At 45.6% G+C, this 71,225-nt stretch overlaps 4 protein-coding genes across 10 annotated transcripts; 2 read left to right on the top strand and 2 right to left on the bottom strand.

The window, feature by feature from the left end:
* Positions 1 to 40,946: 40,946 nt before the first annotated feature.
* On the bottom strand, positions 40,947 to 42,564 carry LOC136474512 (expansin-B15-like). The gene is made up of 4 exons (XM_066472085.1): positions 42,371 to 42,564; positions 42,130 to 42,242; positions 41,852 to 42,045; positions 40,947 to 41,512 (listed from the first exon to the last, which is right to left on the bottom strand). Exons 1-4 carry the CDS (start codon positions 42,528 to 42,530, stop codon positions 41,179 to 41,181), a joined length of 801 nt encoding a protein of 266 aa, XP_066328182.1. The 5' UTR covers positions 42,531 to 42,564; the 3' UTR covers positions 40,947 to 41,178.
* Positions 42,565 to 50,287: 7,723 nt separating this feature from the next.
* LOC136477881 (F-box protein At5g51370-like) lies at positions 50,288 to 55,130 on the top strand. Of its 2 annotated transcripts, none has more exons than XM_066476137.1 (3): positions 50,288 to 51,759; positions 54,359 to 54,620; positions 54,707 to 55,130. In XM_066476137.1, exons 1-3 carry the CDS (start codon positions 50,576 to 50,578, stop codon positions 54,773 to 54,775), a joined length of 1,515 nt encoding a protein of 504 aa, XP_066332234.1. In that variant the 5' UTR covers positions 50,288 to 50,575; the 3' UTR covers positions 54,776 to 55,130. The 2 variants fall into 2 exon arrangements, with proteins under 2 accessions (XP_066332234.1, XP_066332235.1); XM_066476138.1 differs by having other exon boundaries at positions 50,289 to 51,759; positions 54,710 to 55,130.
* A 143-nt stretch (positions 55,131 to 55,273) lies between these two features.
* Positions 55,274 to 58,457, top strand: LOC136477883 (remorin 4.2-like). The gene is made up of 6 exons (XM_066476139.1): positions 55,274 to 56,008; positions 56,639 to 56,741; positions 56,820 to 57,035; positions 57,112 to 57,322; positions 57,662 to 57,743; positions 57,831 to 58,457. The coding sequence occupies exons 1-6, from the start codon at positions 55,520 to 55,522 to the stop codon at positions 58,020 to 58,022; spliced, it is 1,293 nt and encodes a 430-aa protein (XP_066332236.1). The 5' UTR covers positions 55,274 to 55,519; the 3' UTR covers positions 58,023 to 58,457.
* Positions 58,458 to 60,612: 2,155 nt separating this feature from the next.
* Positions 60,613 to 63,343, bottom strand: LOC136474511 (protein NONRESPONDING TO OXYLIPINS 2, mitochondrial-like). Of its 6 annotated transcripts, none has more exons than XM_066472084.1 (4): positions 63,049 to 63,343; positions 62,845 to 62,966; positions 61,477 to 61,518; positions 60,613 to 61,261 (listed from the first exon to the last, which is right to left on the bottom strand). In XM_066472084.1, the coding sequence occupies exons 1-3, from the start codon at positions 63,180 to 63,182 to the stop codon at positions 61,499 to 61,501; spliced, it is 276 nt and encodes a 91-aa protein (XP_066328181.1). In that variant the 5' UTR covers positions 63,183 to 63,343; the 3' UTR covers positions 60,613 to 61,261; positions 61,477 to 61,498. The 6 variants fall into 6 exon arrangements, with proteins under 6 accessions (XP_066328181.1, XP_066328178.1, XP_066328176.1 ...); XM_066472081.1 differs by having other exon boundaries at positions 60,614 to 61,261; positions 62,809 to 62,966; XM_066472079.1 differs by lacking the exon at positions 61,477 to 61,518 and having other exon boundaries at positions 60,622 to 61,261; positions 62,809 to 62,966.
* Positions 63,344 to 71,225: the final 7,882 nt, after the last annotated feature.

Below are 71,225 nucleotides of genomic sequence, written 5' to 3'. Positions count from 1 at the left end.
TTCATAATGATACTCTAAACATGTTTAAGCAAATTGCAAGGTCATACAATCATTTCATGTATTAGTCACTCATAGTGCTATTTAGTTTAATCACATGAAATCTTAAGTGTTGGTTCATGAAAGGTGACCTTCATGAACAAGGTCCTATTTGCTAACCTATGTGTTGCTACATGTTGTTGTGATCCATATCAACTAATTACATGTGTACACTCATGATCATTTGCATATGTACAATGAAACATGCAATAACAAGCAAATGTTGCATATGTTTCAATCCAATGTTTTAATTGTAAATGCTTATTTATGAATGCATGATGATCATGCTCATGCTATGCAAGTCAAGTTATGCAAGGCTAACACCTAGGGTGTTACAGCCCCTCCCCTTATAAAAATCTCGTCCCGAGATTTGCAAGACCTACCATTCTTGGAAAAAGACGGGATAAATTTCTCGTAAATAATCTTCCCTTTCCCACTTAGCATCTTGTTCACTGTGATTGTTCAACACCATCTTATAGAACTTAATAATCTTACTCCATGTTACTCTTTCCATCTCCTCTAATACTCGAATTGACTTTTCTTCATAGGTTAAATTCGATTGAAGTTGCACGTTGGTGGGTGCAATAGCTTCATCAGGTACTCGAAGACATTTCTTCAACTGAGAAACATGGAAGACATCAAATATTGCACTCATCTCTGGTGGAAGTTGTAACTTATAAGCAACACTCCCTTTCTATTCCAAAATCTGGTATGGCCCTACATATCTAGGTGAAAGCTTCTTTTTCATCCCAAATCTCTTCACCCCTTTCATGGGTGATACTTTCAAGTATACATAGTCACCCACTTCAAAAGTCAGTGGTCTTCTTCTTCTATCAGCATAACTCTTTTGTCTCGATTGAGATGCCTTCATATGTTGTTGGATGACACGTACTTGCTCTTTAGCTTCATTGACAAAGTCAATACCAAAGTATCTTCTTTCACCGGGCTCAATCCAATTCAATGGAGTTCTACATTTTTTGCCATACAATGCTTCAAATGGAGCCATCTTGATACTTGCTTGATAACTGTTGTTATAGGAGAACTCAGCTAAAGGTAACCATTTCTCCCATGAACCTTTTGAAGATATAACACAAGCTCTAGGCAAATCTTCTAAGATTTGATTTACTCGCTCTGTCTGTCCCGAAGTTTGCGGATGGTATGCCGAACTTCTGATTAGCTTGGTCCCCAAAGCCTGGTGTAAGTGCTCCTAGAAACGAGCTATGAACTGTGGTCCTTGATATGAGATTATAGTCCTTGGTACTCCATGCAGTCTCACGATCTAAGAAACATATATCTCAGCGTATTTCCCAACTATATACCTTGTGTTCACGGGTATAAAATGTGCTGACTTGGTGAGACGATCAACAATAACCCATATTGAATTGTGACCTTATGGTGTCATTGGAAGGCCTATGATAAAGTCCATGCTGATTTCCTCCCATTTCCAACCTAGAATAGGCAATGGCTGAAGTAATCCGGCAGATTTCATATGAACAGCTTTTACTCTACTGCAGTTATCACACCTAGCGACATAGGTTGCGATCTCTTTCTTCATTTTAGTCCACCAAAAATGGGTTTTTAAATCTTGGTACATCTTACTACTACCTGGATGGATAGACAATTTGGACGAGTGAGCTTCATCTAAAATTTAGTTCCTCAGCTCATGGTCTTTTGGTACCACAAGTCGGTCCTCAAACCATAACGCACCTCTTTTGTCCAATTTGAAATGCTTGGTCTCTTGCTCTTGCATTTTTCTCTTGATGTGACTTATTCCTACATCTGTCTGCTATAGCTCTATAATTTTGCTCTCAAGTGAACAACTGATCGTGATATTGTGTAGTACCGCAGGGTGTAACAAGTTGAATCCATCTTCTAATAATGCTTCTTATTGTTGCAATGAGACTTTCGACTGAGTGCATCTGCTACTACATTAGCCTTTCCCGGATGGTAGTGCACTTCTAAATTGTAGTCCTTAATTAGCTCTAACCATCTTCGTTGTCTCATGTTCAGCTCTGGTTGGGTAAAGATATACTTGAGACTTTTGTGGTCAGTATATATGTGACATACATTGCCCAACAAATAATGTCTCCATATCTTTAATGTATGAACAACTGCTGTAAGTTCCAAATCATGTGTAGGGTAGTTGACTTCATGCTTTCTCAATTGCCGAGAAGCGTATGCAATAACCCTTCCTTCTTGCATAAGCACACATCCTAAACCTATTCCCAATGCATCACAAAATACATCAAAAGGCTTTTCAATGTCTGGTTGTGCTAGCACAAGTGTAGTAGTCAATAAAGTTCTGAGGGTATGAAAAGTTGCTTCACATTCTGGTGTCCATTTGTACTTCTCATCTTTCTAAAGTAGTCTGGTCATGGGCTTAGCTATCTTTGAGAAATCTGGAATGAAACGACGATAATATCTTGCTAACCCTAGAAAACTCTGAACTTCATGAACCGAAGTTGGGGCTTTCCAATCCATGACCTCTTGCACTTTTGATGGGTCTACAGAGATTCCATCCCTTGATAAGATGTGACCTAAGAAAGGTACTTTGCTCAACCAAAATTCACACTTGCTAAATTTCGCATATAGCTTATGCTCCCTCAATCTGGATAAAACAATCCTCAGATGCTCTTCATGATCTGACTCATTTTCGAAATAAATCAATATATCGTCGATAAACACGACCATGAACTTGTCGAGCTCAGGCATGAATATCGAGTTCATCAGGTACATGAAGTAGGCTGGAACATTTGTTAGTCCGAAAGACATAACCAAATACTCATATAAGCCATACCTAGTAGAGAAAGCAGTTTTAGGTATGTCCTCCGGTTTGATCTTTATCTGATGATAACCTAATCTCAAGTCAATTTTGGAGAATACCTTTGCCTTCGCTAGCTGATCGAACAAGATGTCGATGTGGGGCAACGGATATTTGTTCTTGATGGTCACAGCATTGAGTGGTCTGTAATCTACACACATTCTCAGTGACTTGTCCTTCTTTTTCACAAACAATGATGGACATCCCCATGGAGATGAGCTTGGTTGGATAAGACCCTTGTCCAATAGATCTTGCAATTGAACCTTAAGTTCCGCTAACTCATTGGGTGGCATTCTATAGGGCCTTCTTGATATGGGTGCCATACCTGGCACTAACTCAATCTTAAATTCCACATCCCTATCTGGTGGTAAGCCTGGTAATTCCTTTGAAAATACATCCGGAAACTCACAAACCACTAGGATATCACAAAGTGTGGTGGTTTGGATAGCACAAACTAAATGTTGGAGTTCAAAATTATGGGAGAGTGGTACTAGAAAAGCATTCCCTCCCATGGGTTCTCTCAGTATAATAGTATGGGTGCTGGTGTCAATAAGAACACCATGATACTTCATCCAATTCATGCCTAAGATTACACTTATCGATAACCCGGGCAATATTATCAAATCCATTGTATACTCCCTCCCTTGTATAGAGATGAGTACATTTTTTACTATCTTTTTGGTAGTAATAGTACCCCCTACTGAACTTATATTATAACCCCCTTTGCTTACTTCAATTATTTCTTGATCATGTCTAGATGCAAATGCTTGACTCATAAATGAATGAGAAGCTCCTGAATCAAATAAAACAACAGCGGGATGCTTGTTGACGAGAAACATACCAGCCATGACAACTTCTCCAGCGGGCACTTCCTCAACAGCGGTATAATGCACGTATCCCAGACGTGCCCTTGCGTTTGCCTGCCTCTGATTGTTCTGATTCGGGTTGCCATTCTTCTTGGGGTGGGGGCATTCCTTGGCCCAATGACCCATTTGATTGCAGTTGAAACATGGCTGATTATTCCGAGGTCCTATGGAGCTCCCCTGACTGCTAATCCCCTTTGGTAAGGCAATAGTGAATGCCTTACGGAATGGTTTCTGAGGTCTGCCGTTCTGAGCCTTAGGTGGTGGAGGCCTAAACTTGGGTGCAGGTGGACGGAATTGTGGCCTAGCTGTGATAGGCGCTTTTGACTGTGAAGATCCGGAGGCACCTGCCTCGAATGCTCTCTTGCGACCCTTAGCAACGGCATGCATGTTATTGTGGTTTTCTTGGGTCAAAGCATCACTAATAAACTCATTGTATGTGGCGCACCTAGAATTGGCCATGGTCTTCATCAGTTTGGTACCCAGGCCCCGCTTGAAGCTCTCTATCTTTTTCTCCTCAGTATCCACAAAACCTGGAGCATATCTAGACATGTTGTTGAATGCGTGCATATATTCTGTGAGGGTCTTTATTCCTTGAGTGAGCCTCATAAATTCAGCCGCTTTCATACGCATTAGGCCCGGGGGAATATGATGTCCCCTAAAAGCCAGCTTGAACTGCTCCCATGTCACTCGCGCATTAGCAGGCAGAGACGATAGGAAATGTGTCCACTAGATCCCTGCTAGTCCTTGCAGCTGATGAGAAGCATACTCAGCTTTCAGATGCTCGGTGACCCTTAGCAGACGAAACTTCTGCTCAATGGTGTTGAGCCACTCATCAGCCTGTAGTGGCTCCTCAGCCACCTTGAAGATAGGAGGCTTCGTATCCAGAAATTCCTTGAATGTACTGTGCTGATTTGGCTCGACCCCTGGTTGATGTGGGTGGCCACGAGCGGTGTTTTGAGCGATGAGGCGCATAGCTTCTTCCATTGTCCTTTGGCTCCCCAAGAACTGGGCAAAGAACTCCTAAGCGGACGGCGGCGGCGGTGGTGGTAAGTCATCATTATTGCCATCATGGCTGCCACCAACTTCGGCACGGGTGCGCGTCATCTACGATGTTGCAACAATAAGCGACTATCGGTTGATGCCACAAGATTGTAGATGAATCATAATCATGCCAAACTAAAATTACTGGAGAAAACTCTCAAATTCACAATAAAAATAGAGGCATAACAATTCATTCTCGCAACATGACATCACCAATTTGATCGCTCATTGGACTCGTAGCACGTTAATATCCAAATCATGAGCTCAGATAGCTCAATGGGAATTAGAATTTTAACCGAACGTGCGATAGTCATGCAAATAAAAATTTTACATGATATTTCAAATTACCAATACCAATTCCAAACTACAGGTCCATTACAAATCCAATGATGATATATTAGGCACTTATACTAAATACTATGTGATCTAATCCTCGTCATGATCACTATCGAGGTCAGAGATAGGATCATCTCCTTCCTCAGGCTCCACCTCTTCCTCTTCCGATTCTATGATAAAGGGGCAGTTCATGGTATCCCGCAAAGTGCAGAACTCTCCACAAGAGGGTAGGTGTTCCGAAAACAGTCAGGAAATTCTCACTACCAACGGGTGCTGCCATCTGTACCATCAATATGTCCACTTCGTGAGACAAGGCCATAATGGGTAAGAGTTACATAACTGAGTAAGAATTTTATAAGGGGAGGAACAATTTAATTATGTGAATGGTAATTATCATGATGCATGCTCGTTCCGTACGTCCTCACAAACTTAGGAAAAATTTGTTTCTAACGGTAGACACGGTGGCATACATATGTTCTCTCATATGTAGCGTAACTAGTCGAGCTACACGTTTCATTGTTAGTGTACCTGCATAAGAATTTCATTTTAGCCCAAACCCATAATGAAATATGCAGAATGTAAATTTAAATACTTCCATATATGTATACCCATACATATACTTCCGTATCAAGCTACCCGACAATAATTTAAACCCACAATTAAATACGTACCATATTATAATGCAAGCATGCATACATAGCCGTACCAAAGCTAACTCTCCCCGATCGCACGCTCACAACTTGTGATCATACACTCATCATCTTACCTTGGCATAGAGGCATTTGATCCATACATTATCATTCAAGTGAATGGCATCCATACAATAGCACGCCGTATGGACGACGAGGTAAAAAACCCCATGTTAGTACTTAAATAGCCACCTAATAGTCCTTAATTTGGGTATAAGGAAAGTGATCATTGGCACACTTTAGGTTTCAAATACCTATTATTATAACTATCAGTTGCTAAAGAAGGGTTTTTGGGGAAAAAAACTTTTGTTTTTAATACACATGTGACAATTAACGTTGAATCTTGCTCTGATGCCAGCTGTCGTAGAACCGACCAATTTATAAGAGTACAAGTACAATGGCAGCCCACAAGCGGTCTCATTGTCATACTTGAACCCATATAAACCTGGTAGTTCGTCGAGTACCACGACGGGTCTCGATAAACGATTACAACAACCAAGATCGTACATGATCCAACATACATGCCACATATTACATAAAGTTCACAGATACATTTTTATCATCAGAGTATGAATAAAAGTTATTATAAACTAAGTTTGATAGATAAAGCAGAAGCAATTAAATTCGAAAATAAAGTTTCCAACATAGTTTGATACAGTGCCAAGTAGGATCACGATCCACAAAAGCAAAGATAGGGATTAATAAAGAAGCCTGCCTAAGGCTTATTCCTCATCCATGGCGGGATAGAAGCAACTCTTGCAATAACCATGATACACAGTGCCATCTGCAACAATGGGAAATAAAACCCTGAGTACGAGAAGGTACTCAACTAGACTTACCCGTCATAAACCAGAAATAAAATGACTCTAAGGATTATGCAAGGCTGTATAAGTGGAGATAGCTTGACAACATTTTGCATAAAAGCAATTGACTTAGTTGTACAATTTTGATTCCTTTATCAAGTTAATTATAACCATTCATCTCTAGATTAGCAACTATCCTGTGCCAAACATATGGTATATCAAGTTAAAAGCATACAATAGTAACCATAGCAGGTCTTGTAATTCCATATTCATCTGAACCATCATGTTCCATAGCACAGTTACTACGATGTTGGGACTAGCCAAGTTTCTCACTATCCGGGAGAGACGGCGATTCGAATTGATTTCAACCAGCTGGGAATTTATTCCTAACACAAACCTAGGTATACCGCGTGAAGGCAGCCTTAGGTCACCTTTGGTACAACTCAGGTCCACATTTCGTGGGTCCGTACTGCGCCGCACAATCTGGGACACCAGATGCTAGGATGTTCAGGCCTAGCCTGCCCTTGGGCTCAGTCTGATCGCCCCCCCCATAAGGAGCGCACAATAAAATGGGTCCCGGCCTAAGTTGAGCTACTCGGCTTCATGGTCGGAATGAGTTATCCGGCCAACTAAGTGATAGGCATACGTTCAATCTTGTCAGAAGCGCCAACAACGGTACGGTCCTTAATCGGCTCAGACGGAATCACATGAGTCATCCTACACATAGACTCCACCCGGCCTTGATTTTTTTTACTCCATGGTTCTGTTCCATGATAGCAAATATAGCCAACCGTGCTCTAGTATCCACCTATATCTCGCAGGTGACAGGACATCACCCGACTTCTACCGGTCTAAGCATGGCTAAGCATATATTCAATCCTGGACCTATACCGGTTAAAGGTGTAATATCTAGACAAGGAATTTATATGCATCAAGTGGTTCCATTCAACTCTTATAACCTAATGCATCAATCATAAGTACAAAAGTAATCATTTATAAAATATTGGGAGACTTAAAATGCTTCGGGGCTTGCCTCGCAGAAAAGAAGTGGGGCGGTGGTCAGGACACTCTAGAAGCTCTTCAGGATTCTGCTCCATGCCTTCAGGAGCTGCGACTTGAGGATTCTCCTGCTGGTCCCCTTCCTCTATCTCGTCGAATTCCAGCAACGTTATTTCTTCCTCCGATCCTAGATGCATGAATATGGCATAAGATATTGCGAATGCATATATGTTAACAAGGGTGGTGTGATGATACATGAAGAATTCATTCTTGCAATTATTCTTATCAGCATGTGGTTTAAGTAACAACAAGTGCATCGCGTTTACTGAGTAGGTGCATATCTCTTCTTGATTATGTAATTAATTACTTCAACAATGCAACTACTACTTCCCAAACAGCAGCTACTTGTTTTACTCATAACTGAAGTTCTAATTATCCAAATGCAGTGATCCTGGACTTTCTGGAAAGCTTATAAAATTACCTACAACTTTATTGTTAACCATTTTTACAGTAAACATTATTTTTATCATGCAACTTATCAAACTCCAGAATCTGTCCGGAAACTATTCTAATTCGCATTACGACGCAACAATACTTCTACTTCATATGAGTATTCAAATTTTTACAACACAAGGTCTACCAACAGTTTAATCATACCCAATACACTCAAGAAAACCAAATGGTGAAGCCCAAACTATTTCTTTAAATGCCTTTATTATTTTATTTAAATACTTAGGTTAAATAATAAACATATACCAGATGTACTTCATAAATTCTCAAAAATTTACAGTGCCTTACTAATGCTATCAAAAGACTACTGTAAAAGTTTCATGCCATTTTATACAGTAAAACATTCTATACAAAAATAACAAGACAAAAAGGCTTACAATAGCAAAAATAGAAAACCCTAGTGAAAAGTGTCAAGCAACAGATTTCCTATTTTTCTTAGCATCCATATGGTACTAGGATAACCTCCAACAAATTTCATGAATATTGGATGCCTAAATAATTTATAAAAATTCTTACAAGGATTACCTATTTATAAAAGAAAAATCTATAACTATAAATCTATACATGCACTGATCCTCAAATTTTTACCAGAGCTAATACATGTCAAGAATAGCTTACCACAAAATTTTCATAATTTTTGGAGCACATGAACTCTAGATATAAAATAAACAAGTTTGCATGCATTCAAAAACACATTTCAAATCTCCATTTAAATCTTCCAAAATTTCTACTATAAGTGTCAAGAATATATTTTTCTTAAATACTTCACTTCCTAAGGAACACTACCAAATTTATTCCACAATTTTTGAAGCTACCAAACTGGAGATCTAAAAATCACAAAATACATGAAATCTGAAATCAAAATGAACTAGCCTACTCTCTAACTGCCACTGACCGGTGGGACCCGTTGACAGAGGACCCCATGCGTCAGAGACACCAAGATAGGGCAGCGGCGCTGCGTGATGGTTGGGCGGCCAAAGCTCGCTGACGGCGAGGTTGCCGGCGGTGACATCTTCACGGTATGACCTACTCGACCAGGCACATCATTTGCACTACCTGGCCGGCCCTATCATCGACGCTATTGACGATGGCGGCGGCCATGGCGGCACGGCGGCGCTGCACAGCGTGTGCCGGTCGTCTCTGGCTACGGCGAAGCCAAACAAGGCGAGCAACAGGACCACGGTGACCCTGACACTATGTCACAACGACCTAGACGGCCAGAGATGCTCTGACGAAGCACGGCCACGGCAGCGGCCATGGCGGAGCTCCGGCGAGGACAAACCCGTGATGGCGCAAAGCTAAATGTGGCTTACCAAAGGCGAAATCGTAGGCGCTGCAAGGTGGAAACGGTGGGGAAGGCGGAGGCATAGCTGCGAGCGCGACCGAATGGCGAATGGGGCGGCGGTGAGCGCAGGTGAGCTCGGCGAAGGCGGGGAAAAAGCTCGGTGCTACGGTTGCTATGGCGGGGGAAGAAGGAGACCGAGGCGAGGCAACTAGAGAGCGTGGCTGAGTGCGAGTGGGTGCGGGCGATGTTAAGGCGCTCTCTGGCCCACCTTGGCCACACGCGGCGAGACGCCGGCGACGCGTGGCATTCGCTGGCCACCACGTGGTGCGCGGACTCTGTTCCGGTCGGCCACCGAAGACAGCGATTCGGTTGATTCAGAAACCGAATGGGACGCCTAACAGCCGGTTTTCAAGGTGATTAAACTTCTAATCCGTGGAGTATTAGCGCACACAGTCTAAACCAAAATTGTAGCTCAATGTACCAGCTTCAATTCTTATTCAAGTATCTCATGCAAATTCTCAACCAAAACTAAGTAATATCATCCCCAAGGTCATCCTGTCAGCACTGTCTGTGATCATGACTTAGAAATTTTCTCTAAGTGTTGTAAAGGTGAATTTGCTAATTCTTGTGATCCCAATTCAAGCATGTTAGAAGCTAAATCAGTCAAGGACCCAAAAATAAAAGTTGTTCCCCATGCCAAACACTACAACTTTGCTTTAGTGACCTCCTCCATGCAAGGTCTCTAACACCTAGTTCAAACTTGGTCAAACATGTCACATTTAAATGATGATACACTTCAAACTATGGCTTAATGACCTATTTACCCCTAACCATGAATATCAAAGTTGTTCATAATGATACTCTAAACATGTTTAAGCAAATTGCAAGGTCATACAATCATTTCATGTATTAGTCACTCATAGTGCTATTTAGTTTAATCACATGAGTGTTGGTTCATGAAAGGTGACCTTCATGAACAAGGTCCTATTTGCTAACCTATGTGTTGCTACATGTTGTTGTGATCCATATCAACTAATTACATGTGTACACTCATGATCATTTGCATATGTACAATGAAACATGCAATAACAAGCAAATGTTGCATATGTTTCAATCCAATGTTTCAATTGTAAATGCTTATTTATGAATGCATGATGATCATGCTCATGCTATGCAAGTCAAGTTATGCAAGGCTAACACCTAGGGTGTTATAGTTCTTGCGGTGCCCGACGTGCGGGCTTGGCGGGTGATGCCAATTAGCTGCCGAACCACCAAGTGAGCGGTCAACACAACGGGGACATAGCGTGTTGGCAAGCACGTGAACCTTGGGAGAAAAATTATCGTGTCAACCTTGTCTTCCTGTTGGTTTGCATCCTCGTTACACAAGCTTGTAATTACTTTCATATACATTGTGCTTATGTAGTTGCTCTTGTAATTAGTTAGCTTGTGTTGCTTACTAGTTACCTTCTTGCTTGTGTAGCATAGAAGTAGCTCCCTTGCGTGGCTAATTAGGTTTGTGTAACCTTGTTAGTCACTTTGCTTAGTTTGTGTAGCTAAGTATTTGCGCTCTCTAATTTGGCATTGATTGCCTTGTTATTGAGCATTGCTAGTGAGCTTAGTTGGCTTTGTGCTTTTGCTTACTAGCATGTGTAGGAGCTCTCTTGTTGCTTAAAGTACTAGTGGCATAGGTTTGTGTGACCTTGCTCCTAGAATTGGTTAGGTGAGCTCTAGCTAGCCCGGCACCTTTGTTGCTTAATTAGTATCCTTGGAAGGTGCTAGAGAACATAGATAGAGGGGTGTAGTCTTGGCTAGACTGATAGTTCTAATTCCGCACTTGTTTCGGTTAGCCGACGCGATTAATTTTAGAAAGAACTATTCACCCCCCTTCTAGTCGCCATCTCGACCCTTTCACCTCCGCGCTTAGGCGCGGAACCTCTGCGCTCAGGCGCTCGGGTGCTTACATTTCAGAAAAAGGCCTATTCACCCCCCCTCAAGGCCACTTGCTAGATTCTTTCAATTGGTATCAGAGGTGGTTTCCTCGTGACAGCACTTAACCATGTGAGAAAATGGCAAGTCCTAGAGAAAGGGTACCGGAGGAAGATGGAGAGGACCACTTTGAGGATGTTCTTAGTGAAGAGGAACTCGAAGCACTTGAGGATGATGCCATAGTAGTGCTTGAGCGACTTCCAAAGCTCAAGCTTGGTGCTAAGGGATCCTCCAAGGGAGATAAGCAAAGGGACAAGAACAAGAACAAAGAGGGAAAGAAACACAAAGCAAGAAGAAAGGTGCAATCAAGTCCACAACCAAGCAGTGAGTCGGAGAATGGAGATGATGATGATGAGTACTATGCTCAAAGGCTACCAAAGAGGACACTCAAGTCTAACGCCAAGAGATCTTATTCGAGTGTATCCTTTAATTATGATTCCATAAATTTGCCTACTAACACTCACATCAACATACCCGCGGGCAAGTTACCCCAATTTGATGGGACCAACTTTGCCAAGTGGAAGCATATGATGAAGGCTTATCTTATTGGACTCCATCCAGAGATGTGGAATATTGTGTGTGTAGGTTTTGAAGATCCCGTTGATCCTAAAAATCCCACACCAAGAGAGATTTGTATGATACATCGTAATGCTCAAGCTACTAGTGCTCTTCTAAGTGCATTAAGCCCGGAAGAGTACAACAAAGTGATTGGTTTAGAGATTGCTAAGGAGATTTGGGACACCCTTCACCTTGCACATGAAGGAGTTAGTAAGGTAAAGAAGTCCAAGATTGATCTATTGATGGCTCAACTCAATAGGTTTGTTATAAAGGTTGGAGAAGACCCTCAAGAGATGTTTGATAGATTGATGATGATAGTTGGCAAGATTAGAGGCTTGGGTGGGGATGACTTGAATGATCATCATGTTGTAAAAGTGATGTTGGAAGCATTTGCACCAAGAAACCCAACTCTTGTGACATTGATTAGAGAGAAGAAGATGTTTGAAGAGTTCACCCCTAGTGATGTCCTTGAAAGAATACTCACTCATGAGCTCATGGAGATGGAGATACAACAAAGAAAGAAGTTTGGAGAGCTAGAAGCAAAGATGGAGAACTTGAAGGTCAAGGAGGTAGCTCTCAAGGCAAACAAATTAAACAAGGCCTTCACCTCGAGCAAGCCACCAAGATCAAGATCAAGCATGGTTGAGACGGTTGATTCATCAAGTGACTCAAGTGATGATGAAGATGATGAAGTATCTTCCGGTGAGATTGGTGATGTTGGTTTGTTTATGAGGAAGTACAAGAAGGGGTTGAAAAGAGAAGGGTACAAGTTTGTGAAGAGGAGATTTCCCAACAAGCAAAAGAGGAAATGCTATAATTGTGGGAGCATAGAGCATTTCATTGCCGATTGTCCTTATGAGAACAAAGAGGACAAGGAAGACAAGAAGAAGCACTGCAATAAAGATGGCAAGACCCAACACAAGAAGAAGAACTATTTGGGTCAAGCTCATATTGGTCATGAATCGGATTCAAACGATGATAGCTCAAGTGAAGAAGAAACAAAGAAAGTTGCAACCATTGCTATCAAGAAGCATTATTGTTCACCAAAGCTCTTCACCAACTTGACTGATGATGAGGAGAGATCTACATTCTTTTGTCTCATGGGCAAAGGAGAAAAGGTAAAACCAAAATCCAAGCCTAAACCCTCTTCTCTATCTAGTGATGAATCCGACATAGACTCTAGTGATGAATCTAGTGATGATGAAGTAAACAACTTGGTAAGTAAAATGGATAAAAAATCTAATAACTTCATAGCCAAGGTAGTAGATGAATTAGAGAGAACTCAAGCTACTCTTGCCAAACAAGAGAAACTCTATGTTATTTGCAAGAAAGCTCTTGCATCAGAAAGAAGTGAGGTTGAAACTTTATGTTTGGAAATTGACCAAGTGGAAAGTGTCATAGCTACCCTAAAGGATGACCTAAATACTCTTCAAGAAAAGAACAATACCCTCAAGATAAGAAATGAGGATCTCGAAGAGCAATTTAGCATCCTTTGGGATAAAACCTCACATCCTATGAAGGCAAGTGAGATCTCTAATGCATCTACTAGCAAGGGTTGTGATAGATGCTACAATGTTGATTTAGAAGCTTGTGCTACTAACCTTGCTAATATGGAAGCTATGAAGAAGGAAATTGCAAGACTCAACAATATCATAGCTGGTGGGTGCATGGATGATGCAAGCAAGAAGCCCAAGTTTATTCAAGGAAGACATCCTTTTATCAAGGATGGTCTCGGCAACAAGAAGGGTGGCAAGACCGATGAAAGGAAGATGGTGAATGGAGTGTCTTGCATCAGGTTTGAGAAGAAGGAGACCATTGGAGAGGTGTAGCCAGTGCAGACCATGGAGGCTCCGTGCAGAAACACAGAGGTTTCGCACCTTGGAGGCTCCGCGCCAAAACATGGAGATTCCAGGGTCTGGCAGAACAGTGGCACCAACAGAATCAAGGCACCATCTCAACCAAGAGAACAAGCTCCTAAAGCATCTAACACTCGCCTATAGGTCAAGGAGAACCCAATCATACCAAAGAGGAACAAGTATGCTTACAAGCCCAAGGCCCATGCACCCCATAAGAGCATGTCCTCTAGCTATGTGTTGAGACACAAAAACCTTAGTAAAGTTGTTGCCACGTATGTTAGAAATGAGTCCAACATATATGTGAAAAGATCTCTATGGGTTCCTAAGATTCTAGTGGCTAACACTCAAGGCCCCAATGCTAATTGGGGACCTAAAAGAAGGAACTAAACTTGTTTTGTAGGCATACTCCTCCGGTGGATCAAGTTGGGTGCTTGATAGTGGATGTACAAATCATATGACCGGAGAGAAAAGTATGTTCTCATCTTATGCTCAAATGGAAGGTCCAAGTGAAAACATAGTATTTGGGGATAATTCAAAAGGAGAAGTGCTTGGTGTCGGTAAAATCTCTATAACTCAAGATCATTCAATTTCCAATGTTTTACATGTTGATTCGTTAAGTTACAATTTATTATCCGTATCACAATTATGTGAGATGGGCTATGATTGTCACTTTACGGATAAGGGTGTGACCACCATTAGAAGGGAGGATTCCTCTATTGCTTTTATGGGTCGCTTGAAGGGCAAGCTTTACCTAGTTAACTTCAACAAAAGTAAAGCAATGCTTGAAACTTGTTTAGTGGCAAAATCTAGCATGGGTTGGTTATGGCATCGCCGACTAGCTCATGTTGGGATGAGGAACTTTACCAAACTTCTAAAGGAGGAACACATCCTTGGACTAACGAATGTTCACTTTGAGAAGATAGGATATGTAAAGCATGCCAAGCCAGAAAGCAAGTAGGCATACCACACCCACCAAAGAGCATCGTCACTACCTCAAGCCCATTGGAGCTCATCCACATGGATCTCTTTTGACCAGTTGCCTACATTAGCATTGGTGGTAATAAATATGGTCTTGTTATTGTTGATGATTATTCTTGCTTTACGTGGGTGTTCTTTATGTATGATAAGAGTGAAGTGCGAGTGAAGGTGAAGACCTTCATTAGAAGAGCACAAAGGGAGTTTGGCTACCTATCAAGAAGGTGCGAACGATAATGGTACCGAATTCCGCAACACCAATGTTGAAGAGTTTCTTGATGAGGAGGGCATCAAGTATGAATTCTTGGCTCCATATACCCCTCAACAAAATGGGGTGGTTGAGAGGAAGAACCGAACTCTCATTGACATGGCAAGAACAATGCTTGATGAGTACAAGACTCCGGACAACTATTGGGCCAAAGCAATCAACACCGCTTGTCATGCTATCAACCACGTCTATCTTCACAAGTACTACAAGAAGACTTCATATGAGCTTCTAACCGGTAACAAACCCAAGGTGTCATACTTTAGAGTATTTGGGTGCAAATGTTTCATTCTTAACAAGAAGCCCCGAAGCTCTAAATTTGCACCTAAGATTGATGAAGGCTTTCTTCTTGGTTATGGTCCAAACGAGCACGCCTATCGGGTTTTCAATCTTTCTACCGAAAGAACTAAAATCATAGTAGACGTGACATTTGATGAATCTAATGGCTCTTAAGTGGAGCAAGTTGATTTAGATGTTGTAGGAAAAGAAAAGCCGCCTTGTGAAGCAATCAAGCATATGGCCATAGGTGATGTGAGACCAGTTGAAGCGACCGAAGAAGAAGACCCTCCACTCTAGGCTTCAACACCACTCCAAGGGCCAACTGCTGTCCTAGGTCCTATGAACATGTAGGACACGGAGGCTTCGGGGCCTAGAGGTTCCGTGCTAGGACACAGAGGCTCTGGGGTCTAGGACAACAATCAGCAAGAGGAGGAACAAATACAAGATGATGAGCCTCAAGCTAATGAAGATGATGACAACCAACCCCTACATCAACCTTTAGATAGGCCACCTCATCCAAGAGTGCATCAAAAGTGTATAATGGGATCATCCCGTTGACAACATCCTTGGGAGCATAAGAAAGGGGGAAACAACTCGATCTCGTCTAGCAAATTTTTGCCAATTTTACTCGTTTGTTTCCTCCTTAGAACCTCTTAAGGTAGATGAAGCTCTTAAGGATCCAGATTGGGTGATGGCTATGCAAGAAGAGTTGAACAACTTTGAGAGAAATCATGTATGGGAGTTGGTGGAAAGACCCAAGCTAATGTGATTGGCACCAAGTGGGTCTTCCAAAATAAGCAAGATGAACATGGTGTGGTGACAAGGAACAAGGCAAGATTGGTTGCTCAAGGGTTCACTCAAGTTGAAGGGCTAGACTTCAAAGAGACCTTTACACTGGTGGCAAGACTTGAAGCAATTCGAATGCTTCTAGCCTTTGCTATCCATCATGATTTTAAGCTATATCAAATGGATGTGAAGAGTGCCTTTCTTAATGGTCCACTCTTTGAGCTAGTCTATTGGGAGCAACCACCAGGATTTGAAGATCCTAAGCATCCTCATCATGTCTACAAACTCCATAAGGCGCTCTATGGGCTTAAGCAAGCACCAAGAGCATGGTATGAATACCTTAAGGATTTCTTGCTCAAGCAAGGCTTTGAAATAGGCAAAGCCGACACTACTCTCTTCACAAGAAAGATTAAGAATGGTATATTTGTGTGCCAAATATATGTCGATGATATAATATTTGGTAGTACTAATCAAACTTTTTTGTGAAGAATTTAGTAGGATTATGACAAAGAGGTTTGAGATGTCTATGATGGGTGAATTGATGTTCATCCTCGGGTTTCAAGTCAAGCAATTGAAGGAAGGGACATTTATATGCCAAACTAAGTACACAAGGGATATACTCAAGAAGTTTGACATGGCAAACACCAAACCCATCAAGACACCTATGCCAACAAATGGGCACTTAGACTTGGATAAAGATGGGAAAGTTGTTGACCAAAAGGTATATTGTTCCATGATCGGCTCCCTACTTTACTTATGTGCATCTAGGTCGGATATTATGTTTAGTGTGTGCATGTGTGCTAGATTTCAAGCTAACCCAAAAGAGTGCCATCTTATGGCCGTTAAGAGAATCTTGAGATATTTAGTACATACTCCTAACTTTGGCTCAAATTTCAATCTACTTGAGTATTTGGATTCCGATTACACTGGTTGCAAAGTAGAAAGAAAAAGTACATCAGGGACATGTCAATTCCTTGGACAGTCCCTAGTGTCTTGGAGCTCTAAGAAGCATAATTCAGTAGCCCTTTCCACCGCTGAAGCCGAGTATGTGGCGGTCGGTGCATGCTGTGCCCAACTACTTTGGATGAAGCAAACCCTCAATGATTACGGATGTCGCTTTACCAAAATCCCACTTTTATGTGACAATGAAAGTGCCATAAAGCTTGCAAACAATCCTGTGAGCCACTCAAGAACTAAGCACATAGACATCCGTTATCATTTCTTGAGAGACCACGAAATCAAAGGAGATATCGCAATTCACCATGTGAGCACCGAAAAACAACTAGCTGATATCTTCACAAAGCCTCTCGACGAGTCAAGGTTTTGTGCTTTGAGGAGTGAACTAAATATACTTGACTCTCATAACATGGTTTGAAATCTTGCATGTCTCTGTTTGTTATTTTCTATTTAAACTAGATAGGTTTGCAAAATATTCATAAGTGTTTCAAAATGTTGGTTCTTATGTCCAATCTTGTCTCAAGTAGCTATTGCTATGAATTGTTGATCTATTGGCTAGCTACAGGAGACAAGAAGTTCATGACCATATTCAAAACACTAAGAAATTACCTTGAAATACAGACCTAGTTTCTGCTCGGTGTCAGATCATGGAGGCTCCGTGCCCGGACAGTTTCGCTAGGGTTTGGGTAAAATCAAAAATGATTTTCATCTTTCCCTTTTTAACCCTCCCAGTAACTATCCTGAGTTACCGGGCTTCTCATTCACCGCACCATCCGCTCTCACTCTCTCTCAGGTGCACACTCGCTATTGCCAGCGCTATTGCCGCGCCGTTGCTCTAGCCATAGCCGCTCCATTGCCCAGCTCCCCTGTGTCGCATGGGTGTTTGTGGTCATGGTGCTAGAGGTCGGGGCTCAGGGGGAGTCCATGGAGGAGGAAGAAGAAGTCGTCTTCGTCCCCATCCGAGGAATCCACGCCACCAGCCAAAATCCTTAGCTCCCCAGCTGTGCCCGCAGCAGAGGAGCAGTCCTTGAGGGCGTCTGCGATTGTCATCATCCTCCTCCCCTTTGATTTCTCACATCTAAGGTGAAACCTTAATTCCACCATGGATTCAATTTGGGTTATCTTTTCGATCGATTTCTTGCATAGATAGAGTTGTTTTAGTTATTTAGTGCTGGATTTGATGGTCCATTGTGCTAGATTTGAGTTGATAGTTGAATCAAATTAAGGACTCATCTGCCAGAACATAGAGGCTTCGGGCATCTGCGCAAAGGCTCTGGACCCCAGAGGCTCTAGGTCAGAGGACGGAGGCTTCGCGATCTAGAAAAACTAAGTGCCTTGATTTGCTTCAAAACTCAACTCAAACCTACTATTATGTTTAAGCACTATTTCTTATCCTCTCTACGTGTTCTTTTTGTTAGATGGAACATGATCTGGGTCAGAGAAATGAGAAGAGGTCGAAGCGCTCCAATGAACCTGTCGACCACCAGATTAGAGGGATAGTTGTATGAGAACTTGCTAGTGGTGGTGAAGATGTTGGTCAAGGCAGTGGGCAACAGGGCAGAGGTTGAGGCAGACAAAAAGCACAACCTAGAAGAGGTAGTGGCAGTGGTACTAGTCGTGGCAGTGCTGGCCATGGTGCTGGTGCTACTGGACATGGAGAAGGACCTGCCAATGATGGAGGAAGAGAAGGGGAGATCATACCTACAGTTGGTGTGCCAAACACACCTCCTCGGTTCTTAGAGTTTGATCAGTCCTATATGGTTCAGCATCAGGGTGCCCTAGTGAGGAGAGAGCTAGTGATCTATGATCATGGAGTCCAAAGGCAACACAGTAACTATCACAATTTGGGAGTGCAAGTCAAGAGAGCTAGGGTAGAAAATCCCTATGTGTGGCTGAATGATAGAGGGATAGACTATAGGTTTTGGTCTCTATTTTAGTTTGACTTCTACAAGACTGTGATTCTTGCCAAAGAAAAGAAGATAGTGCAGATGAAGTACATTGACTGGGATCACATTGAGAGCATGAACACCCTAGATTCCAAGAGAGTGATAGATACAGTGACTGAGCATGGGCTGAAGGACATCATGGGTTTCCAATATGATTGGAATCGAGAGATCCTAGTTTAGTTTCATGCCACTTTCTTCCATGATGTGGCAAATGAGACCATTCATTGGTTGACGAAAGGAGTTCACTACAAGGTAGATTTCACTACTTTTGCTCGTCTTCTAGGGTTTGGGAGTGGAGATAGATATGCAGACACCATTCAGACAAAGAATGTCATGAAAGCTGATGATATTATATTTGCATATGAGAGGAGAGGTCTAGCTGATGGGAAAACGGTAGGGCTAAAGTCTTTCTACTATGCCATGAACAACCTTTTGGAGAGACAATCAACCCAAAAGGTGGAGCACAGGCCATACAGGTTGACACGGTGGCAGCACATAGGCTGGGAGGCACTAGTTGGGGCTGCTGGCACATCAGCTGCAGCAGGGGTTGCACCCTCAGAGAGACCTAGCAGCAGTAGGCCTTCCTCTTCCCACCATAGATCTAGGGGGGCAAGTTCAAGGAGTTGCTCAAGAACATATTTTGCATGTGTCAATATGCTATGGATGCCGCTTATGAGGGAAGGAAGGACATCAATGACATGAAGAGGCAGCTGGGACTTAAGGTTAGAGAGATTCCGCCATCGCCAGTGTTTCCACCCTATGAGGATAGTTGTGAGGATGATGAAGAGATGGAGTATCCTCATGATCAGGAGATGCTTGGTGAGAGGATGAACATCCTCAGACATAAGAGAGGACAGTCCAGGCCATAGAGGTTCATAGCTACTACACACAGGGCCAGTAGGGCTATTGTGAGTGACAGTGACGAGGAGTCTCATGAGAGGACTATTTCCGGTAGCAGGCAGTAGACCGACCCGATAGATGATGATGACAGTGTCGATGCGGGACCCACAGGATACCCTACAAGGGAGAGAGAAGATCTAGTTCAACTAGGATTCTTCCCATGTAATCTTAGTAGTAGAACTATTAAGTAATCCTACTAGGAAGTCTCATTGTAAACCGACTAGGACTCTAGCCTCCTGACTATATAAAGGAGGGCAGGGCTCCTGAGAAAGAGAGGACGGAGCATATCACAATCAATCTAACGCAAAGGCTAAGGCCGACTGGACGTAAGGTTATTACTCGATCGACGATCGAGGGCCTGAACCAGGATAAATCGGCTGTCTCTTGCGTTAACCATCGAGTTTAGCATACGCCGAAGCCCGAACATACTGCCCCGGGTACCCCCATGGTAGGCTATCGGTGGTGAAACATCGATAGCTGGCGCGCCAGGTAGGGGCTTTTGGCGACTTTGCATCCAAGAGCTCAATGGACCTCGACAACATAATCTTCCCGACTGGATCAACTTTCATCTTCGGCTCATGGATCTGCGAGGCAGACAACAACGGCAAGCTTCAGGGCCATCTCCTCAAAGATCCAGATCATCATAAAGAAGTTCCTATTTCAACAACTGCAACGGATCAGCTCACCAGAAGATTTGCGCAGCTCATAGTATCCGATTCAAATCAGATTTCACGACCACTCGTATCCGATTCGAATTCAAGCTCCAAGGCGAAGTTTTATCCGAGTGCTTTCAAGAAACTGAGTTCTTTTTTGGCAAGATTCCAGAGCACAACCCAAAACAACTCGGATTACCCTCAAAGTTCTCTCAAGAAGTCGAGTTCTTTTCCATTTGGGCTCGACAACATGGCAAAATCCTATCAGGGACAGTTCAAAAGATCTTTCAATCCAAGATTCGGGATACCACTGACAGGAGCTCAGGAGGGTCTCGTGCTAACGATCACATCGCGAGACTGTATCATCCACTGGCCGGGTTCTGTTCCTGAAGGTAGCGAAACCCAACTAGTCGGCACAACAACAACAGCTATTCTACCTTACCAAGAAGGAGACTCGATCTATGACACCGAGGCATCTACTAAAGTTATCAGCGACTCCGACAGCATGAAAACTAACGCCAATAACAGAACGACTCACGCACGAGAAGTGCTCATGGTTCGACGTCCGCGGTCACCATTAAATCCCCTAGAAGCACCCGATGTCAGATCATCAGATGAATCAGAATCCAACATATCACCTTTTGCCCAGGGCTACGATGGAGAAACCGATAGTCAGAAAAAAGCTAGAGAAAGAAAAAACAAGTTGAAGCAAGGGCGCCAACACCGTGCTAGGCAGCGCAGGGAAGCTTGGATCAAATATGAGTCAGAATTGGCTGAGTACGACAAAAGAAAATTGCAACGAGAAGTCGAAGGAAGACGCACGGCAAATACGCCATACGATAAGATTCGAGAAGCATTAGAAGAACTCGGAGCAACTTCACATCCTGCTGAGAAGTACGAACAGCTCCAGGACTTACTTCGATCGACGATCCCGAGAACGCATGAAGAGAAAGCTCGATCAAGATTACCCGCCAGATCAACAACCCACAGGCAAGAGGATCAAAATCAAAGGAAATCCGCTTTTGAAAGACTTGGGCCGAGTGGAAGCCATGACGGGGGAAGTAGGAAGGAACATAATCAGGGCCACCGATTTGAACAACCAAGGAAGACTAGGAGTAGGGTACCTACCCAGACAACCTCGCAAGATTATTCCCATCAGAACAACAGTTGGCCAGAAGAAGGTGCCGAATCTGAATTCAAAGAAACCAAGGCACACGACAGGTTCCCCTGTTTCACGAACAGGCTTGCATTGGTACGATTACCTCACAAATTCAAACCGTCTAACCACTCCAAGTATGATGGCAAAACTGAACCAAGGCAATGGCTCAGAATATATTCACAATCAATTGAACTAGCCGGAGGAGACGACGATATCAAAACCCTTTTCTTTCCCATGGCACTGGAGGCCATGCCCCTCCAATGGTTCGACAAACTGAACCCAGGATCTATCAGAAATTGGGAGGATTTGCAAAGAGCTTTTTGTGAGAATTTCGCGGGAATCATTACACACCCAATCACTCATGCAGAACTAAAAGGACTCAAGCAAAAGGGAGGTGAAAGTCTTAGAAATTACTATCGACGATTCGGCAAACTACGAGCTCAAGTGCATGACATAACTGAACGAGAAGTAATTGAAGCTTTCTCTCACGGAATCATGGCTAGGTGGCAATTTTAAGACTTCTGCAAAGAAAATCCGAGAAACAATGAAGAATTCAGACGAACAGTAGAAAAGATGATTACTGCAGAAGAAAAAACACGAGAGAGGTTCCCGAACAGAAGCAACCAGGACAACTCGGACAAGCAAAATCACCGAAATAGCATACATCAAGAAAGAAAACGTAGACCAGACAATACTGTGGCAATGGCCGACAAGTCAAAGAAGTTTTCCAAACCCAGAAGATATGATGACATTGAAAACATACGTTGCCCATTGCACCCTAATGGGAGGCACACCATCGGAAATTGCTACACTTTCAATGATCGATACACAAGAAAAGATAGTAAGGAAAGCGCCAAAGAGGACAATCAGAAAAGAGAAGAAGACAACCACGAGGACAAAGGATTCCAAAAACCCAGGGGAACAGTAGCAGTAATATTCTTAGGGGCTCCGGATTGCAGAAGCAAACATCAAGAAAAACTAGCACTGCGGACCATTATGACAGCAGAACTGGCTACACTAAGATACCTCAATTGGTCACAGTATCCTATCCAATTTACTAGAGAAGACCAATGGACTAGCGTGGGAAACACAGGCCATTATCCACTAGTCCTAGATCCGACTGTTGCTGGTATGACCGTCACCAAAGTACTAATCGATGGAGGAGCTGGACTCAATATCATCTTTTCAGAAACTCTAAGGAAAATGGGACTACAACTCGCCGGGATGATCACGCCAACAAGCACACCTTTTTACGGAATAGTACCCGGCAAAGCAGCCATGCCACTCGGACAAATTACTTTACCTGTTACCTTTGGAACTCCTTCAAACTACCGAACAGAGTTTATCAAATTTGAGGTCGCCGACTTCGATTCGTCATATCATGCAATCCTCGGACGTCCAGCACTGGGCAAATTCATGGCAATACCACATTATCCGTACTTACTGCTTAAGATGCCAGGACCCAACGGTATCCTTTCTCTTTGAAGTGATTTGAAGCGTGCTTTTGACTGCGACGTTCAGGCAATCCAAATTGCAGCTAAAGCGCAAGCCGACAATGGAAGAAAAGAAATAGCCGCAATCGCTGCAGAGACAAGCCAAGAAGAATTAGAAATACCGGCTAAAAAACCCAGCATCAACGCACCACCAAAAAAAGTCGACGTCAAGTAAATCGACTTAGGCACAGGCGATACCTCCAAGACAGCAACCATCAGTGCTCACCTCTCGGCAAAATAGGAACTCGCGCTCACCAACTTTCTTCGGGACAACAAAGATATCTTCGCTTGGAAGCCGGCCGACATGCCAGGAGTCCCAAGGGAGTTGGCTGAGCATAGAATTGATGTTAACAAAAGCTCCAAGCCTGTAAAGCAACGGCTATGGCGATTCTCACCCGACAAAAAGGCAGCAATTAAAAAGGAAATAACAAAACTGATGGCAGCCGGATTCATCAAGGAAATCCTTCATCCAGACTGGCTAGCAAACCCGGTCCTTGTGCAGAAGAAAAACACGGACGAGTGGCGCATGTGCGTCGATTACACAGATCTCAACAAACACTGCCCAAAAGATCCGTTCGGGCTACCACGCATTGACCAGATAGTTGACTCAACAGCAGGATCTGCACTATTATCTTTTCTCAATTGCTATTCAGGGTATCACCAGATCGCACTAAAAGAACAAGACCAGAGCAAGACATCTTTCATCACCCCGTTTGGTGCCTACTGCTACAAGACCATGTCGTTTGGACTAAAGAACGCTGGCGCCACGTACCAAAGAGCCATCCAGACTTGCCTTGGGAATCAAATCGGTGAAAATGTGGAGGCATACGTGGACGATGTGGTGGTGAAAACAAAGAACCCAGACACTCTAATTGAAGACTTAAAGCAAACCTTCGAAAATTTGAAGAAATGGAGATGGAAATTGAACCCAAATAAATGTGTATTTGGAGTTCCCTTACGACAACTACTCGGATTTTTGGTCAGTCAGCGCGGGATCGAAGCCAGCACCAAGCAAATTCAAGCTATAAAAGAAATGGGCCCACCTAGAAGTGTCAAAGATGTGTAGAAACTAATAGGATGCATGGTGGCCCTCAACCGCTTCATATCAAGACTCGGCGAAAAGGGATTACCTTTCTTTAAACTACTAAAGAAGACAGACAAGTTCGAGTGGACAATAGAGGCCGACGAAGCTTTCAAAAAACTTAAAGAATACCTCACCTCGTCGCCTATCCTGACACCTCCAAAGAAAGATGAAGATATGATGCTATATATTGCGGCAACTCCTACCGTAATCAGCACGGCAATAGTCATAGAAAGAGAAGAACAAGGGCGTGTGTATAAAGTGCAACGTCCCGTATACTACATCAGCGAAGTACTGTCAGAATCCAAAATCTGGAATCCGCATGTACAAAAACTACTCTACGCTCTACTCATCACCTCACGGAAGCTTCGCCACTATTTCGAAAGCCACAAGATTACAGTGGTGATAGATTTTCCACTCGGAGACATCCTACACAATAAAGACGCCACGGGGCGCATATCCAAGTGGGCAGTTGAAATCGGAGCTCTTGATATCAATTTCACCCCACGGAAAGCAATCAAATCTCAAGCCCTCGCCGATTTCGTGGCCGAATGGACAGAGATTCAACAGCCTTTATCAGATACAATCCTTGACCACTGGAAGATGTACTTTGACGGATCACTCAAACTAGGTGGGGCCGGTGCAGGCATTCTCCTCATTTCTCTAGAAGGAAAACAACTCAAGTACGTCCTTCAGATATTATGGCAAGCTACAAATAACGAAGCAGAATATGAAGCCCTCATCCACAGGCTACGAGTGGCGATTACCCTCGGAATAAAAAGATTACTCGTATACGGCGATTCAGCAGTAGTCATCAACCAAGTCAACAAAGATTGGGATTGCACCAAAGAAAACATGGGTGCTTATTGTGCTGAAATACGGAAACTTGAAAAACATTTCCAAGGATTAGAAATTTTACACGTCCTACGCGATTCCAACATTGCAGCAGATGTCCTTGCCAAGCTCGGATCAGACAGAGCAAAGGTTCCACCCGGCGTATTCATAGAAGAGCTATCAATTCCCTCTATCAAACAACCCGGTGAAACAGCACATGAAATTCAGGCTAAAGACGTTCAGATCTTGGTAATCAACACTTCATGGAGCCAAGTTTTCATCGACTATATCAAAGAAAATAAACTGCCAGCAGATAAAGTAGAGGCCACCCAAATTGTTCGCAGAAGCAAAAACTACATTCTAGTAGGAGATAAACTTTACAGAAGAGCAGCATCATCAGGAGTACTCCTAAAATGTGTCTCATTTGAAGAAGGCAAAGAGATCCTAGATGAAATACACTCAGGTTGCTGTGGAAATCATGCCGCTTCAAGGACACTGGTTGGCAAAGCATTTCGCACCGGATTCTACTGGCCAACCGCTTTGAAAGACGTAGAAGAACTTGTTAGAAAATGCAAAGGTTGCCAAATGTTTGCAAGACAAGCCCATGTACCAGCTCATAATCTTATCTGCATCCCACCCGCTTGGCCCTTTTCCTACTAGGGACTGGATCAAGTGGGACCCCTGAAGAAAGCAAAAGGCGGTTTCGAGTACATCTTCGTAGCAATCAACAAATTCACCAAGTGGATTGAATACAAACCACTCGCAAAGTACAGCGCAACCAAAGCAGTTGAGTTCATCCAAGATATTATGCACCGCTTCGGCATGCCCAATCGAATCATCACAGATCTAGGCTCCCCCTTCACATCTACAGAATTCAAGAGCTGGGCATAAGACTGTGGTTTCAGTATAGACTATGCGTCTGTTTCACATCCAGAAGCCAACGGACAGGTAGAAAGGGCTAATGGACTCATACTAGCCGGATTAAAGCCAAGGTTATATGAAGAACTAGTGGACTATGGGTCCAAATGGATTGAAGAATTACCGAAAGTAGTATGGGGGCTACGAACTCAAATAAGTAGAGCAACAGGCTACTCACCCTTCTTCCTAGTTTACGGGTCAGAGGCCGTACTGCCCGCCGACTTGATCTGGACATCCCCAAAGATAGAATAATACGATGAAGGAGAAGCAGAACACACAAGAAGATTAGAACTCGACAACTCAGAAGAAGTCAGAGTAAACGCTACCCTCTAATCAGCTAGATACCTACAAGGTTTAAGACGGCATTACAACAAGAGTACCCAACCTCGATCACTACAAGTCGGAGACTTAGTACTAAGAAGGATACAGAAGACTGACGGACGACATAAGCTACTCAGTCCATGGGAAGGTCCGTTCATTGTCACAAAAGTCACCGGACCAGGCACATATAAGTTAATAACCGAAGATGGAAAAGAAGTCAGCAATACATGGCACATCAGCCAGCTAAGAAGATTCTACACGTAAAAACAACTCAAGAAAAAACAGATATGCAAGCCACAAGGGACCAACGTTCACAATTGACGAAAAACAATACTCTTCAACAACATATGTAGTAGTTTATACTCATGATCAATAAAGATGATATTCATCCACAGCATGTCTGGTCATGACTTCCAACGAGTTGTTTTCACGAAACAAAAAGCAAAATGGCTGAAAACATGCCTGAGCGTCCCGGCCGAGAGCAAAATAGCTGAAAAGACGCTTGAGCTCGCCGATGAGGGTAGCTAAAGGCTAACACCCGAAACAAAAAGCAAAATGGCTAAAAACATGCCTGAGCATCCCGGCTGAGAGCAAAATAGCTGAAAAGACGCTTGAGCCCGCCGATGAGGGTAGCTAAAAGCTAACACCCGAAACAAAAAGCAAAATGGCTGAAAACATGCCTGAGCATCCCGGCCGAGAGCAAAATAGCTGAAAAGACGCTTGAGCCTGCCGATAAGGGTAGCTAAAAGCTAACACCTAAAACCAATCGACCGAAATTTAACTTCAAAAAGACCCTCCAGCTCTTCGTTCTGAAAAGCAAGAGGCTCGGGGGCTACATCCAGGACATCCAGATAGGAATACTTTTTCCTCAGAAAAGCACAAGCACCACTCAAGAAAGCACTCGGATGCCGAAGTTTGTCAAGGCAACATTCTATGCCGAGTCGTTCTACATAGCGCAGGCAAAAGGTTGTCAACACAAAGATCTACATCTAACGAGTCACAGCGTGGACAAAGCACTCGACGGATCACAAAAGAGGAAGAAAAGAAAAGTACTCGACAAACCGAGGGGTCTCGTCAGAATAATGCACAGAGTTGTTTTATGGAACAGAGACAGGAATAGGACAAAGTACTCAGCAAGACAAGTAACTTCGACCGCACCCAGGCAAAGAATACATCAACAAAAATAAAGAATCTTCATTTAAAGAGGAGTGTAATATTACAAGGGGATGCTCAATCGAATCAGGCGTTGTCATCAGAAAGGGAGATGTCAATATTTAGACTGTCTACAACCCTACTGGCTAAACCTTCGACCTCAGGCTCCATCCTCTCAACGGTGTCAAGGTATTCTTGGCTTTCAGCTTCCTCTGCTATCTTGGATAGAGGCGCCTCTAGAGCAAGGACCCGGACCTGGGCCAGCACGTTCTTGGTACATACTTGGGCACACTTCTTCGCAAACTCTTGGAAATGAGTCGGAATCCGGGGAATGAACTGCGCCCAAGATTACCCGTCATCCACTGGAGTCCGAAGAACATCGGCTACTGAATAAAAAGATTTCCACAAAACATTCCAATTTTCAGTAGCCGTCGCCAGCTTCCCGGACAAGCCTTCAATAGTTTTTTAGGCCTGCACAAGATCTCTGTCAGCTCCGCGCCTAATCAGCTTAGCAAAGGCGAGTTCTTCCTCAGCATGAGTAATTACCTCCTCAGCCTTATTATGACTAGAACGGACAAGAGCCTTCATTTCATCGATACTCTCCGAGAGCTTCTGCTTCTCAACTCGGAGAGCTAGACAAGACACCCAAGAATAAGTCAGCGGAAAAAGAAGTCAAAATACAAGAAGAAACAGGCAGAACCCGCGGCACCTTTGCATTCATTCTTCGCAGACTCCACCGCAGCATCTCTCTGCTTCTCCGTCTCCACTACCCGGGCGCGAAGGGTCTTCTCCTCCTTTTGGTGCATTTGACGCTCCGTCTCCAACTCAGCCCAGAGGAGGTCAAGATCGGCTTTCAGAGCATCCACCTCCAAAGACAACTTCCTCTCATTTTCACATGAGAAAAAGAAGCCAGAATGATCACGAGAGAAAGACTGAGCAAAAAGAGGCAAAGAGAAACAAGGCGTAAGGACAGAAGAAAAACAAGCACGTAAAAAAGAGTGGCAGTAAAACCTACCTGAAGCTTTTCACCAAAGGAAGTCGCGGGGGTCGACAAGCTCCCCCAGGCTGCGGTCAGCTCCGATAACCGATGGGTGGCATCGAACTGTTGCACCACGTCACCGGAAAAAGAGGGGTCGCTGGAAGCAAGAGAAGGGGAAGGAGAGGCCGTCTAGGGCAAAGAAGGAACGACCAAAGCAACCTCCAGGGAAGCCGGAGCCAAACCCTCAGAAGGACCCGGCGCGATGGCCACAGTCACCTCCAGAGCGGCCGAGTCTGCAACTTCGCCAGGTAGCTCTGAAGCCCCCGCGGCGACTTCATCAACAGAATGTTGTGAGTCCCAAGGCTCAGAACTCGTTGGCACGGCGAGAGGCAGAGAAGAAGTCGATGAAGAAATGAGAGAAGACAAAACACTGAAAAGTGATAAAAGGAAGCACCAATAAGAACCAGAGGAAGGAAGATAAAAGCCAAAAAGATAAAGCTAGAATCTACTCACCCAACCACTTTCTTCTTCGCGAAGCCAAGAGAAGGCCTCGCAGGGGGAACCACGACGGCGAAGACGTCCCCGCCACCCGGCGATGGGAGCGGGATAGCCAACAACGGAGCCGCGGAAGAAGCCGGGGCTGGAGCCATAGAAGAACTCCGCACCGGAGGAGCGGTAGAGCTCAGGATAGAGGCAGCCAAAGAACTCGACACCGGAGCTTCAGAAGAAGTCGGCACGGGAGCCTCGGAAGAACTCACGCCCGACCTCCGATTACTTCAAAAAGTTCAAGACTAAAAATCAAAACAAAGAAGAGAAATTCAATGCAACAAGAATATGAAAAACAACTCACCGTCGCATGATGAGGGGGACTTCATCATCCTCTTCTTCCTCAGCCAAGGAAACCAGAGCACCTGCTGAAAAGGAGATTAAAAGTACTCGGTTCAAGAGAGAAATAGGAAAATAAAAGAACAAAGAGTATTAAATGTGCTCACCTAAGAGCATGCTAGATACAACTGGAGTACCTGAGGGAGTACTTGGTTTGCGAGGCTTCTTGGAGACAGGCAAGCCAGATGAAGACCCGTCCATCCGCCCCCTCTTCGGGACACTGCGAGGACCGCGAGGGACTAGACGAGGAACATATTTTTCATATACATCAACAAATCCGGAAGAAACCCCAGGAAGGGCTGTAGAGGTTTGGGACTTACTAATTGCAGAAGTTCTAGCCAGACGATCCCCAGTCTTCGCCACAGCAGGGAGAACATCAAGGGGGATTGGATCGACAAAGTTCCACCCAAGCTCCTGCGAAAAAAGATAAAACACCGAGACAAGGAAAAGCTAAGCAAGAACGGATGCAGCAAGAATACATAAAGAACTCAAACAAAAAGATAGACAACTCACAGCTGGGGGCGGGTTGATGGCTGAGAACTCAGAGACAGCAGGAGGAATGACGCTCACTCCTTTCAGCATCTTCTGGAGGCGCTCGAGTACCTCCTCACCGGTCAGCTCAAGAGCTGGGACCATGCGTGAAGGATCCTCGGCCCCAGAATACTCAAAGCCAAGATGCTCCCGCTCTTTCAAAGGCTGAACCCGGCGACGAAGGAAGCTTGAAACAATACCAAAGCCGGTCAAACCCTGCTGTTTCAGCATGCTAATGCTATCAAGGAGTGGCTGGATCACTTGAATCTCAGTGGGTGACTCAAGCTTCTTGTCCCATCGGTCATTCACCATAGGGCCAGATCCGGAGTGGACGACAAGAGAAGGGATCAAATTTGCAGCGTAGAACCACTCGGCACACCAATCTTTGACAGAATTGACCAGGTCATAATCAAAAAACTTAATTTTGAGACCCTGGCGAAACTAAATCCCGCAACCGCCGAGGGCGCTGGTTTCTTCACGACAAGGTTGAGGTTTCAGACGAAAGAAAAAGCAAAAAAGAGATAGAGAAGGAGGGATCCCAAGGAAGGCTTCACAAAGGTGAACAAAAACAGAAAGATGGAGAACGGCATTGGGGGTTAGATGGTTCAGACTAACCCCGAAATAACCAAGAAACTGATGAAGGAAGGTGGAAGCAGGAAGACAAAGTCCAGCGCGGACAAAGGAAACAAAAAGGACAATCTCACTAGGACCCGGGGCTGGAACCCGATGCTCGCCCGGAACTCTCCATTCAGTGATGACTTTGCTTTGGATCAAGCCATCACTAACGAGCTCGCGTAGCTGGTCTTCGCTTGTTGTTGGAGCCGGCCAAACCTTCTGAGCAGCCCTCATGGCCACGAACTCCTGGTTTTCAATCAAAGAGAGGGATGACTCCTCGTCCACGAAGGTCGCCTGAGACTTGCTTGCGGTTTTCTTCTTTCCCATGAACTGGCGGAGGCAAAAAAGGCACTAAGGAAGATGAAGCTAGGATGATGGTGCTCGGGTGATGGCGACGATGACGGCGGCGGATTTCTGAGAGCTAGGGTTTAAAGGCAAGAGCTAGGCAGCAAGGGAAAGGAAGATAAAAGGTCTTTAAATAGATTTTTCAGTGATACAAACGGCCCACAAGGCCCGTTAAAACACAATGTGGGAACGCAACGGTCCATTTACCGACGCAGCTAAAATGACAGAGGGCACGAATCCACACAATGGTACAAACCAACGGGCAGATTTCAGACTTATCCGTCCAGCACCACGGCAGGGTTATCAGATCGCTAAAAGAACGACCCGCCAAACCAAGAAGAAAGAAAGGGCTACCTCACGAGGAACAAAAGAACCCGGTTATATAAGAAAGAACTCGGTAGTCCCATGAACAACAGGGATCACAACAAAAAAGTCAAAGACAACTCAGAAGACAAGATTCGTTACATTACAAGCGACTTCAAAAATAGAAGATTACAAATCTTACAAGACCCAACGAACTCGGCACCACGAAAAGCAAAGTAGCAAAGAGGAACACGGACACGACTAGGCTCTGGAATGACTACGTGTCCCAATTTGCTACTCGGAAGGACAGACCGCCATCAGCTACACTGTTTTCTTCAAAGGACGGACGCAGTGCATCCAAGGCAGAAATCGGCAGCACGGCAGGGCAACATGGAGCAGAGAAGGACGGCGGGCATCTGTCTACCCAAGACCGATGTGATGCTGGATATGGTGTTGATCTGCACCGGACGGTCTCAAGACAGGCGACGAGGATCAACCCAGAACTGCCGGATGAAGGAACAAAGCCCACATCACAAGACTTCCTCCAACTACCACCACCATACAACTACATCTGACAACAGCAGACCATCAAAGAATACGCCAAGACCTCGCATCTGAGTTCTTCCTGAGCAAAACAACACGGATATGTGCTCGAGGGCTCGACCAGCATCATAGCTTAATCAAACTAAGCTAGGGAGCTCGGCCTTCATTTTCAAATACTCCTGGAGGCTCGGAACCAAAGACAAAAGACCAAGAATACAAGAAACTCAAGACTACAACGACGACGATACATCAAGACTCTTCATCCAACTTCTTTTCTAAAGAAAAGAACTCGGAGAAAGCACGAGGCTGCGGGATACAAAGCCCCAGAATTTTTGGAAGACAAGAATCTGGACCCTCCAACTTTTGCAAGCAAAAGCAAGAGGCTCGGGGGCTACACTCAGTGAGTGCAATTTTTATGAAAAATAGCAACCACCCAAAAAGAACCCGGACATAAGCTCGGGGGCTGCATGCCGCAAAACTACTAGGATGATGGTTTAAGCCAAGACTAAAGGGTCGCTTCGGAAAGATGCCGCAAAACTACTCGGATGACAACATAATCCAAGTCTCGGGGACGACTTCAGGACACAAATTTTCAAACAACATAAAGGATCAAGACCCTCCAACTTTTTGTTCCAAATAGCAAGAGGCTCGGGGGCTACACTCAGACCATTTCAAGACATTACGACAAAAAGAACCCGGAACGAGCCATATTCGAGTTCTTTTTGATAAAACTTCAACGAACAATCAGAACAACTTCAAGACAAGATCCTCCAGCTCCTTGTTCCAAATAGCAAGAGGCTCGGGGGCTACAACCAGATGGATGTATTTTTTCTTCAGAAAAGCACTCACCACTCAAAGATCCCAAGAAGCGCTACAAGGTTTTACTCCAGAAAACACTCGGATTACATCTTGTTCCTACTCAACAAGACTTGGAGGAGCAGAGCGAGACTTTCAGAGCTCAACCATGAAGTGCTCGGGGGCTTGTCGATGCGGGACCCACAGGATACCCCGCAAGGGAGAGAGAAGATCTAGTTCAACTAGGATTCTTCCCATGTAATCTTAGTAGTAGAACTATTAAGTAATCCTACTATGAAGTCTCATTGTAAACCGACTAGGACTCTGGCCTCCTGACTATATAAAGGAGGGCAGGGCTCCTGAGAAAGAGAGGACGGAGCATATCACAATCAATCCAACGCAAAGGCTAAGGCCGACTGGACGTAAGGTTATTACTCGATCGACGATCGAGGGCCTGAACCAGGATAAATCGGCTGTCTCTTGCGTTAACCATCGAGTTCAGCATACGCCGAAGCCCGAACATACTGCCCCAGGTACCCCCGTGGCAGGCTATCGGTGGTGAAACATCGACAGACAGTGACATTGGCAGTGACTGGAGCAGGGAGCAGGGAGACGACCATACTTTACCTCTCTTGTTCTTTCCATTTTTGGCATCTGTTGACAAAGGGGGAAAGAGGCAAGATTGAGATGTTTCTTTTGTGTTGTCGTTGTCTTTCATCATGGTGGCAGTAGTAGTAGTTGACATTGTGAGTTGTGAGAGTCGAGGTCTTTTTTGAACTCTCTTTCTATCTTAGTGGTCTGTAATAATACTTTGATTCACCTTTGTGTGGCAATTGGTGGTCGTGGACATGGATATGTGCATTTTATGTGAAATGAAATGCTAGAACTGTGGTAAAACTTCTTCATATTCATAAGTTTCTAGCATTCCATAACTATGTGATGTCTGTTCATATATATATGTGATGCTTTCTGTTCTGATTAGAAGATTCTAAGTGTGTAGAACACGGAGGCTCCGCGCTTTGGCCCGGAGGCTCTACGGTCCGCAGACCCAGGATATTTTCTTTTGTGCATAAACTGTCATATGCATCATGGATTATTATTTGACACACTTCTTTTGCACCCCACGATGGCATGAATACAATGTATCTTTCACACTTGCTCTTAATATATGTAAAGTATGTCTTAAAGGGACATTTTTATAATTCCAAACAAATCGTGCATATATTAAGGGGGATCCCTTGTATTCTTGCTATCAAAAGCTCAATCTTTCAATTAAATGTAGACTTTAATTGTGTTGCCAACATTTACCAAAAAGGGGGAGATTATAAGTGCAATCAAGCTCTAAGTGGATTTTGGTGATGTTGACCACATAATTAAAGGAGTAATGGCTTTGACAAGTGTTTGACAGCATATCTTTAATCGTGGATGCAAAGAAACAAAGGAGAAGACACCCCAACTTGAATGGATGGCTTGCCACGACTCCAAGAGCTAGTTTAATTCATTTTATATTTTGAAATTGAGTCATAGGACAAGTCGTACTATCAGGGGGATACTAATGGTGTGCTAGGTGAAACCAAGTGCTCAAAACTCCATCTACATCTCAAATAATCCCAACCACAAAAAGGCCAGCCGAGCTAAATTCTTATCTGCTCTGGCCTACGCGAAACCTCCGCGAAACCTCCATGCCCAGGCATGGAACCTCTATGGTGTGGAACCTCCACGCTCAAACGCGGAGGCTCTAGGGTCTATCTGACTAGACCATTTTGTGGGTGCGTGGGTGGTATTTATACCATACCCCTTTGCCCTCAACGGTCATCTTCTTTCTCATTCACTCAGACTCGAACTGAAGCTCTCTCTCTCTCTCTCTCTCTCTCTCTCTCTCTCTCTCTCTCACCCAAGCTTGGTGCTCCCAACTCCCTTGCTCAAATCTTTGTGATTCCTTGAGGGATTTAGCTCTAGAGAGTGTGAGAAAGCTCGAGAAGATCCTTCTCCTCCGTTCTTGTGCACTTGGTGAAGCCCTAGCCGCTTGGTGTGTTCGTTACTCTTGGAGCTTGGCTCCTAGATGGCTAGCGGTCGCCCGGTAGCTTCCAATCTGCTATGGTTGAGCACCGGAAAGTTTATATTACCCTTTGTGACTTAGTGGAACCCTCTAACCCATTGCCTTGGTGATAGGTTGGAGAAGATGAGCGAGTTGAAAGAGACTACATAGCCTTTGTGGCTAACCTCAACAACGTGGATGTAGACAAGCCTTTGTGGCGAGTTGAACCACAGGATAAATCCTTGTGTTTACTGTGATTGCTGTTGTTGTTGCTATTACTTGTGATTTGGATTGAATTTTAGGGTTTGCATCCGATCTACGAATTCCTCATCTTCTAGGTGCAACCGACTATTTGGATAGCTCAACATACTCCCCCAGGAAGGCTGGTATTACATTCGATCTATTTTTCATTCGTTAAATTTCATAGTAGATCGCTTTCATACTTTGATCCCCGGAGGTTCCACGCTAAGTCCCGGAACCTTCGCGCCTCGGAACCTCCGCGTTCAAACCCGGAGGTTCCGCGTTCTGACTGTTTTTCATAAGGTGATTAGATTTCAGAAAAAGGCTTATCACCCCCCTCTAGGCCACTTGCTAGATCCTTTCAGCGTCAGTGTGGCAGCGACGGGCTCTACCACGGTGGATCTAGCCCCGGCACCGGCGGATCTGGTGGCGGCGGGCTCCACCACGGCGGATGCGGCGATGGGTGGATCTAGCCCCGATGGATCTAGCAGCGGCAGGCTCCACCACAGCATATGTGGCCCTAACGCCGGTGGATCTGGCCTTGGCATGGGCAGATCCGGCAGCGGCGGGCTCCATCACGGCGGCTAGAGGCAGCAGCGGGACATGCGGTGGTGGTGGAACGGACGCGACGGCGGCGGGGTCAGAGCGCGGTGGCCCTGGATGGGCTCGCGTCTGGGCTCATCTTTTAAAAAAATTAATTGATTATTAACCGAGGCGGGCAAAGCAACCACCTCGGTTAATCAGTATTAACCGTGACCTTGAATTGGAGGCTGTTGCTTTGCCCGCCTCCGTAAATCATTTTTGACCGCCTCCAAAAAGATTTATGTAGTAGTGTAAAATTCGAGTTAAGACAACTTTGACTGAACAGATAGCACAAATTTTGGACAATTTTGAGGGTGGACCACGACATCGTTTATTGTTACCCCTCGATTGAAAATTTTGGACATTAACCAGTGGCTACTTTGACAGCGGGGTGCAAAATTTTGTATTGAATTAATTTAGAGCCAAGGTAATGGTGTAAGTAGTTCTTATTTTCATACAATCATGTAGCTTTTCTTGTAAGCAATGGTAGAATTATGCTTGTTCAGGATCATAATTTGTGTTTTGTTTATAGTAAAACTGTAAACATGAGGCCATTGGTTTAGTTAAATGGAAGGAAGAATTATAGTTTTCATTTTACCCGTGGCCAGCTTATTTGACTCTGACACAAGTAGCAGAACATGAGGCAATGTGACTTGAAAAGAGTACCCCATCTGTAATCTATAACGCTTGTTGTTTGGTTTAGTGTTGTCTACTTCTTTTTAATGAAATACGTGCTACAATTGGCACGTCCGCAAAAAAAATTGAGACAGCAGCAAAAGATACTCCTATGCTAGGTAGTCTATGTTCTAGAAGTGTATTTATTGTAGGATAAGTTTTAAATACATTGTAACATTAACACATGTAAAGTTACATGTGTTTCCATCTTGTTGTTGCATATATTACAATGGTTATACACGTATGTTGCAAGTGTATGTTTTAAATATTTCATCTATTTCAAACGTATGTTGCTAGTGTTTTATCTAAATGTTGCATATGTTTCAGTGGCTATACACATATATTGCAAGTGTCTATTCAAAATATTTCATTTGTTTCAGATGTATGTTGTAAGTGTTTTATCTGAATGTTGCATATGTTGCAGGTGCAATACACATGTTGCAAGCGTATGTTACAAATGTCTCACCTATTTCAGACGTATGTTGCAGAAGTGTTTCATGTTGCAACATTAGCAGACGAAGTGGGCCCATGCGGAGGTGGTCCTCGCAAGCGCAGCGGTCCCCACATGCAAGACAAGCGAAATGGGGCATGGATGGTCCTCACCTGCATGCGCATCAGCAGACACGGACGCGCAGATGCATGTGGGCGTGCAGGCGCAGCAGTTGCATGCAGCATATGGGGGCGGGCGTGCAGGCGCAGCAGTTGCATGCAGCATATGGGGGCGGGCGTGCAGGCGTAGCAGTTGCATGCGGGGCAGATGGGGCAGGCTTAGCAGCATGCGGAGTAGGCGCGGACGTCCTGACGGGGCTAGCGTCCGGACGTTTGAGCTCTAGCACGCCCATACAAATAAGATGGGACGCTATCTGCTTTTACGACATTTGGATAGGGAGCGATTGTTGGAGTATCTCCTGATATCCTAGATTAGGATTATATAACCCTAACTTGCTTTATTTCTAAGGGATACTTCTTGCCCCCAAACAATGTATTCTTATAATCCACCTAAGAGGCTTGGCAATATAATCACCAATTCTCTCTCTCCTGCATGGTACCATGAGTTCAAGTTTTGACCTAGGGTATAAAACATCGCTTGCACACCCCGTGCCCTCGAGGATATTGATCTCTGTCGAGGCAGCGTCCTTACTTAGGCTGCAAATCTTATTGATCCATCGTACTCGTTGTCGTTTTAGTGTGTGGCAGTATTAGAACGCCTACCTCCTCTCTCGTCATCGGCCTCCATCATCCAAATCTTCCTATTGGATCGCGCCTTGTCTCGTGCCACCGTGACGGTAGCTGGGCCTAGTTGTGAACTGTCCCCGCACCACCATGGTGGCATTCGGGCCAGGCCGCACCTCGACCATGCACTCCCGCGCCCCCTCCACCATTGTCGAATCGCCCAGCTGCAGCTCCACGCTGGGAACTCACCACCGACCTTCGTCTTTGTTTGTTGCTCCCTCCCGCGTCGCCAAGATCTGTCTAACCATGCTGGGAGCCCGTTGTCACGTGGTGTGCGTCACTAGAGGATGCTTCCAACTGGGCTGCCCTGTCGTCCTCTGTTGCCACTGGTTCTGATTGGTTGAGTCGCCCACCGTCCATCAACCTCATGCGTATCTACTCTGACATCTATGTGGACACCTTCACGCAACTCTTCTCAGTCATCCTGTCAGCATGTCTTCATTGACGGTTTGTCATCGCCACCACAGATCGGGATAGATGCCTCTGCGACTTCTTCCATTATCGTCCCACCTCACGCATACTCGGTCTGATTAGTCGATTGTGCATGATCCACTGACTCCCGTGACGTCCGTCTTTGATTACTACATCCTCTCCGGACAACAAGGTTGCTCCATGGTGTCACTCGCCGTTGCAAATACATCATCGTGCCCTGTGCACCGACGACTTTGTTGTGCCTTTTCCGTGCCACATGTCTGCACTTGATCCCCGAGCTCTCATGCATCCAACCCCATGCCCCGACTGCACGTGCTTGGCGACGGCCGAGCCAGCCCTTCATGGCGGCCGTGGCCGTACCTGCATAGGGCAAATCTAATCTCCACGTGCGTTAGAGCTCACTAGTGCAAGTGGGAGCTAGAAGAAGCTGCTATTTTCACCTCCATACAAACCTAACAATGTGAGAGAAGATCTTCAAGGACTCCACCTGTGAAGTTGTGCCAAACGGCATCTATGTCAAGCTTTAAGAGTTATACTAGCACAGTACGCAATGGATCGGTTGTCTGATTCTCTGGATGGCTTCAAGGAACACGTGTGATAGCAAAATTTATCAGTGTGCCATCATGAACCCATCCTCCGACGCCCTGAATCGAGGAACCGGGGTACCCGCCGATCCCGGCACCGGGACTAAAAGCACGACGTGTAGTTTCCCACCGACAACGTCAGAAATCTGCTGCAAGTCCTTCGTGAACTCGTCCGCGCGCGGCAATCCAGGTCGGGGACGAAAGTTCCCGTCCTTGCTGCGGTTGCGGTTCCACGCCTCTTACCGTCGTCTGCCTGCCCTGACTTCTTGTTGGTGGGTTGCCTGTGCCTTCCGCCAATACTGAAAACGAAACGATTAGATGAACGAACTGTTGGTGAAATACTGAAATGAGTGCTATTGCGTGGATGTACGCAACACTAGGATGCGCACAGGCCTGTCCAACACGGTTGCCTGCCGAGTGCCGACGTTTTTGTTTGTCGAAGTTCCGTCCTCAAATTATTGGGCTGCAAGTTGGTCGACCTGTTCCCATGCAGTTCGTCAATCAAAAAGAAAAAAAATGGCATGTTTCCGAATCCCTATATATCCCTGTTTGCCTTGCCGTTGATGAGAGTATATTATAAAGATTGGAAGTCACACGGAAAGTGTGAAATGCGTTGATGTTCTAGACATTATTCTAGATTCTAAAACATGTTTTATTTAAGCATAATTTATATCCAACAGGGAGAACTTTAATTTCCTCCGGCACTCGACAACTAGGCTGGGCACATGCAGGTAGTTCCATAATTCAACGGAGAGAGAGAGAGAGGGGCGGGGGAGGCATATTCCTCACATTTTCAATTTGCCTACAAAAACCGCGCGTACTGTAGCACTCCGTTAACGGGCTGTTTTCCAAAAAAACTACTGTAGGGCTGTAGGCTAGCCACGTTGAACGCATTTCATTTCATAAGCTGTGGGTCTACGAATCTTCCTGCCGTGTATGCATCCTCTTGTTTGGGTTTACTCTTTTTTTTTAACGAATAGATTATGCCAATTTTCATTAGTAGCAACTCCAAAAGCTTGGCTAAAATTATTAGCTAAATTCCATTGTTTATCCATTTTGTAAAATATAAGACTCTTCAAAAAAAAGAGGTCCCAAACAGCCTTGCTATTTTATAAAATTACATAGCAAGTGCTCGTGGTTAGCTATATATGACCACCGAAAATTAAGAGATAGCATGCATGCTTCCTATTTTACAAAGTCAGATAGCACATCTGTTGGAGCTTAGTTTTTGCTATACAAATTCTAAAATTGTCTCCACAACAAGAATAGCCAAGCTGTTGGAGTTGCTCCAGTGCATGAAGAGGTTGTTTGGGTTATACGTTTCCAACATTGATGATTTTTCTTAGATTTGCAATGAACAATAATGATTCATTAGTATAAGCGAATCGAAGAATTTAGATGGCACCGGTAGGCAAGCAAGGGACCCAGGGTATACACATCTTAACCGAAAAAAAAAACACATCAAAACATCAGCCATCACCATTACTCCTTTTTTCTGGTTTTTTTACCTCATCGACCTCATAGCTTTCTCCTATTCGGAATCTCCCTTTACCCTACACTACTTGATCAATGAAATCTCTGTTTACAACGAAAACAAAAGCTCACAGCTTTTACTTCACCTACCGTATCTCTTCTTCATTTTTTATTAGGCAGAAAAAGGATGGGTCACAGTATTATTTATGGGATTTTTATTTAAAGTAGTCCCCACCGCGAAAAATAAACATCATCGCAGCAAGCAGGCAGTGAGTGCAGCCTGGCCCAGTGTGGTCCGGTTGCTGGACCGTCAGAGGAATTCGTGTTGACTGGAGCGTAGCATCTCCACGGGCCGCCGAGCGCACCACTAGCCCGTGCGGAGTAGAACGAAACCCATCAAATAATCGGCCCCTCTGCCACCCATCCGGCCCATCCCCAAGCAGACGTGGGCTGGCCGTCGGCGTAAGTGCGTGGAGTAGAGAACTCGTCGCGCACGTCGTCGATCACATGATTCTTGAGTTCATGACGCACGTCGGCCAACCTGCCAAGCGTTCCAAACACCGACCAACCCAAACACACGTCGCCGGAGCCGGGAAGAGGAACTGGGAGCGAAATCAAGCCCATGTTGGATCCGCTGAGCATCTGTGGGCGAGCATCAGCTAGCTCCGGTGGATGACGGATGTATTACGCTAGCAAACTTGGCCAAGCGGTAAGCCGTTTATTTGACGACGCGCCGGGCCGCAGACGGCTGGGTGCATGCACGGCTGACGGAGGATACTTGGCCGTGGCCGTGGCGCCGCGCGCGCGCTGCAGGTGCTTCGGCCTCGGCTCTGTCGCATGCAGATTGCAGAAGCGGCCGGCGGGCCTCGGGGCGTGCACGTGGAGCTCGGCAGGGGACCCGTTCCGTTGCTGCGTCACTCACGCTGGGACGACTCGTCGGCCGTCGCGACCCGCTGGCCGCATGCACGAGTGACGCGAACTGCGCTTTCCGCCGCTTCTGTTAACGATGGCGTGGGCCTCAACGTGATGGCCCTGACTCCCGTGGACTCTTCCTCGAAACGCGGCACGGCGCGCGCACGAAGGGCCGGAAGGGCCGTGGGCGCGTGGCTTGCGCACGCCTGAAAGCGAAATCAAGCCCATCGATGAACACACAAACACACACGACTGCTGCTGCTTCGCTTCCAAATCCAGCCTTTATTTATTCAACAAACACGCCATTCCGGCGATACATGCACGGTGACTGTCACGCACGCAACAGTACACACCAGCGTCGTCGGTATAGGCACGCACGGACCTTAATTAGCTCGAATCATAAACCAAGCCAGCGCCACGCCGTCGATCCATTCCATCCGGCCGATCGACGGGGCGGGCGCGCGCGTGTGCACCTACACCCGTTATTATTCCGATCCATCCGTCGTCGTTAGTTGTTGAAGTTGACGACCGAGCGGTACGTGGCGCCGGGCGTCCACCCCGCGGGGATGACGTTGCTGGCGACGAGCGTCCTGCCGGAGCCGGAGGTGAGGCGGACGGAGAAGGGCGCCCGCAGGGCGGCGCCGGAGTTGTACCTCCACACGGCGCCCCATGACCGCTGCATCGGCGCCCACGCTGCGCCGCCGCCGCCGCGCTGCATGAGCTCCACGGACCGCAGCTCGCCGTCGCCGGACTCGTACTCGATCAGCACCGCGAAGTAGTTCGGGTTCGAGCCGGCGTCCACCTTGAACGCGATGTCCATCCCGTTCCAGTTGCACGGCACCCTGCAGGTAGTACGCACGCGACGCGACCGGTCATGCATGGACATGGACATGGACATGGGCGGCACGAAAGGACAAGTGCGAGGAACAGACACTCTAGTCTATCACTAGTACACCAAGAATGTTTGTACGTACGTGCACCCTGCATGCGTCACGGTCACGCGGCGTTTCTACGTGCGTTGGAGGCAAGCTAATATACTCCAACAACGGCCTACGCGGTACACCACCGAAAGCGAGTATATGCATTCGTAACGTACGACACAGCACAAGTACACTCCTACTTAGAAGTACTATCTGTGCTACGTACGCACGCACGCGTCACGTGCGGCGCTGTTAGCTTACCGAGTGTACTGGATGTTGAGGCGTCCGGCGCTGCGGAGCTGGTCGGCCTGGCCGGGCTTCGCCATGGCTCCGAACGCCGTGCTGCTCAGGTCGAAGTGCACGGGCTCGGCCAGGCACGCGCCGCCGGGGCACTCGTCGGTGAGGACCACCGTCACCGGGCTGCCGGAGCACGACGCGTGACCGGTGCATTTCACCTGCACAATTTATTACCCCAACGGCGGCGGTGTCGTTATTAAGTAAGTGCCACGCTCGGTCGCATGCACGAATAACCGTACTACCTGATAGCAGGAGCCGCAGCCCTCGCCGTTCTGGAAGATGGACGGGCTGCCGGCGGCGATCATGGACGAGAACGGCGGCTGGTCGACGGCGTTCTGGTACCCGCACGCACCACCTACACGAAAAAACGGCGTACCCGGGTCCCGGGAAGGCATTATTTGTTACGAATTCTTTTTATTTTTCATGCAGGATGAATGAAAAATGGTTAAAGTTCACCCGCGTCGTCCGTGCATCTACACTTACCGTCGCTCCCAGCGCCGGTGGCTGCGCCGTACCACGTCGCGCCGGCGTCGCCGGACCAGCCGGAGAGCTTTCGGTGGAGCTCGACGGGCGCGCCAGGGCGGAGGAGGCAGGCGAGAGCCGCGAAGGCCACAAAGCGACACAGGACCATCTTGGTAGCCATGGCAACAAGGAAGAGGACAAGGCAAGCCGAGCAGTGCCTGTGCTTTGTGCAGTGGTGTTGTGTGCTACCAAGGGTGCCCGTGCCGTCTATTTATAGCCTGCAGATCACTAGGTAGGTCGCAGGTGCACGGCAGAGAGTTCGTAATTGTCTGCTTTGCAGTGTGCTGCCCGTAAATTCCTTAATGAATAAAATCTTTCCATCCAAAAAAATACTCACTCTATTCCAAATTAAATCGACTTTTTAAGATTGTTCCAATATTTATGACAAGATATTAGTATGACTAGATATGAAAAAATATGAACTAAAGTTTTGACTTAGAGATATTCTAAGAATTAATTTATTTTGGGATAGAGGTAGTACCGGTACTTCATATGATAAGTCAAACTTTCTATCTTTGATCATTAATAGCAATTAAATAAAATATGAACTAATTATTATTATAAGAGCAGTATCTATGAAAATATAATGTCTTAGGATACGGCTTGTTGGATGGGAGGATTTTCATATAAATTGAAGGAATCCAACTCCTATATTTTGCTTACATCACATGGTGTTTGGAATGGAGTTTTCCTTAATTTCCTATAGAAAGGCTTGCTTTTCTTTAAGAAATGTAGTAAATAAAACATCCACTTCAATTCTTATAGGATTTTTATAGTGGAATTCCTGAGTTCAAAAGGGTCCTAAATGGCTTCTGAGTTTAGTCAAAGGAAGAGGAAAGGAAAAAATCATTCAAGAACGCACATAAAGATCCCCATAATTGCAATTAAATTTTGCCTACTCATGTATCCGATGCAGTTAAATCCCTGTGATGCAGTTTAAGGTGACCAATGTTGTTGCTGCTCCTACAACAAGCAATCAGCATCTAAGTGCCCATTTGGATCCCTTGAGTTTTTAAGAATCTAGGTTTTGAAAACTGGGTAGAATCCAAATAAGCCAGTTTTTGCCAATTTCTTGTGCCAGTTTTTGTCAATTTTTTTAAAATCAGGAAGCTGTTGATACCCAACTTTTGCTAGTTTTTTGTGACCCCAAATAGCAATAAATGAAGTCATTTTTTTAAAAACTTGGGATCCAAACACTCTCACCAGTTTTTGCTTAGAATCCCGATTTTAAAATCCAAAAGTACAAACTAGTTTAAAAAATCTGAAAGTAATCAAACATTACCTAAATATCTACTTTTAAACTTCTTGTTTAACCATTCGTCTTATTCAAAAATTTATATAAATATTATTTATTTTGTTATGACTTCTTTTATCATTAGTAATACTTTAATAATAATTTATCTATTTTATTATTTGTATAACAAATTTGAAAAATACAAAGCGGTCAAACAAGAAGCTTAAAAGTAAAAAACAACACTTTTAATAGGACGGATGGAGTACTACTGAATCGAAGCAAATGCCCTGTTCGTTTGAACTTATCAATCAACTTATCAACTAGAATTTATAATATTTTTCTCTTACAATAAAATAGCTTCAGCCAATTTATCAGCCAGCTTATATATATCGGATCCTGCCATCAGCAGAACCTGATCCCCGAGACAGAAGGTCACAGAGATGATCCTGATCCTGCCAGAAGCAGCAGAACGTACACACGGTACACAGCCCAGGCCCGCTTTAGTTCCATCAAATTCCTAGGTACTATGCAAAAAGAAGATTTCTCGTCACATCAAATTTACGGTACATGCATAGAGTACTAAATGTTGACAAAATCAAAAACTAATTACACAGTTTGGTTGTACTTTATGAGACGAACGTTTTGAGCCTAATTAGTCAATGTTTGGACAATTATTACCAAATAAAAAACGAAAAAGTACTGTAGTTACAGTACCTCCCTGAATTTGGCCGCGCCGAATCGGACACCAAACTAAACGTGGCCCCAGCCGGCGTACCTTCGACTTCGATCGATGGAACTTCGAACCGGCGACGGACTGGCAAGTACACAACCCAGGCGGCACTGCAGCAGCGAGGCAGTCGGCCTCGTTTAAATTCAGCGGTTGAAGTTTTGGGTGTCACATTCGGTATTATATTAGGTGTTATATAGGGGTGTTCGGATAGTGATAATAAAATAAATTATAAAAGTCATCAGTACTCCGCGAGACAAATTTATTAAATCTAATCAATCCGTTATCAGCATATATTTACTGTAGCTTTATTGTATCACCATATTGTCAAATCATGGACTACTTAGACTTAAAAAAATATCTCGTAAATTAGTCGCAATCTATGTAATTAATTATTTTTTAATCTATATTTAATGACCCCGTTTATTAGTCTGAAACTTGGCTGAAAACACTGTTCCAGCTAAATTGTTGTGAGAGAAAAATATTGTTTTGACTAAAAAAAGAAGTTGAACAGATTGAATATAGGAGGCCAATATGTGTCAAACACATTCGATGGGAATAGAGACTGAACTTTGGACGGAGTAACTAAACAAGGACCCGTCTTTGGTCAAGGAGCGTAGGGGACCGGACGGACGACCCTACGCTACGACTACGACTACGAGGCAAGTCGTTTGCCCACCCCGAGACGGCTCCGCGCCCCATCCGTTTCAACCTCCGTAAACCCGATGGACCGATCGCCATCCCATGATCCCATATTCCCATCACTGTTCACTGATTCACTGTTTCTAGGTGAAGGCGCGTTTTCAACCCTCCGGCACCGTGAATCCATCCCTCGTAGTATTTTGCAGAGGCAAGCGGCACACAGCCACACAGGCCGTGAATTCTTGGCCGCTCTTCCCGTTCGTCGGTTCCTCTCCCCCGACACGCGTGATTACGGCCCGGTCAGCCGCCGCTCCCGCGACGTGCGCTCGACTTTCATATGACACGGCACACAGTAGTTTGTGTCACCTTGCAGGCGAAGCGGTAACTTGCGCCGTAAGCACCGAAGCACGGCGGCGGAGCCAGTGGTCGCGAGATCAACTGCGATGGTTGGCTGGGCCATGTATTTGATCGGCTAGTCGCCGAAGGGCAGTTATTAGCTCTAGATAAATTTCCTCAAGATATTAGCTTTTCTCCCATAATTCATAATATGAACGGTCACTTATGACAATCTAAGTATACGCATGAGATTAACTCTTGATCAAGAGATATTTTCTCTCTCCCTGTCATATAAAGCTTTAGAGAGGCCGTTGGGAAGCCTCTACAGAGAGACTGTCTTTACAAATCAACGATTTGTAGATGCGATGTTCAGACGCCTCTATATAGACCCGCCTTTGGAAATCAAGTTTCTAGAGACGGCTCGAAATACAACCACCTTAACAAAATCATTTTTCAGAACCATAAACAACGTGTTAAAAAATAGCAAAGAAAGTTAATCCGAGGAGCCCCCACTAAACAACATCACAGTCATGCATCACAAGTTACATGATATTTTTCTCGCACGTACATCTCCTAACCACTCCTAGAGTCACTTATGACTAAAGGATAGAAAATTCCCCTCATATTCAGTTTACCGGATCTTGAAATGAATATTTGGGACCTATAAGAACTCAGATAAAAAAAAGGTATGAACTGGAAAGTTATAGATATGGTCGACTATTGCAACTTTGGTTTTGGTCATTTCTCCGTCTGGGGTCGTTTAAAAAAATAGATTTTAAACTATGAGAAATTTAGACATATTTTCCCTTGGATAAATGACTTGAAATAAAAAATTTGTCAATTACAAAGTTGTATATCTCTTAAAAAATACAACTTTGGTTTTTTCATTTTTACATTTTGAAATTAAATTTTGAAACGACCTTTGATGGAAAAAAAAAGTTATCAACTACGTACTCACATTTTGAAATTAAATTTTGAAACGAACTTCCATGAAAAAAATGCAACCTTGAAATTAAGTGGTCGTCAACTTTTTTTCATTTTTCCATCGGAGGTCATTATATTTTACATTTTCCTGAAGGCGTACTTAACTAGTAAGTGGTCATCAATATGCTGTCGTCATCAAGATTATTGAGTGGCACTATTATTAGATGTCAACTTTGTTTTCGTTGTGAATTGTGGTGTAGATGCAGACGTTGTATACATGCACACTCGTCTCGGTACAAACAAACATCCAGCCCCACTACGAACATCACTAAAATACTAAACCAATGATAAATTTTAAGGTTCATGAGTCACCACATAAGTGACGGACATGATCGTCTACCATGGGGACAGTAGCATTGTCAATACTAGGAAAAATTGAGGGAAACAGGAGCAACCACATCGATGACTAAGCCGGATGGTCAAGTTTCACCACAAGAACATAAAATAGGTGAGCTAATGGCCTTGTTCGGCTTACCCTATATTCGGCTTGTTTGACTTTTTTTTTTAGCCGGAACAGTGTTTTTTCTCTCACAACAATTTAGCCGGAACAGTGTTAACCAAATTTCTGACCAGCGAACGGAGCCAATCTACCGGCCCCCTCTATGTATAGTTTATGGTTTCACCGCTAAATATAGATCCATTATTCTCTGGGACGACCCACTGGACGCACTTAGAATATCTCTAACAGAATTGGTATCTAACATGCAAATGCTATTTTTAGCTAAAGCTCTAGGAAAATAGCCTCCAAGAGACTAGCCAACACGATTGCTATCCCAATTGCCATGCTATCCTATGAGCCTTGTAGCTAAATTTGGCTAGCCAACATACCTTGCTATCTTAGTGTACGTGAGGCTGACAGCTAGTGCTATGTTTGTGTTGCTCCAAACTCCATTCCTTTCTCTTAGAGATATGACTAGTATGGAATGTATTGAATTATGGAGAAAGGATTTTCATGAAGTGGATAGCTAAATGAAGATATGGAACATGGAATTTGAAATGTCTCTCATGGTCCATACTTTAAAGGGAGGCAGACCAACCAAATTTTTAAAAGCCATGTTGAGTGATGGAGACTGCGCTATAGCAATAGAGATTTTTCGTCAGGAATGGATGGTTATTTTCTAATAGGCTCAGAGCTTAATTTGCTTATACAGTCTTCCACGCTTTTGACGTTTTTTGAGAGCTTTTGTTTATCTGTGGCTGAAAGTATGCAATAATGATGGTTGAGTGCAAAACTCTTGCAGAGCCGGAATAATTTCTTTATTTAAAAAAATATCCCTTTTTTTGGGTTGCAACAATTTTTTTCTCTTCGCTTGAACATGATCATTTTTCTGTTTCGTTGACCGGAATATTAGAAGAAAGACTTTGTGGGCTTACATTTTTTTTAGAATCCTTTGTGGGCTTATAGAACGGCAACACATGTGCGTGCATTGCGTTGTCTGACTTTGGGCCGAAATGGTCTGACAACCGCACATGGGCTGGCCTGTGTGAGGAGTGGGATTGGCGACGAGTCACACATTGCAGCAGCACACTGCCGTGTGAACTGGGTAATCCTCGCGATAAGAGAAGAGGAGAAAGGCCCAGCCCACTCTTATGTGGGCTTGTGAACTGGGTTAGAGATGTGGAAAAGTTGATGGCCCATCCTTGGCTAAACTGACATGGGTTTATCTGCGTAACCGAAGTACTACATCCACATCAGTAAGCAGTTAAGCACATAATTTGTTCGACAAAAAAGTGCAGTTGAATTAATATTGAACAAAGTACAAGAACTAAGGCGTACAGTCCAAGAAAAGATGAAGTAACAGATCCTCTCCTGTATTTAAGGGGAGTTCAACCTAACGTTGAAGTACCTAGACCCAAGAGGGCGGAGGCCAAATTTGATGGTACTGCAACAAGCACCTACCGTTTCCAACAACAATAGATAGCTAATCAAATTCTCCATGCATTTGAATTATAGGTTGCTTAAGTTTTATTCTAATCAAAGTTCACTAATTCTATTCAGTTAAAAAGGATATTTAATTATTTTATTAAATTATCTATGAAATATTTCTTTAAATTGTATTTGTTTGAACGTATATATGTTAATGTGTTTTTGGAAAAAAAGAAACTTAGTTAGAGTTAGAAAAAAATTGAATTACAACAAAATTAAAGTGATTATAGAAAGGATGGAGTAAATATTTCATGTCCCTCGCAGTCTCACTAGGCAAAAGCAAAACAAAGACAGTTTCAATCAAAAAACAAAACAAAACAAAGACCAGGTTATAGTGGCAGCTCTTGAACGGAAGAAACGAGGAAGCAATCCATTTCTTGCAGGTTGCAGCCAGAAACTCAAGAAACGAGAATCCGCTGCACAGCTGCCCCGAGGGCGAAGCAAGTCGCAACGGAACAAACAGAACAGAGAAGACCGCCTTGCATTGCACACCGGGGCAAAGGGGATTCAAATCGTTGGCATCCCCATCGGCACCGGCATTTTTAACTTTTTGGCAGGTGAGCATGCTGGCGTGGTAGTATAGGACATGCTAAATAACCTTCTTACCCCTGCTACTTCTCTTCTTCCACTTATTGGCGTATGAGTCCACATGTCAGTTCCTTCTTCATCCTCCCGCCATCACCATGCAGCGAGCGAAGGGGAGGAGCTCCAGCCAACCAGGTGGGCAAGGCGTGGTTATGGGGCTGCAGTGGACGAGCTTGGGCGACGGCTAGTGCTTGGCTGCATCGTGCATGGCCTCGGCAAGACAGCGTGCGTGCGTGACTTGCTTCTTCAGCAGAGCGAGGTGATGGGGCGAAGGAGAAAACAGCATAGAAGCTGCCACTAAACTCCATCCAGAGCTCGGTGATAGATCACAGTAGTACTACGCCAATAATAATTAATAAGCGCTTGACTTATGGTAAGCTAGCTTGGCCATGGTGGCGATCGAATGGCGTCACGGCGTCAGTTCCAGTCACACACAGCAACGCGGAGAGGAACACGGGTGGGATACGAGCGCGGTGGGGCGTGCACTACAGGCGATAGGAGGATGTGGCGCTACTGAGCATGGGAGGTGCACGGCGTGGTTGGCTGCGACTGCGAGCAGCGTCGCGGAGGCCAGCTCGTGTACGACGGCATAACGGAGGACGCGTGACCTTTCCCTAGTTGTGCGTGCAAGCATGTAGCGGCCCGGCGAGCCGGCGCGGAGCGACCGAGGCTGCCCGTAGCGAGATGGCGAGGCCACCCGTCGGCGTGTGCGCGTGGCTCGGCATCGGCGACGAACAACAAGGAAGCCCGTCGGCGCATGTGCGCGCTTGACATCGGTGAGCAGCTAGGCGGCCCATCGACACAGATGCGGAGCGTGCAGCCGACGACCTTGGCTCGCAGCGCAGGGCGGGCGGCGGAGCTCAGGCGATCCATCGGCGATGGCGCCAGCGCGAAGGCGATCCCGTGGCCATGCGCGTCGGTCGTGCATGGGCACCATGGCAACCATGAACCTTTGGGAAAACGAAAGGGCCGCCTACTGAGGCAAGCCCTCGTCGGTGGCGACAACGGTGCGGTTCGTGGTGGTGGTGGCGATGGGCGCCGCCTAGGACCATCCTATACGTGCGAGCAAGAGTGAGTGAGCCCTACAAGTGCGTGCGTACATATGGAGCTGCCATGGCACCGCGGAGTAGTGTGCTAGCGCGACGGCATTAGGCAAGCGGTCACGGACGACGGATGCAGCAGCAGGGCGCGACAGTGGTAGGTGGCATGTGGACTGGTTGAACAGCGTGCCAGGAGAGGTCTGCGGTGGTCAGGGCACAGAGGCCGCAACAGCCATAGCGGTGGTCGGCCAGAGCCAGAGGTTGAAGAAGAAGCTAACATGTAGGTCCCATAAGCAGAGGGTGCGTCAGGGTGGTAAAAAGTTAAAAATCCCATCGGCACCGGGCCACCACCACACGCTCCCCACCGAGTTTCGCCACACCAACGCCACATTCTCGCGTCTGAACTCACCACATGTCCACATCCCGGCCTTCTCTCTATCCCTCCCCTTCGCCGCTTCCCCCGCGCCTGAGGTCGTCAAGCCAACGCCAATTTCCAAATCCCAAAACCTCCAGGCTCCCACCCCCAGCATTCCAAACCTCAGATTCCCCCCGCACGCCGCGCCTCCGAAATTCCGAAACCCAAATCAGAGCGCCGCGCCCCGGCCCCCACAGCACGCACCGGGCGGGGGGCCCATGCTGCCGCGCGGCGCCGCGCCCACGCCACACCGCTGGAGCCGAGCGGGCGCGCTAGATGCCTGAGCCCGGCGGCCGTTGCCTCGGCGACCTGGGTCAGCGCCAGCTGCTCAAGGGCTGGCCTGACCTGTGGCTGGTGGGGGACAAGCCCGGCGGCCTCCGCGCGCGCTCCACCACCGCGGCCATGGCAGCCGCGCCACACCCGCCGCCATCGCCGCCGCCCGAGCCCGACCAAACCCTAGCGCTCCCGGACGTGCTCCTCCTCCGCGTCCTCGCCTGCCTCCCGGAGCCCCACCTCACGGGCGCCGCCTCGCTGGTCTGCAGGCGGTGGACGCGCCTCGCGGGGCGCCTGCGCCGCCGCCTCGCCGTGCGGGACTGGGCCTTCGTCGCGCACCGCCTGCCCTACCGCTTCCCCGACCTGGCCGACCTCGACCTGTTCCCGGCCTCCATCGCCGCGCCCACCGCCGCGGCGGCGCCCCACGCCTCCCCGCTCCTAACCTGCGGCGCGGTCTCGCTAACCCTAGACGCCAGCGCGGACCCGCCGCTCGGCGCATGCCGCTTCGTCGTCGACGACGCGCTCGACCGGGGGCTCGCCGCCGTCGCCGCTAGCTTCCCCAGCCTCCGCCGTCTCTCGGCCACCGCCGCCTCCGAGTCCGGCGGGCTCATGGCCATCGCCGGCGGATGCCCGACGCTGCAGGAGCTCGAGCTCCACCGCTGCACCGACCTCGCCCTCCGCCCGGTCTCCGCCTTCGCGCACCTCCAGATCCTCCGCATTGTCGCCGCGTCCCCCGCGCTCTACGGCACCACCGAGGGCGGCGGCGTCACTGACATCGGCCTCACCATCCTCGCCCATGGATGCAAGCGGCTCGTCAAGCTGGAGCTTCAGGGTTGCGAGGGGAGCTACGACGGCATCGCGGCTGTGGGCCGCTGCTGTGCGATGCTTGAGGAGCTCACCATCGTTGACCACAGGATGGACGGCGGGTGGCTTGCTGCCCTAGCATTCTGTGGGAACCTCAAGACCCTGCGGCTGCAGAGTTGCAGCAGGATCGACGACGACCCTGGCCCGGCGGAACACCTTGGTGCTTGTCTCACGCTCGAGAGCTTGCAGCTGCACCGGTGCCAGCTGCGTGACCGTAGCGCCCTCCACGCCCTCTTTTTGGTCTGCGAGGGAGCCCGTGAGATACAGGTCCAGAATTGCTGGGGCCTTGAAGATGATATGTTTGCCTTGGCTGGCCTATGCAGGTACACTAGAACCAGTAACCACCAGTCTCATTTCTTATAGAGTTTCTTGACATAGTTCCAATGATTGCATAATGGGGACAATTTTAGCTTTTGACTGTTTATTCCTGATTTATGCTCATTCTGTGATTGTGACATGCTGGTAACAAAAAACATCACATGTACGGAGTACTACTCTACAAGAGGATTCAGTGCTCTAGCATTAGCCATGTTTTAAAGGCGGCTAGGCGTCCAGGCGAGTGCTTGGTACGCCTGGACGCCTAGGCGACAAGGCGCCACTGTTTCCCAAGGCGAGCTGGGTACGCTTGGACGCCTAGGCGTCGCCTAGGCGACGCCTTTAAAACACTGAGCATTAGTAGATGTCAGATGTCAGGCTCAGGTCATGGGTCTGATTACTAGCTACTTATGGACCCCTCAATGTTTGCACCGTTAGTTCAGGCCTGGTTTAGTTGGTGAATTTTTTTGGGAAATGGTACTGTAGCACTTTCGTTGTTATTTGGCAATTAGTGTCCAATCATAGTCTAATTAGGCTTAAAAGATTCGTCTCGTGAATTTCGTCTAAATTGTGTAATTAGTTTTATTTTTTATTTATATTTAATGCTTCATGCATGCGTCCAAAGATTCGATGCGACGGGGAATCTTGAAAAATTTTGCAAAATTTTGGGAACTAAACAGCACCTCAGTGAACGAAAAATAAAGAACTGCCTTGTGACTTCGGAGAGCATTTGCTGGTTTTTATGAGCTTTCTAGCATCCTTACTAAGATAGTCTTTTCTAGCAGATTTTAGATGATTACTGATGATGATGTACTGTGTGATCTTGATACAATCACTGTAGCTACGTATTTGATGTTAAGTACAAATTTGTGTGCTCTCGCCTCTCTGTCAGTCTGGAGAAGAAATGATACATTTCAATGGTACAGACATGCACCAGCATCCCAAAAATGCTTGCTTGGCTGATAAGCCATGACTGAAAGTACTGTTGGCTGATTTGTTGTGAGAGAAAAATACTGTTCGTTGGCTGAAAAAGAATGGCTTATAAGCTAAGCGAACAGGGTGGTTTTCTATTTTTTGTTCATCAACCCTTTTACAGCAAAAGCCCCATTGACATACCTATAAATATTGTTCATTAGAGCAGTGGTAGCCATAGCCTCATGTTTCATGTAGATTTCGATATAACAGTGTGTGGATTACCAATGCATCAATGAGAGTTTTTTTTAGATACTAATGGCAATGTAAAACATGACATAGATAGGTGACACCTGAATAAGTGGATTTTATTAAGATATGACTATGTAAGTCAATTCCAGCTTCCTCCAAAATTCATAAACCAATCGGTATAATATGACTATTGGGAGCAATGAAGAATTTGGTTATTCATCTTGCACATGAGCAATACTGACAATGTATTGCCGAACAATGTTCTTACTCTTAAGCTTCCCTAGTTCAGTGTTCAAAAAGGGCAAGAATGGGTCATATGGAGTATCTCATCTACTCCTATTAATCTAGCTATATGTAAACCACTAATTGTTGTTAGGTTTTTCTCCCGTGTGAAGGGATTAGTTTATCCTGTTATATGCACATTAAATGCGACCGTGTCTGGATAATTCCTGATCTCTGTTCTTCCTTCAGGGCTGAGTGGTAGCAAGGATTAAGATACATCTGTAAACTAATGACTTGCAGGTGTAATGACGGAGCCACATTTACCTGTGTACTTCCTATGTACTAAGACTCCTTCACACTTTTGATCTGGACATTCTTTTTTCTACTTGACTCTGTCTGCTTTCCTTTCAGATCTATCTCAGTGTATTTCAGTGCTCCTTGTATGATATTTAAATATCACTGTTTGCCAAAAAAAGTGATGCATTTATCTCTCAGTTTTATGTATTCCTGCATGTTTGTGTTATTGCTCACAGAAATATCTTAATTAGAATAACACCTTTTCTTTTCCTGGTTTGCCCATGCATTTTTCAGTATTAACTTGTTCATAATGTCCATAAGTCATATCTGGGAGGAATACCTGCTCACTTGTTCTTTGGTTAGTAGTCAATCTTCCAAAGGAATGTTTGTTGATGATTAGTAATTCCGCGCTCATGAGTCATGATAACAAATATGTGCCATCTTAGTTTAAGTTACTTGTTCAAAGTCTAGTTTGTTTCCTTCTCATCTTTTCCTGTTTCATTTTAGAGGCTCACAAAACAACACATTCTTGCATAAGAAAATCTGTACCATCTCCGAAGTTGTGACACTGGTTGCTTCACACTTATCAAAATGCCCCTTCTGAGTGCAGTGTCAAATACAACTTGGTGAATTGGGAAATGAATGGGTTGTAGCCACCTGTTTATTTTTACAGGAAACAGTAGGGAAAAAAATTACCTAATATTCTTAAATTTTCATCTGGGTATTTGATTTTTTTTTCCTCTTTGGAAATGCTTGAGTGAATATGGCCTGCCAAAATTTGGTACTAATGGAATTGGAGCCATATGGAGTGTGCCAATGTTTTTGCCGGTGCAGGGTAGATGATTGGTTACCTGTAGAAACTTGGTATTTATTGGACCTGGTGCTGGATTGTGCCAACTTTAGTCATGTTCTTATATTTTGCAGGAGAGTAAAATTCCTGTTGTTAGAAGGGTGCTCACTATTAACAACTCGAGGTCTCGAATCGGTGATAACCTCATGGAGCGATCTCCAGAGTCTAGAAGTTGTTACCTGCAACAAAATCAAGGATGAGGAAATAACCCCTGCTCTTTCAGAGCTATTCTCCAATCTCAAAGAGCTGAAGTGGCGGCCTGACAACAAGTCACTTCTTGCCGCGAGCCTTGTTGGCACTGGGATGGGAAAGAAGGGCAGGGTATTTTTCAAAAGGGTATGAAGTCTGATCATCTTGGTGCTCCATTCCCTGCGATGCGCTTCACCTGTTATCTGCCCTGTAAGGATTGACCTCTCTTGCAGCAGATCTTGCCCGCCCATCAACGGATCAAAGGGAAGGTGCTCAAGTGTTCAGCAGGTGTTGCTACTTAGTTGGATTGCCAGGCTACTGCACAAAGTTCTTAGTGCTCAGAAGCCAAATTTCTTGACTTGACCAAAGGCAACCACGTTTCTTGATACTTAAGGGGCCCGTTCGCAATCTGGCTCCTGTTCTTCTACTTCAGACCAAGGACACGTCATAACTAGTCAGGACCTGGTAGTTTGATGATGCACAATTTCGGGTACCAGGCGCCTGATTTTGTGTTTGTACCTGTGTTGTAACTGACAAGCTGAGATTTGCTCAGAGGAGCCTGACCGTAGTATTTCTGTATGAGGAAAAGCATTGCTTCATAAATTATGGAAGAGTTGATTAAATGAATAGAACCAGCAGCACGACATGTTTACAGCACATGATTTAACTGTCGAATGAAATTTGACGGCACACTAGCTGGTGTGCCTGATGCCTGGCCTGCGCTGTTATTTCTGTTACTGTTATCTGTCTGCTTTGGTTCTTATTGAGGATTTCTGTGTCTGCTAACCTGAACCTCTGAAGAAACGGTGCGTTGCACAGGTGGGCTCCACCTGTCAGCGAAGACCTGCGCATGCCACGGCCCAATAGCTAGGAGGCCCAGCCCTGGAAGCCTAACAACCCACACAAACCGCCCCCGTCTGTTGCGTCCTCACTCCTCAGGGCCTCAAGGGATCAAAGGCACAAGCACAACGGCACAACGAACGCGCGCGCTCTGAAACTAACAAAGAAGAGAGGAGGGGCAAGGAGCAGAGCAAGAAGCCAAGAAGATGGCCGCCGCTGCCGCCGTCCCGGACGGCGTCTCCTCCTGCGGGAGCACCAACATGCGCCGCGCCGACCACCTCCCTCAGCTCCCGATCCCGCTGCCCTGCATGGGGGAGCCCACCGCCGCCTCCCGCGTCTCGCCGGGCTCCTCCCCGGCCCGCTCCGAGGCCTCGCGGGGCGCCCCTGGCTACAACGCCGACGCCGAGCCGGACCCGGAGCCCGAGGCCGAGGCCTCCGTGGGGCGGAGCACGCAGATGCTGCTCGCGATGGCCGCCATGGGCGGGCGCGGCGGGCCCTACGGCCGCCGCCCGGCCTCGTCCTACGGCAGCTGCACCGCGTGGAGCGCCGGGTCGCTCACCAGGCACCGCCCCGCATCGCCGTCCCCGATCTGCAGCCCCGTGAACAGCCACGGCGGCGGCGGCGGCGGCGGCGGGGAGGAGGACCGCGAACCGCACGGCGGTGACGACGCGTCCTCGTTCGTCACGCCACGGATGGTCAGTTTTGGTGTTCTTAACTTCTTGGTGCCCCTTTTGTTTGTTTTGTTCCCGGACTGATTCTTGCTCGATATGGAGCGAAGGTGGCTCCATGGTCTTCGGTTCTCCACTTGGCCTGCATTTGATCTTGATTCCATGCTTAGTAGTTTGCTGTCTTGAATGCTGTCGGAATGAGCTGATACATTCTGCTAGTCTATGCTGGAGTAGAAGTGGTTTCTTGGACGGAGGTGCTTAGGTTCATCCAAGACTTGAAGCCTTGTTGGAACAAATTACTCTTCCTTACAATTGTCTCGGCTTTTTGATAATTCTTAATGTGTTAATGTTGCTGGACTAGTGGAATTGCTCCCCAGACCTAGTTAACTGACAAGCAGTAAAGCCTGCTCCTTCACGATTTGGGCTTGTAGTCAGTTATCAAATTCTGGTGAGGGCCAAAATTCATAGCAATATGTACTTGTTCATCTTGATTTTTGCATTAACTTGTTAACTTCTGCGTCATCTAGCTTCTCTGTCTGATTCCATCTGATTGCTATGCATGAAGGTCCCATTTTTGTTTGCACTTTATTATAAATCCATTTGGTCTTTCACAATCAGATTGAGGCAGAAACTAACAATCCAAATCTACTACTGAAGGAAGAAGAGCAAGGGAGGGCCAGAGCAGATTTCATGAATCCTTCTGCTACACCACGAAACATCAGACAGACACCCAGGCACCCTTCTCTGCTGGATAGGAGAGGTGCCTGTTTTTGCTTGTCTCCTCTGTTGATATATTAGGCACAAATTTTTCTTGCAATTCATGTTCAATAATATGCAGTTGAAGGGGCCAATCAAATGCCTCCAAGATTCATTCACAAGACCACACCAGCTAGATTTATGCGCCGAGTTCGCTCCTCACATAATTTCCGTCCGCGCGTGGGTGCACTAGATGCTATCAATGAATGGAGACTGCCCAAAGTCAGTGAAGGGGATGACGAGGGAGGTGATAAAAAAGACTGGCAGGCTGATACTGTGTCATCTCGTATATCCTCAGGTATCAGCCTGAATCTCATGGGGTTCATCAGATATTCAGCCTAATCTGAACTTTGAGACAATCGTGTATGTTGCAGCTCGTGATTGGAATTTTGAGTCTGATGATGCCTATGAGGGTAGCAATCATAGTGATCGTGCATTTGGCGATTCAGATGGTGAGAACTGTCCAGTTGAAGTGCAAAGGATGGGGAGACGGATCCCGAGCTCCGTGTTAAAACCACAAGGCAATTTAGTCCATGCCAAGTTGGTTGCCTGGAAGGATGCGCAGATTGCAAAGCTCATAGAAAAGTAATCCTTCTTATCCCATTTTTCATAACATCCAAATTTGATATTCGTTACCATTTAATTTTGGACTTGTTCAGAGAAAGAGCCGTAGTAAGAAGATTGTATTGCTAAGATGGTCAGATTTTGTTTTCAAATGGCTGTTAGTGTTAGGTAATTACATGTAGTACAATACCACTTCAGCCTGAAATTTTATTTGAAGTAACAAGCCCAAGTCATTACTAGTGTGGTTATGAAACCATGGACTCCTCTGAGTTTGTGTTCATTTTCAAATCTTCGAATTTCATAACCCACAGGTCTTTTAATTTTCTAGTCAGAGAGTACTAATGTTACTAAACCATATAGGCTGAAAAGGAAAGAAGCCGATATTGATGATTGGCAGAGGAAGAAGATCGCAAAGGCCAAGCAGAAGATGAGAAGTGCTGAGGTACGCTCGGTAACAGCAGTTCTATTTGAAATGGATAGATTTGCTTTCCTAATTTGACGCCCCCCTCTGTACCTCGACTGGAAACAGTTGAAGTTGGAGAAGAAGAGAGCGGAAGCGGCAGAAAAGATGCAAAAGGCGATAAAGCATGCACAAAAAAAAGCTGATAAGAAGAAAGTCAAGGAGCAGGTAGCCACTAAAGCTCAGATAGATGGTGTTGAGAGGGCATTGGATAAGATGTCAAGGACAGGAAGACTCCCCTGGTCACTAGCTTTTTTGTGATCCAGCTCTTCGTATGTGCCTGTCCCAGGGAAGGTGGTTTGCCAAACCGTGAAAGCTGCTGGCGATGCCAGCATGGCAAGAGCAATATGAGTGAAATCAGCTGCTAAATGATTGAAATCGGCATATAGCGTATTAAGAAAAGAGAGGATATATTGGTGATTAGTAATTCTTTGGTGATGGAAGTTTTGGGTTATGTAATACTAGGATTTGTTTTGAGGCAATAGTTATTAGCATTTGAACACTGCTTTTGAACATGGCATGGACAACTGGGGGTGAATTTTCGGTACTTTCCTATATATTGACCGATAACCCTTCTAGTGCTCCTAGACATAAACATCCTTGATTCTTACAGCTTTGCTGTGTTAGTGTACAGTACTTCAACTTTATGAGTATGATGTGATGAACAATGCTTATTCATATTTGCTTACGTGACTACTTCTCTTTTCTCTCTGTTTTTTGTGCAACGTGTATCCAAACTATTCCAACAATTTATACCATTATAGACACCGCCTTGAAAAACACGTGACTATCCAATTCATTAATAAGGGTGACACTTCAGTTTGGAATCAACCTTGGTGTCCAGTTTGGAAAGAGATGCACGGTCGTTTAAACCTAACAACCTGACTTCCAAATTCCTGAAAAAGTTTATGACCTTTGGCTCCAAAACTCAAGAAAATGGGATGAAAATAAAACTACAACTCTCTTTGGTCAACAAACATTTCAAAATGGGATGAAAATAAAATTACAACTCTCTTTGTGCAACAAACATTTCAAGTTCTTGTGCAGATTCCTATTATCTCTCGAAGCGAGCCTGACATTATCAGCTGGAAGCCGGCCCCCAGTGTCTTGTGCTCTTCCAAAATTGCTTACAGAATGCTGGCAGTTGAGGAGACTCAGGTCAATCCCCTTCTAACATTCATGTGCAGGTGCTACAAATTCTCAGATAGGTGTGGGGCTGATAAAACAATTCAACCTCGGGTCAAAACTTTTGCTTGGAGACTGCTGAAACTCGCTCTAGGAACTAGTAGGGTTCACTAAATTATTTCAACTGTCGATGAGACATGCTCTCGCTGAACTAACTTGGAAGATGAAAATCAACTCTTTTTTTCATTCCAGCTTTGTCAGGGCTGTTTGGTTTGCCTCACCTAATCACCCATGAACTTAGAGCCGATGCCTTGCCTTCATGGGACCATGGACTCCACACTCAAATTGCTAATGTTTTACAGCACGAACCATCACATGCTACCACAGGTATGCTAGAGTTTCACGTGAAGCAAACGCAATTGACAAAGCTTACTGCATGGCTATTGAGGATGATCCTATTACGCATATTCCTCCACAATCTACGCTCACTTGCTCACACAATCCAGTTGGTCCAAGAGTTATTTGTGATGTCTCTGTATTTTTTTGTAGGTACTGTTGGAGATGCTCTTAAGTGGAACTGCGCTGGTTGTCAGATATCCAAATGACCCTCAGCTGCCTTGATCGCTTTGTGATGTCTCTGTAGGTATTAGGGTGCCGCTACTTCAAACCAAACATGCTTTGGGATTTTCATCCATACAACAAATTCAAGAAGGGTTTCCCCGGCATAATTTTTTCAAGTGACCATTCCTCGTATTTTTGAACCCTTTGAGGCTGAAACTCTTGTCCTCCTTGGTGCCAAATTGGTTACGACTCTCTCAACTTGCAGGATGCAACTCTATACTGATAATCAGGTGCTAGCCATGGTTGTTCGTGCTAGTTCGCCTCGTACTCATCCAGATCATTGATACTGTGGCCTCTTCTTGGCGATCAGTCAAGTGAGAAACCTCAGTCATCGAGATCAGAAGCCCTGTTTCGAACCGATTGTAATCAGATTCGCGGTCACTCCACCGCGAGAATCGAAAAAATCCCACCAAATGCCTCGCGGTATCGATATTCCTTTTTCACTGCGCAAGACTCACCCAGCACCGGATTGAACTGAGTCCGATTTCACGTACCGTATGCTGCCGCACCGCGCGGTCGCGTATCCAAATAGAGCCCTTGTCTTCTATCTCCCTACATTAGCTCACTCGCCATTATGTAATGTTGCTCAAGCTTTGGAACATTGCGAATGTGGCAATCTTCACATATCTGTATTTGGTTTGTGATGGAATGGAATTTAAACTTAAAAAACAATTTATACATGCTAGCCTGTTTGGATGCAAAGTATTTAAGAATACCGTGTTTTTGTAAAAATACTTTGGCTTTCCACAATTGTTGAGTGTTTGGATGCAACATATCTTTTAGTTTTTGAAACCATGATATTGCAAATTGTAACCCTTTTAGAGTTTTAAAAACCTCACTTGAGACCTCTCTTTTCTAAACCGTGGTTTTGCAATGCGCTGTTCGCTTGGCTGATAAACCATAGCTGAAAATATTGTTGGCTGATTTATTGTGAGAGAAAAATATTATTCGTTGGCTAAAAAAGTACGGCTTATAAGCCAAGCGAACAGGATGTTGGCTTATTAAACTATAATTTTGTATACCATAGTTTTCTAAAACCACAACATCCAAATAAATAACAAACATTTTTGCAGGCGGTGTACCATGATTCATATGAAATCCCCGCAACATCTTTGATAAATCCCTACATCCAAAGAAACCCACATAAAGCCTTGTTTGATTGCACTCTAATCAAAGGTGAAGCTAGATGGTGCTTAGAGAACTCTAGCAGTAGCCTTTAAACCAGGGCCCTTAAATTCAAATTCATTGTAACAGAGAATGACACATGACCCACTTGTCATTAACTTCCCCATCTTCTCTCCCTAACTTCTCCCATCGAACAAAAGCAAACCGAGGCTCCAAGTGTTCACTAGAGAGCCACATTCAGGTTCGTGCCACCTTATTAAAAATTTGAAGAAAACGGTAGCAAGTGTACTTACATAATCATCGACCACTTTCGAAATGACAAGGAGACCTTAAATTGTTCCTCGCTGTTATTATCACAGATAGGCATTCAGAATTGCACTGAGCAAACATAACCCAGACGTCAGCAAACCATCCTTGCATGTTTTTTTATCAAAGGATACCCTGAGGCATGAACTCAAAAACTTGAAAAACTCAAAAATCTAATATAGCCAAGATTGTAGATGGGGTAATAAAGAGTAGTGCTCAGGATGTTCATTTAGATAACTACTCTACAAAATCATTTCAGTCCAATAGCATGACATGACCAGGTCTTCCAGCGATTTATCACCTTCGAACGGATAGACCCATCTCTATATAAAACAAAGAAATAAAACATAAATCAGAGGATTGAACATTGAATCATTCTTCAATTATAAGCGTGAAGCATACAGTGTTGTATTGCATGTTAGTCCCCACAGTTGCAAAAAGACTTTACAAGTTTGACTCTAAAGCATAAGCTCTCTGACTAAATGTGGTTGCCGCGGTAGCAAGCGTGTGCATCGTTGCCAAACATCCAAGCACCCACCTTAAAACACTGGTCAAATGTTTCACGTACCATCATTTTCATCTGAGAAAAGAAGAGTAATCATACGGTAAACTACAACGGCAACCAGATCAAAACTCTGTTGAATACAAAAAAATCAAGAAAGCACGCACACCAAGATGCAACCAGGAGTCACAAAAATACCAAAAAAAGGAGCAGGCTTGCATAAACGACAATTTAAGCACTGTAGGCAGACACATTGGCTCAGGTAAACAATCAATTACTGTGGAAAACATTCAAAAAGGATGCCACATTATTGCATCAAGGTATTCCTCAACAGAGGTAGCTAGTAATTCTAGGTAAATAACATAAACTAGTCTTCGATTACAATTTCAGTGTTAAAGTACTCATTCTTCATGATTGTATGAAGCAAAACAGCAAGCTCCCAGTAATATCTTTCAAGAACTATCAAAGTCATGTGCCTGCAGCAGTGCCTGCAGAAACCAAATGTCTTAACTTAATTGACCTCAACCCACCAAAGAATTTTGAATAAGCGAATCTCAGGAATCGTCACAGCATGGAAAACATTATCTTATCTTGAACTGCAAAGCAACGAGGAGATTTTTTTCTTTTACTACGGAACATCAGCATATGACCATATGGGATGTATTGAGCTACTAAACAACCTCTCCAAAGAGACTGAAATCTGAAAGGGGTTTACTAGGAGTCTGCTACAGCCTTATTCCTACCAACAAAGAAAAATATCCCTATGAAGGGAAAGATAATAGGGAAATCTGTCAGTGATCCATATAGTTTGAATGTATGGTGAAACACTACTAGTAAATTACTGTGGGAAAATCAGTCACAGCATTATTTCGACATTTTTACTACATAGGGCTATATGCACCAGAAGCGTCAGAATATAGAAACCATCTAAAGGACATGATCATTTCCACTTAAATATAGCCATCAAATTGTTTATATGTACTTGCGTTCAGAGTTCAGAGCAGTGCTTGCATCCAGCGTTCAAGGCAAGATTGTTTATATGTACAATGAAAGGTGTTTGCATTCAGCGTTCAAGGTTTCATTGTTTATATGTACTTTTCCATTCAGAGATCATAAGGTATTCATGTATTGCGTATTACAGAGCGGCGGACAGCATTCAGAAAAATGGAAATGGTTTTGTGTTGAACATGATCAGCCAAAATGGTTAGGATGACATTTCGCTGTTACAATACAACCATGAAGTTGAAATTTTTCTTCACACATATCAAACAAGCACGCCGTAAACTATGAAACTAACAGAAAGGAAAAATACACGGACGCGACTGTCAACCAAATGGAAAGCGAACACAGACAAGAGCATAATCTTACGATGTTAAAGCCCGGGATAGGTGCGACAGAGGATACCCTGAGAGAGAGCACGGCAGCTCGACGCCGTGCTCAGCCGCGACGTCAGCCTGGCCGCCGCCACCGCGCTGTGCAGCGGCAGCAGAGACAATCCCGCGCAGCACCCGAGCTCCACCGGCACCCTGCACACCACAACAAGCGCATCCATTACAGATCCAGTAATGCGCCAGCACCAAGTGCAAGAGCGGAACAGGTCGCCGTTACCTGGAGAAGCAAGAGGCGCGGTGGGCAGCGGCGGTGGCGGCGCGGGCCGCGGAGGGAGCAGAGCGGGAGGCCGCCGCCGAGCGGCTGGCGGCGGAGGCCACGCGGGCGGCGGCGCGGAAGCAGGTCGAGGCCATCTCGCCGCGGCGTCCGGCCACGGGGGGACTGGGGAGTGGGGAGCTGCTAGCGAGAGGTGGGCGAGGAGAATTGAGGAGCTAGGTTTCGGCGTCGGGGCAATGCGATGCGGCGGCGGAGGCGCCGCGGGTTGCAGGATCAGAATGGTTCGGTTTCCTTGGAGAGGGGGAATGGGGGTGCTGGGCCGTTGAGCCCGTTATGACGGGAGCTGTTCGGCCGGCTGAACGGCCCGATGCGGGTGGCACCGTGATGGGCTTTTTGGCGGGCTAAATTGCTAGTGGGAGTCCAAATCGACGGCAACTAAACGGGCGGTCCGTGGACCGTGGTGTAACAGGTCCATCGAACGTCTAAAATCCAACGTCTAAAATGGATGTCTGTTTTTTTCAAGAAACAAAATGGATGTGTTCATCAGACACATTTGCTACATCTCAAAGGAAGATACTAGCACCCGAACGTCTAGACACAAAGACACGTTCAGACTCCCGCGCCTTTATCATCATGCACGTCCGCGCAAAACGCCGTGCCCATCGCTCCTTTCCTCTAACCCCCTTATCTCTCTTAGCGAGTCCGGACGCCCGCGCCTCCTCCCCGCGACCGCCGCTCCTTCCCCTTGAACCCCCTCCTCTCTCTCCGCGCGGGCGGGACCTAGGAGGCTGGATGAGAACGAGCGCGCCCCGTCCACACAACCCCAGGTGCGCCGCGCACCTCGACCGCCGGCCCCTAGCACGCCCCATTTGTCAGACCCAGCTGGTCGCGCTCGATCCCCTGGCGTCTGGACTGTGCCCCATGACTTTCTACCTTTAAAATATGAAACACTTAGACGCAACATACGTCTGAAGCACATGAAACCTTTGGAACATACACTTAAAACATATGCGTGAAACATATGCATCATCCAGATAAAACACTTACAACATGAAAACACTTATTGCAATATAAGACTGAAACAGAACATATGTGTGAAACATATGTAACATTCAGATCAAAACACTCGCAACACACGTCTGAAACAGATGAAATGTTTTGAATAAACATTTGCAACATTCCTCTGAAACACTTGTAATATATACAATATTCATATGAAACAAACGACAATGAACGTATTGTCTCATGAATAGGAGGCTGGTGTCTGATGACACTACTACAGGCAAGCTCTCATACGGCCTGTTCGCTGGTTGGTTTCTGGGCTGGTTTGGGCTGGCTGATGCTGGTTTTATGTGAGAGGAAAACACTGTTGGTTGGCTGGTTTGGGCTGGTTGAAACCAACAAGCGAACAGAGTGATAGTGTCATCCACTCCTTCCCTCGAAAAAAAGAGGCGGGTGTCTGCTCATTATCTCATTCATTGAACAACAAAAAAAACTCTTCATCAGGCTTCTTTCTTCGACTCACTCTAGTCCTTAAGCATGGGCTCTCGCATGCCTCTTTTCTGTTGGAGGGCGATCATTTGATCATCTCTTTCCATCGACGAGGCCCTTCCGGTTCCTGCCTTTCTCACGCGGGCTGCCCTCAAAAGATGCAGCACCGGCTGACCCGCGGGGCTGAGAGGTGGCAGGCTATACCAGGAGATCGAACGAATCACGAGAAACGACCGGCGACATCAGTACGATATATCGAGAACGTTCCATAGATACTCTGACTGGCTGCTGCCTACGGTAGCCATCTCCGCGCGCTCTGCGCGTCGTTGCCTGCAAGCAGCGGCGGATGCAGAAAATATTTTAAGGGGACTGAACAACACTGCTGTTCAATCTTAAGTCTTAGCCCTCCTACACTATAGAATCTTGTCTAAAAATTCATAAGAGCTCTACAGTAATTTGCACTGTTTCGATTTGGATAGGGAGGGCTTGAGCCCCCCACGCCCCACCGCTGAATCCGCCCCTGCCTGCAAGCAATAGAAACAGGGGCCGGATGGAACTGCTCGATCTAGGAGTATATTCGACTATAGACGGCAAACCGGGGTAAATGAGGCGGCACCGCACGCGCTGTAGCAATAGAGCTAGTGCGTGCGTGCGTCCACATACCGGCACATCGACGAGGCGGCGCGCGCCAAGTCGCCGTCGTCACAGGCGCAACAGAGGCAGCGACCACCAGCGATGGATGGATCCGAGACAGGGAAGAATCGATCGGCATCGCCTACCTGCCTTGCAGGCAGCGTCAGCGGGCATGTACATACACGTACCACTCCTATCCTAATTAAAACAGGTTAAAAGTACTATCGACTGATTTATTGTAAAAGAAAAATAGCTTAGCAAAGCTAACGAGACTTCGGCCACCGGTGGTCGGTCCGGCTCCGGTCCACACGCCATTACCCGCTCGCGGGTCCAGCGCTGGGCGCTGCGGGGCTCAACAGATGAGCAAGGCTGCCAGGCCAGGCCGGCAGGCCGCTGTCCTGTGTGCAGTGTGCGCCTGTGCAACCAGTGGCCGTGCTGGATCTAGCGGCGGCACGCGCGTCGCTTGACTCCATGGCCATACAACGTATAGTCAGCCTGTTCGACTGATCATGAATTATTATAATTTAATATGAGAGAAAAATACTGTCTTGATTAGAAATTTACCATCATTTACTATCAAACGAACAGGACGAACAGGCTGAGTAATGGTCGCGCGACAGACAGAACAGAAGGAAAATAAAAGCGAGTTACTACTGCACTACTACTACGCAGACGTACGTGCATCTTGTTTCTGTCAGCTGCACAGGAGCTACTTATGTGACCATTGCATTTGCATGAGGTCCGTATCCAAATTAAACCAAATGCACGTACTCCTAAGCTCGAGAGAGGTGTCTTCTCCTCTAAGCAAAGGATCCGGTACTGTGATCGCGTCAAGGACTCAAGGTAGTACATACACGCATGCAGCAACCAACCGCCGACCTCACAGTGCATCTCAAGTCGTTGCGTTCATGTACTACTCCTACTGTTTTTTTATTATGAGGCGGTTTAGATGTATTTGGAATGGCAAAACTTGGTTCTAATCTTTTGCTGTAAATCTTTTGACATTTAAACTTTACAACTTAGTATTTAGATACATGGCAAAACTTTAGCACTGTATCAAATAAAGACTAATTTATCCTCATTTACTGCATGATTTGGTTAATTAATTGTCAACCATGCAAAGCAATGCATGCTGCATGCTGGGCTTGTTGCTGCTGCTCGCCCTTGCTGCTGATGCAGCAAGTTGAAACCGCTCGCTGCTAGCACTTGCTGCATGCCCGGCAGTGTTTACAAACAATCAAATATTATACTTTATTGTATAATTATTGAATAGTTCAGTTACACAATTTAATTGTCCTTAACTATACAAATCACTCACACACGTTATATTTGAAGTACACCATTCCAATTGTCATGATCGATTTAACAAATCAAGGGCAATCGAATCGCGAAAAGCATTCATCATTGCAGATTCATCCCTTGCCAGCGTTTGACGAGTACGTGGCTGAGAGACCGATGCTTCAGGTGGAACATAGTTTTCATCACGATCACAACGATCAAAGTCCCTATCCACTATTCCACTCGTTCTAATGAAGTTATAGAGTGTCATGCATGCAATGATAATTTGGCTTTGCTTATGAGGTGCATAACTTGGCATTTGCAACAAAAATCCTCCACTTCATCTTCAAAACTCCAAACGACCTCTCGATGACATTTCTAAGAGATGAATGTGCGTAGTTGAAGATCTCTTTTTTACCTTGTGGCTCCAGGCCGTCTCGATACTCCGAAAGATGGTACTTGGTTCCCTTGTAGGACGCAAGGTAACCTGGACGGTTGGGTAGCCGGAGTCCACCAGGTAAAATTTTCCTACACAATGGAACGGTTTTGTAAGTTTCACCTAGTTCAAGTAGAAGCTGCAAATGCAACAGCAGCAAGGTGTTTACCTTTGGGTGGATGTGGAAAGACGTGGCTATACTTGGTCATAGCATCAGCGAACACTCTCATGTCATGTACAGAACCAGGCCATCCAGCAAGAACAAATATGAACCTTATGTCAAAGTCACAAACAACCAGCACATTTTGTGTTGTCATGCCCTTGCAGCACATGTGTCGAACAAGCTTATCACTTGGCACCACATATGGTATGTGAGTGCCATCTATTGCTCCTATACAATTGTTGAAAAAGGGATGTAACCTAGGGTTTCTCAATTTAGGATGAATTATTCTGAATTCTAGGTCGACTGGTTTAATGATGTCTACAGCTAGCTTAACCACACTTTACAAAACTTTCTCAAAGTTGTTGTGAACTGTGCCTAGTGATCTCTCAAATCTATTCTCAGCTTGCATAACTGACTGTGGTGCTCCAAGCATCTAGAGGAACATTCCTAAAGCCTCAACCAAGGTACTCTTAGTACTAGATTTCAGGCCATATGACTCTACCAGGAGATCATGAAGTCAATGGAACACAGTTGGGCTCAAACACAGTTCAAATGACATAGTGCAAATACAACATACATAGTTCAAATGACATAGCGCAAATACAACAGACATAGTTCAAACGACACCCTTACTACAATGATAGATAGAGTTCACATGACATAAATTGTGAAAAAGACAAACATAGTTAAGATAAGAGGATCTAGTTGTTGACCCTGGCACAGTGCTCATTGAAGGCTAGCCTTCCTGCAGGTGTAGATGTGCCAATGAAGAACTCTATATTGTCCTCATCTTTAGTAATCTTGTGCACATCATACCACAACTGTCGGTTTGTCTCCTTTACACCACTCTCTAGCCAACTGCTGCACATACCTAATCTTTTCATGTCTGGCAATGTCCTTCTACTTGGCCATCTGCTGCTTGAATCCTGGCGTTCTCGCTCATGAAATTGTTCATCATCTAAACTATTGGGCTCTTGGGCTGCTTGCACGGACTTGAGCCAGTGGTGCTTGTGCTGCTTGCTCTCTTGTGGCTAGTGATGCTAACTGGGGTTTGCACATCAGGGTCCTTAGGTGGGTGCTCCTCGTCTTCCTCATCTACAGTCATACTTTCTCCAGCAACAAATGAGGTGGAGCCATCGACAGCTACACCATGGAACATTTGGTCCAATTCATCGATGTAATCTGGCCACCCCCACTTGCATTTCTTCTAGTCTGGGTGGCCCTGCAGAACTTATCATTGTGAGCAAGTGTACAGCTTACTAGATGCAAAACATCAAACAAGGAGTTTGACAATTACCTTAGTGTTGTCTTCCTACCATTCATCAGTGGCATCAATAGTGCCATCACTTCTACAGCCTAAGCCCGTGTCATTGCGCAATCTTTGTATGAATTGCCAATATCCCTTCAGTTGCCTAATCCTATTAGCGATCTAGGTTCTATCATGTACCAAATTGGTTGATGCATAATACCTTCCTATGACCTCCCTCATCCCTGTCTTGTTCATGACTCCTTTCACGCAGTTACCCTTATTAATTTGGTCAACCCAAATTTCATACAGTTTTCCAGTATTTGGATCTGACTAATTTCCCCTACCGACTCTAGACTAATCCACGCATAGCAAGAATACGTACATACATTACTAAAACGGAAACAATAAAAAACATAACATATTTTTCTAGGTTTGGAAATATACCGGGACTGCGTTCGGAAAGATCTCATCGTCTTCAGCTACATTGTGATTGTTGACATCGAAATTATCTTCCGCAACAGCTGCCGTCACGGGTCATTGACGTCCACCATGGCTCCTGGATTCGGTAGGCACGCCAGATGCAGATCCACGCGAGCCATGCACGTCGGCAGTCATAGGACGCAAGGGAGGGCCACGGCCACCACTGGAGGATGACGACAAGGCGCGAGCGGCCGTGGTGCCTCCTCCACCACCACTACGAGCCACGCATAAGCCGAGGGTACGATTACCGCTGTGGACGCGAACGGGAGGGGGCCCATGATGCCACCGATACCTCCACCTTGTGGCCTGAAGCGAAGAAGGCCCTCATTGTCGATGAAATCTAGTCGGCAGTCTACCGAGGGATATACCCACGATAGTAGATGATTGGTGGAGATGTGCGCAATAGGAACCAGATGGTAACAGCGACACAAGACACAAGATTTATATAGGTTCAGGCCGTCAGCTTGACGTAACACCCTACATCATGTGCTCTATTATTTTGTATTGATTGTGTATCAGATTTGATATATCCTCTAGGGGACCCCTGCCTCTTCTTATATACTCTGGAGGGATAGAGTTACAAGGAAAATATCCTATTTGGTATTATACAATAAATCACATCTTCATGTAGTCTTGTGGCGCACGCCTTGATCTTGTGGGCTAGGCCACCTTTGGGGCACGCCCCATGTCTTGTCTTATGGGCACCAGGGGCCATACCCCCACAGCTAGTCCCCATGCGCCTTATATCCTTTGAGCAACGCTGTCTTGAACAAGTCCGAGCAGTTTGACATGAAGCTGATCAATTTAATCGGTGATCCGAGCGGTGGAAGTCGAAGCCGACCAGTTTAACGGGTGAACTAAGCGGTGAAAGTCAAAGCTGACCGGTTTAACTAGTACGCAGATCTCAGACTTAGCCAAGTAAGGCTTGCCAGAAGGATGTAAGAGGCTCAAGATAAAAATTTGAAAATTCTCCACCTTAGGTGAAGTGTAGCCACTTAGACTCTGTTTGCGAGGAATCATCCATGATTTAGTCAATAAGAAGGGTAAATCAAGAAAAGTGCACTACATTCACCATCAGGTGAAGTGTATCCACTTAGTCTCTGAGCCTGCTGGAAGATGAAGAAATAAATCTTATAACAGGATCAAAGAAGATAAGCCTGAAAGCTTGCCAATGTCATCTATCATATGCGTATCAAAACCCCAGATGAGCTACCCAAGATCAGCACCCTGATCCGAACAGCATAGAGCAAGTTGATAGCACACCGATGAGACGTAGCAAGATTCGACCACCAAGGGAGTCCCCAGCTTAGCCGGTGACGCTTGCACAAAGAATTCGAACGCCAAGGAGTCCCTAGCTTAGCCGGTGAGCCCCCAGCGTGGTTGATGATGAAGCAACGAACAATCAACTAGATGGTTGGTGAAGAATCAAGCACCGAGTAGCCCAACCAACTGGTCGGCGGTGAAGTGAGCACCGAGAAGTGAACGTTGAACATATCGACCAACTGGTAGGTGACGAAGTCCATGAATCTAGCGGTCCAACCAGTTGATCGACGGAGAAGTCCGAAGGCTAGGTGGTGCGACCACGCGGACGATGATCATATAATAAATATGTAGAATGAGTAGTATATGATGTAAAAATAAATATACGAACTCGGCGATGAAGGCAGCAGAGCGAAATAGATAGACATTATGTTTGTATGAAGTGTTCATATTTTAAATATGAGTAACTTCCTATCAGTTGGTTCTGTATCGCATCACCAGCCCCGACTAGCCCATACTCCATAGCGTAGAGTGCTTAGCACCCGTTTATGCGTAAGAGCACATGCATCGCCGAGGAGCACTAGCGCGCATGCACGTGTAGGAGTGAGATCGAGAATAGGGTTGTTTCTGGTAACACAAGTGAGAACGTGGCTGGTCGACGAGTTGATGAAGAATATCTTAAATATATTGTAAACATTAAGTTTTCTTTTGGAGATGTGTTTATATTTAATATAAACTGCCTCGAGCCATTAGTTTGTTGGTTGAGCCCCTAGCTCTGGCTAGCCCATAAACCGTAACACGGAGCGCTGGAGCTCGTGTACGTGTAGGAATACAAGCATCATCGAGGAGCCGCTGTCGACCACCCATAATGCAGAGGGCAGGCGCTCGTGCACGTGTAGGAAGAAGCCAGAGATAGGGTCGTCTCTGGAGAGCATAAGCGTAAACGTGGGTGTTCGGGGATCCGTTGAGGCGAAAGCGTATGTCATCTTTAAGATGGTATACATGAAGAAAAGTCGTTTGCAGAATAATCATGTAGAGAATAGTATGAAGAAACATCATGGCGAAAACTTTATTAAATATTCATATATAAAAAGGTACCTATCTTTAGACATAACATCTGGTCAGTGACGATGAAATTGCTCGGCCCTTGAGCTTTTTGGCCTGTCATCATGGCGGCGGTCGCGGTCGTT

This window comes from Miscanthus floridulus, chromosome 8, assembly GCF_019320115.1.
Source record: "Miscanthus floridulus cultivar M001 chromosome 8, ASM1932011v1, whole genome shotgun sequence".
NCBI classification, from domain to species: domain Eukaryota; kingdom Viridiplantae; phylum Streptophyta; class Magnoliopsida; order Poales; family Poaceae; genus Miscanthus; species Miscanthus floridulus.
This window is presented reverse-complemented; position numbering and strand designations above follow the sequence as displayed.

Coding starts and splice junctions, on each gene's coding strand:
- LOC136474512 (XM_066472085.1), bottom strand. CDS start 42,530: ATGGCTACCAAGATGGTCCTGTGTCGCTTTGTGGCCTTCGCGGCTCTC. Junction 42,243..42,370: donor CACCGGCGCTGGGAGCGACG/GTAAGTGTAGAT, acceptor TTTTTCGTGTAG/GTGGTGCGTGCGGGTACCAG. Junction 42,046..42,129: donor GCTGCGGCTCCTGCTATCAG/GTAGTACGGTTA, acceptor TAAATTGTGCAG/GTGAAATGCACCGGTCACGC.
- LOC136477881 (XM_066476137.1), top strand. CDS start 50,576: ATGCCTGAGCCCGGCGGCCGTTGCCTCGGCGACCTGGGTCAGCGCCAG. Junction 51,760..54,358: donor GCCTTGGCTGGCCTATGCAG/GTACACTAGAAC, acceptor TATATTTTGCAG/GAGAGTAAAATTCCTGTTGT. Junction 54,621..54,706: donor GCAGGGTATTTTTCAAAAGG/GTATGAAGTCTG, acceptor CCTCTCTTGCAG/CAGATCTTGCCCGCCCATCA.
- LOC136477883 (XM_066476139.1), top strand. CDS start 55,520: ATGGCCGCCGCTGCCGCCGTCCCGGACGGCGTCTCCTCCTGCGGGAGC. Junction 56,009..56,638: donor CGTTCGTCACGCCACGGATG/GTCAGTTTTGGT, acceptor CTACTACTGAAG/GAAGAAGAGCAAGGGAGGGC. Junction 57,323..57,661: donor ATTGCAAAGCTCATAGAAAA/GTAATCCTTCTT, acceptor TAAACCATATAG/GCTGAAAAGGAAAGAAGCCG.
- LOC136474511 (XM_066472081.1), bottom strand. CDS start 63,182: ATGGCCTCGACCTGCTTCCGCGCCGCCGCCCGCGTGGCCTCCGCCGCC. Junction 62,967..63,048: donor CGCGCCTCTTGCTTCTCCAG/GTAACGGCGACC, acceptor TGTGGTGTGCAG/GGTGCCGGTGGAGCTCGGGT.